Raw genomic sequence first — 72089 nt, forward strand, 5'->3', positions numbered from 1 at the left:
TTCCCTTTCCAATACTATATATGGGGCTGAGACCACCCCTTGGTTTGGTGCAGAAGACTTTAATTTGGTCAGGGGATGACATTGTTTGATGACTTTATCTCGACTCATGGTTTCATTGACTATGAGATCTTGCAATATTGAGTGCCTAGTTTACTTGGTCCAATAATTCTGCCATTGACTTGAAAACGTCCAAATTGGACTGTATGTTTGTCTTTGCAGTTTGGGACGATATTTTTCGTAAGGCTGTGGTGGTGCCCCACCTTGCTTCTAATCATGTGCCTATCTTAATAGATACTAGGAGTGGCCTTTAAATCCTCACCTTTTTGTTTTGAATTGATGTGGTTGGAGGATAAGGCTCTGATAGAGATTGTTAATAACACTTGGGCCACTGCTACTGCTCATCGGTGGCCAGGTTTTGTTCTGTCTAACAAGTTGAAACTTCTAAAAACAAGCTTAAAGTGTGGGGCAAAACTAAATTTGGGAACTTGGCTGAGAAAATTGGCTTGCTGGAATGTGCGATTTCTTCCCTAAAGTTGTTGGAACAAACGAATGGGGTTTTCTCATCGAACGAAGTTCTAGCTAGAGATACTAAGAAGGATTTTGACAACTTTCTCAGGTTGGAGGAAATTTTTTGGTATCAAAGATTCAGATCTAAATGGGTTAAGGATGGGGACAACAACACAAAATATTTCTGTCATTACTAATTCTATGCATAGATACAATTGTCTGACACGCTTAACTATTCAAGATACTGACATGGATAATCCTACAACTTGTCAATGAAGCCATTATGAACCACTTCAAACACGCCTTTTTCTCAGAAGAGATACTACATTTTGACTTCAGAATGTGTCTTTTAAGTCTCTATCTCAGGATTCGCCGTTGAGCCTCAAAAATGAGTTCACCCTTGAAGAAGTTAGAAAGGTTTTTTTGGCCTGCCTAGGGATAAGGCCCATGGTCCATATGGCTTCCCTTTTGCCTTCTTTCAAGAATTCTAGCATATGATTAAGTATGACATTATGCGCTGGGTTAATTAGTTTTATACTGACAAAATTGTGTGCAATGCCATTAACTCTATTTATATCTCTCTGATCCCCAAAAGGAGCTCTATTAATTCTTTTCAAGATATTCATACCATCAGCTTGCTTTTGGGCTTATACAAAATCCTGACCAAGATGCTTGCGAATCACATTCGTCTAATTGAAGGTCCTCAAATGACTTTCATCAAAGATCGTTTTATCATGGATGGTATTTTGCTGGCACAAGAAACCAACCATACCACTGATATTTTGGGCTGTAAATGTCTACTGCTTAATATAGACTTTGAAAAAGCCTATGATAGAGTGGAGTGAGATTATTTAGATAAGATTGTAGATCTTATGGGTTTTGGTGTGAGATGGAGAAAGTGGATCATGGGTTGTTTCTCCTTAGCACATTTCTTTGTATTGATTAATAGGAAAGCGAATGGCCACCAAAGGTTTGAGACAAGGTGATCCCTTATCTCCTTTTTTGTTTACCTTAGTTGTTGAGGCTCTTAGCAAGATGTTATAAAGATTGGTGGACATGAAGATGATTAAGGGTCTACATGCTTGGCCTAATAACATTATAGTTAGTCATTTGCATTATGCCGTTGACACGTTGAACCTCATGGAAGGGGCTCATACATATGTACATAATATTTAGTTGTTTCTTAAGCTCTACAAGTTGATTTTGGGGACATGATTAATATGGACAAATCCAAGCGTATTGGGATTAACCGCTCTACCTTTGAAGTTGAAATTGGAATTGGGCTAGCCTGGTGGATTGTGGGGTTGAATGTTTTCCCACTAAGTACTTGGGTTTGTCCCTCCTTAATGGTAGCTCTCCGAGGTCACTTTGGGATCCTCTCATTCAGAAAGCTCAGGTGAAGTTAGATGGATGGAAGGCGAGGTTTTTGTCCTTTGGTGGCAGAACTCTAATTAATGCCACTTTGTCTAACCTTTCTATTTATTATCTTTCTCTTTTTTAGGTACCAGTTGTAGTAATGGCAAAGGTTAAAGCTTTAATGCAAATTTTCTTTAGAGCGGATCCCATTATAAGAAGAAGTTCCACTTGATAAAGTGGGATTCAATATGCTTACCAAAGCGAGAAGGGGGACTGGGTATTCGCAGACTCATGCATGTCAATGAGTATTTGCTTACTAAGTGGTGGTGGAGACTCTCTTTGCATGGTGACCAACTATAGGCTAAAGTTGTCCTTAGCAAATATGGTTAAAATCTTGATGGCTCTTATGTAAGATGATACTCAAGATCGGTGAATGTGTTCATTGTTTGACGAGGTATCCAAGGTATTAGGCCTCTCTTTCTGGCGTACACTAGGATGCTTGTTGGTGATGGATATATGACCATGTTCTGGCATGCAAAATGGCTTGGGGAGAGTATCATTTGAGACTTCTCTATCCAAACCTTTATAGAAAATCGACAAAAAAGAGAGTTGGTTGCTAACATGATCACCTTTGTGGATAGGCAACGTATGCGGAATGTCATTTTGTCCATAAGAAGGGTGGACTACACGGTTGCTGAGCAATATTTGCCCTTGCTCAAAGCATTGTATAGATTTTGTTTCTTTTCGAGAAAACCAGATAGGCTCATCTAAAGCCTAGAACCGAAGGGCTAGTTCTCCACTAGTTCGCCGTATGATGTTGTCAGGAGGGATATGAACATTGAGGATAAGCAACACCTGAGCCAATTCTGAATTGTAAGGTGTCTCTCATAGTTAAATCCTTCATTTGGCTATTCGTTTATAAGAGGTTGCTTACTGTGGACGAACTCTGGAGGAGGGGCATGATTATCATTAATGTTTGTCTTTTTTGCATAGAGGATGAAGAGACGGCGGATCACATCTTCCTCAAGTACACATTTGCATCAAACTTATGAGACTGACTTGCTACTCTCTCCAATTGGCATGGACCCTGGCCTCGGGATATGCATATTCTTTTGCATTAAATGTTGAGCCCTCCTTTTGCTTTCTTGAGGGTCAACCTTTGGAGAATTATAATTGCAGCCTCTCTTTGAAATCTTTCGAAAGAGAGAAAATTTGAGAACCTTTGAAGGTAGAGCTAGGGATATCCCCACTTTGCGCTCAATTATTCAGCGGTCTATTGTAACAAAGGCTTATGCTTCTTTTCCACTTATTGCGATTCCGAACTTACTTTTCTTTTCTAATATCAAAGGCCTTCTGGTTCTTAGGAAGAGCCACTCCATTATTCGTCGGGTCAAGTTGAAGCCACCTGATGGCTGGTTCAAACTCAATCTTGACATCAGTGTGAGGGGGACATGATCTAGATTTGGTGACCTCCTTCGGGGATCATACTAGTTGTACGATCTGGTCTTATTTCGGCAGTTTTCATCCTTGTGAGATCCATGAAGTTGAGCTTTGGGCCCTTAAGATGGGCACGTCGCATCCCAGCCAGATGCACTAGAAGGTGACTATCGATGGTTATTCTACCAATGTTATCTCGTGGTGTCTCCAGCTAGATCTCATTCCTTGGAGATTTAGTGTGGTTATGGATGAAATTCTTTCGGCTCTTAGGGACTGTGATATTTCCTTTTATCATGTTCATCGTGGCTCTAATTTTGATTTGAATTCCTAAGCTAAGATGGCTATTGTTCCTTTTCATTCAGCTTCCTAGTTTTGGTTGAGCTGAATTCTCATCTTCTTTATTTTATTGCGTTTTTTTTTTTTTTTTCCCTCTTGTAACTTTTCATTACCTTATGAATATCACACTTAAAAAAAAAAAAAAAAGGTGCCCTTAGTAATAACCTATCCATGTTTCACATGATAGTTGAGGATTAATAAACTCATTTTTGCTACCACCAACTTTTTATTGCGCTCAAAGTTTAAAAGGCTGGCCCATTTCAGTTATTATCAATTAACATTTATGCGATCTTTTGTTATTTTATGCAATGTAGTCCATAATGACTGCTACTTTCGTGAGGGGAAGTATACTGTACTCCTCCCTGTCACGACATCCAAAACAAGAGTGGCTCGAGTGGTGACAAGGAGGGGCCCTTTAATGGCGACGACCTTCATGAGTACGTATTGCAAGTGGCTATGAGAAGTTCCATGTAAAGTACAATTGCTATTAGCCATCTTTATTAGGAATTTACATTATGAAAATATTTATTTTTGATATAAGGGGGTTACAATTGACAATAGCTATTAGAAGTAAAATTGGATGGACTGGAGAGTAATACAAAGCTGGATTTTTGTTTTTTTGTTTTAATGTAGTCAATGACACACTTATAATCACCCGATTTGAACTCTGACGGACAAGAGTGAATATGATAGTCATGTATTAAAAGTAAATGATCTCTTTATATACTTTTCCGTCTTATAAAAAAAAACAGACAAACCTCCATTCAATTTGACATTTATAGGCACTTATGACTATAGCTTTTTAATGGTCATACAACATAGAATTACAAGTTTATCAAGACTTAGATGCACTATTTCATTATTTTCTTGTCTTAATTTCAAAAATCCTAAAAATTTTGAGTAATGGATCAATAATAAGATGAGAAGATGATTTTTTTTTTTTTTCAAAACCACCCATAATATTAATGTTTATTAACTGATATTGAATACCCAATGAGATATTGGTAATATTTGGGCATTAATATTTCATTAACTTTCATGATATTTTTGAATTCCAATATCTCATTAACTCATAAATTATTAATTTGTACAAATGCTAAAATCTATTTGAAAAATTTATCAAAAGGTTGAGGTTTGTAAAATGCACCAACCTTAAACAACCAAATAAAGGACACCTAGAAATTATGCCGAAAGATGTAGTTTTGATGTCGAAAAGCCTTAGGATAAAATAAAAATTTATTATCACCCCTAGTTATAAAATTTAAATCTCTAAAAATAGTTCGGATCGAGTAGATCTATAAATAATTTAAAATTTTGAAAATAAATGCTTTGATAATACATTATAAGATGCACTATTTTCATGACTCAAATTTTTTTATTTTTTTCTTCATCCATGCATCCCGACGTCAAGATGATGAATTTAATGGTTTTCCACAATCGGAACAACAATTTTCAATAGATTTTTGAGGTGCACCTTACTGTAAGGTTGATACCATACTATAAGAGAGATGAACTATTCACCCCTTCAATAATTTACCCATTTACAACCACTCCAAATTTTCCTTTATTAAAATACTATAAGAGATGAACTATTCAATAATTTACCTATTTGCAATCGCTCTAATTCAATGCCATGTGTGTTTAAAATAGATATTTTGAAATGAAATCAAAAGAAATAACTATAGTGTTACGTTCATATCTTCTAGCTAATTTGATAACCTTATTTATCTATTTTAAAGTGAGCGTGAGCTCTCCCTTGGGGAGTCTACTGTTCATTTATTCACCTGGGTAAATCTCAAAATACATTTAGAACCCAAACTGAGATAAGAAAGCAAATTTGTTAAATGGCATATTATGTGAGCTTAAGAAACTAATGTCTGACTGAACAAGAAACAACTTTTCAAAGGGCAAGGTGTTGAGGAACTCAAATTCTTTTTTTTTGTCTGAAAATAGAATAAAAAATGATTTAGTTATATTTAGTTAGATCCTAAAAATTATAATAAAAATTTTTCTTACAAATATCTTAAAAAGTATAAAAAATATACCTTAATTTTTAAATTGTTGGAAATAATTCACAAACTTTTCAAAACCCATCTATACTCTTTTTCTTCACTTTTTATGTTTTTTTTTATCAAAATAGTATTCACGGTAGTCTTAGAACCATAAGACATCATAGTAGATTCACTATACCGTGATTGTCATAGGTGATTTAATGTTTTGAGGCATCACGGCCCTTGAATAGCCGTGATGATCGTTAAGAGGCATCATGACAAAAGTCGTGATGGTCGTTAAGGCATCACGACACTTAATAAGCAGTGTTGCTTAGGTAAGAGTACGACAATTAAATTCTAACCATGATAGTCTAATAAACCGTCATGATTCTTTAAATGCCGTGATGTTTCAAAACTATATTTGACTTACAATCCGCCATGGCCATCTTGATTTTCAATACACCGTGATGTTTTCAACTACTCATCAAAAAAGGCTATGTATAAAGTTTTATAAAGTTTGGAGTTTATTTTTAATAATTTAAAAATTAAGGGGTGCAGTTGGCATGAAGATGCATCCGTAGCTTGTAGAGGTAAGGTGTACCTTCAAATTTTGTGATGGTATATAATTGTGATGTAAAATGTTTTTAGGATTATCTCAAAATCTATTTTTATATTTAATTATAAAATTTTAAATTTAAAAAATGTCTATTTTTATATTTAATTATAAAATTTTAAATTTAAAAAATGAATAAAATCAAGTAGATCTATAAATATATGTAAATATTGAAAATAATCGGTGTGGATAATATGTTGTAAAATGTACTATTTTTTAAACTTAAAATCTTTTTATTCTTTATAGTCATACGATGTCGAGACGATGTCGAGACGATGAATCAAAGGTTTTTCAACATTAAAATTACTTTTTCCCATGAATTTTTAAGGTGCATGCGTAGTTATACAAGGTTGGATCCTTATATAAACTTTTTCCAAAATTAAGATACATTTTTTATAATTTCCGATATCTCTTTTATCATATGGAGTTAACCATGGTGATGGTTTTACCAGCTGAGTAATGTGATACACCTTTGGAAGGAAGCGCAGAGGGTGCTGATTTGTTAAATGGGGATTTCCTCGTATAGGGTCTCATAAATTTTTCCCTTTACTATTAATGGAAGTCCATAGATTTTCCACCGGATAAAGATTTTCGTTCTGAAAACCCTAGAAAATCCCTTCTCTTCCCTGCGAAGCCAGTGATCCATCTTTCTTCCACAGCTCAAGTTCTGAGTCATGGCATATGAAGATGATCCGTGAGCTCAATTCATTTCACTGATTTTCCCAATTCTTTTTTTCTTTTTTGCTATTTTTTTCAGCGTGAATTTCCATACTAATTAGTTTTTTTTTTTTTTCCAATTCAGTTACCGTGATGAGGATGGAGAGCCATTGATGGATCCGGACATGGGTTCGGAACCAGAAGAAGATTGGCGAACGGAGCGATCACCCACGCCAGTCATGGATTCTGGTGAAGAAGATGAGCCTAAAGCTAAACCTAGAAAGCGGCTCATAAAGAAGAGTAACAAGGAAAGCTCGCCTGAAAATGATTTTCTGGCTGATGAAGTTCAGGAAGATGAGGATTTTTCAGCTGGAAAGTTGAAGGGAAAGGAGGGATCGAGCAAGAAGAGGAAATCAAAGGAAGAAAGGGCGCACAAGGAGAAGAAAATTAGGGCAAAGTCTTCAGAGAGAAGGCTTGGCAAGAGTTCAAAAGGTAAAGAAGGTTTGCAGGATCATGGGGGTGATTCAGAGATAAAGGAGTTGTGGGATTCGATTGCTGGTGCAGATTCTGAGGTTGTTTTTTTTCTTCTTCTTTTGTGGAAAATTGTCCAATTTATGACTTTTTTTGGCGAGCTTAGTGTTTTTTTAATCTTCTTATGGTCAGAATTTGGAGTTGGGTTTATTTTTACATTTTTTGGAGTTAGTGTTTGGCGATAAATTATTGTCAATACTGCAAAGTTAGATTGATTGATTTTGTGAATCGTTGGATATTTTAGATAAATGAAGAATTGGGGTTTTGAATTTGAGTTATCTATGACTAAAATGTGAAACAGAAAAATGCAGCTAGCATTAGTTGCACAATTCGGGAATTAAGGTCTGAATTTCATTACTTACCCAAAAAAAGGTCTGAATTTCTTTTCTCTCTAAGTAAGGTTTCATGGAAAAATTAGTTTTTCAAGGTGGGAATTAGGGTTTGAATCCTAGTTATCTTATAAAATGTATCTGCAAAGAAATTTTTGTTTATCTTTTGTTGCAAGCCATTAGTTTTTGAATCTGGGAATAAGTTTGGAATTTGACTTATCGTTTTGAGTGAAATATGGTCACACTGAAACTCTTGGATCTGTGGAAATTAAGGATGGAATTGAGTTCCTTTGGTGTTTATGTACTGGAATCATGGTTTCATGGCTGAAGTTATGATAGGAGTATAAGTTTTAGTTATTTGAAATGAATATCTTTCTGGTGCATAATTACATTAAAAATTTATGCACATTATTATTTTAGTTTCTTATGGACTACGACCAACGGTAGAAAATGAAGATGGCTACTGCCTTCCGCCCCAGGCCCCCAATGTTACCTGAATCACCCAGAATTGGCAAAGAAAAACTATTGGATGCACCAAGTGAAAAGGCATTGCAATAATCCAAATCTCCTCACCTTCTATGGATATAGCACACAAGTTTGGGAACTCTTGTAGGGGAATTGGATTCCCCATGATGCATTCATTGCTGATACTGAGTCATCAAGATGTGATCTTTCAGATGGTTGGGGGAATGCTCCAAGCATGTTGGCTTAGAGACCGTCCCTTTCATCCCAATAAGGATTCCAAAAGCATAAATGTCAAATGTATCATCTACTGTCAAATTGCCAGACATCTTTCATTGCTTCATTGTGATTTTAATCTGATTAATACCCTACACTGCTATTGTGCTGCTTTCTTTAAGATCCCTCGTTAAACAAGGCCTCTCTCTCTCTCTCTCTCTACATGCTCAGCAGCTCCCATATATGGCAATTGCCTAAGCCGCCGATCCTTTTGATCTCTAATTTCAAATGTTGAGGTTGGTAGATTTTCATTGTACACACTACTGCCGCATTCATCCATACATATGTGTGTGTGTGTGTGTGTATATATATATATACACTCATACATTACATGCCTAGAATCCCTTAAGACGACCAAATAACGACCCAAGACTCTATAGTACTACCCTCTCATTTCCAACTAGTATGTCGCCTCCCTCCGTCTCTCTCTCTCTCTTTCTCTCTCTCTCTCTCTCTCTCTCTCTCTCTCTTGCTTCGCTCGCTCACTCTAACTGTCTATCTTCTCCCTCCCCATCCAAAGATGGAACCCTGTCAAATCTTATGTTTCTGTCTATTTTGCACCTTTAGTAAATAGACATTTACGAATATGCTTTCTTTGGTCGTTCTAATTTGATTTTGAATGAATCTCATGAGTTTCCTTTTTATGAGATTCTCTTTCCACCTTCTCTTTCTACATTTGCGAATATCCTTTCTTTGGTCGTTCTAATTTTTTTTGTTTTTTTTTTTTGGGTGAGTCAGAGGGGAGAGGGCCACTACCCTTTGTAGGAATTGAGCCTAGGACGTAGCATTGCCAAAAAAGGGTAAGTCAGTTGGGATTTGGGCTCCTGTCCTTTTGTGAAAAAAGTGGTAAGTCAATGAGGATTTGGGCCCCTACCCTTTGATGAGAATGGAGTCAGAAACCTCACTATGGGGCTTGGCAACACTACCGCCAAGGCCCCAGGCCATTCTCTTTCTACATTTGCGAATATGCTTTCTTTGGCTGTTCTAATTTGATTTTGAATGAATCTCATTCGGTTTCCTTTCTCTTTATTTCTTTGCTGCATATTCTTTTTCCAGTACAAACTTAACTGAAGCTTTACTGTTCGAGTTGAACTCTTAAAATATTATCTTTTTCTCACTATATCTTAAGGCAAAAGGATCATGCATCTGGTTCCCAAGATACATCTGTTCATCTCTGTCTTCTCAAATGCTGATCCATTGGGTGCAGACTAGTACCCCCGGGATCAATACATCCACACACACACACACACACACACGTGTGTGTGCGCGTGCATGCATGCAAGCATGTTATATATATATATATATAGTTCCTTTATGTATGCATACATACGTATAGATGTATGTAACTTTGACTATGCTTATGTCTTTATATGTTTATGTGCATATATGAGCACATGCTTTTTGAGGCGCAGTTGGTGGTACTCTGATTAAAAGGTTTTATGTCTACCTTATTTAGCTTGTTGACGTAAATTATTGTTCTTGTTTTTATCAAATTTTTTTCTATGGTTTGGGTTGTTTTGGGATTTATGTGGATCTGCTTTTTGATCCATTGGAAAACATGGTGTCCTTCTTCTTTAGCATTGTACTATCTCGTTTAATTAGTTTCCATTTTTGTTAAAAAATAGGATGACCAAGAGGGTGTTAGGACTAAGGATGATGAAGCCTTCATTGATGATACTGGAGTTGAACCAGCTCATCAATATTTGAGTGATGGTGAAGCCGGTTCTGCTGGAGATGCTCCTCAGGTTTGTTGTTATTCTCATGTGCAATGGTTTCTGTTTTATAGCTTACTTACAAAGTATAAGATATATGTTGATGCAAGACTTTTCCTTCTCCTCTTTAGTGGCTTCTCTAGATTCTAGCAATGGCTTTGAATGTGAAGAGTTTTTTGTGAGTCTTACTTTGATGCCTAACCTAGAGTGTCCCTGATGGAAAATGAAATTATTGTTCCTATAGGTGCTCCTACCTTTGTGATCTTGTTATTTCTTGCTTATTATTTTTGTTTTATATTGTTGTTTTGATTTGTGTCATCAAATCTATATCCTACGGTTCAAGCAGTTCTGAGCGGAGCCGCTTCACCCAGTCCATAGTGAACCGCCAATACCCAATTTTACATTTCTTCCTGCTATTCACCCCTTTTCTGGTTTATTTGTTTCTGTTTTTGGCACCATTCTTCAGCGAATCTCTGCCTGGCTGACATCTAAGGATAAGCTCAACTATTAATTTGGGCAAGTCAATTTTGACTGCCTTTATTATGTAATTAAGTGCCATTCAATGATATGTTACCGGGCTTGCTTAAGATACCAAAAGGCTTAGGACTTATTTGCAAGATTGATTGAGGCTACATCTTTGTTTCTTTCCCTTGTAAGTTCAATTGCCTTTTCTGTATTTTGCCTTAGTATGACCACTCGTTATTACTTTGTTAAAGATTTCATACGTTTCTTTCTTATTTCAAGTTTTTCTTATAGATTTTTTTAATTTTATGAATTTTGTTAGTTTTGCATTGAGGGTAAAAAATGGTCCATCCTGTTGAACACAAAATATTTGAGCAGACATTCTTATGGTTTCATGACCAGTCCTGATAAAACTGATTTTGATAAGTAGGCTTCTGTTGATCAATTATTTTATAATTTTCTCAGGAATATCATTTTTTTTGTCCTTTTCCCCCTCATCTTAGTGTAGGTATTTTTTGTTTGTGTATGTTCATTAATTATTTCATGCATTGTTATACATTATCAGGCAGAAGAGGGGGAGGAGGACGAGGAAATTAAACAGCTTTTCAAGATGGGGAAAAAAAGGAACAAGAAAAGTGAGAGGTCAGCTGAAGAGACTGCAATGCTGGTTGAGCAGTTTATGGCAAGGCTTGAAGTTGCTGCTGAAGAAGATGCAGAGCTAAATCGACAGTCCAAACCTGCCATCAATAAGCTTAAAATGTTGCCAATGCTCACAGAGGTCCTTTCAAAGTAATGGAAATTACTTGAGTTTTTCCTTCCAAAAAAAATGCATTTACATTATTCATTATTTTTATTATGGATGTTTGAGTTATTTTTCAAAATTTGGCCTGTTTCTATAGACGGCAGCTCCAACAAGAGTTTTTAGATCGCGGTGTGCTATCTGTACTAAAAAATTGGCTAGAGCCCCTGCCAGATGGATGTTTGCCCAATATCAATGTCCGAACTGCTTTACTGAATATCTTAGCTGATGTATGTACCTTTTGCACCTCAACATGCTTAAACTTCGTTCATTGGATTGCTTTGCTGTGAGGCTTAGTTGTATTTGTTTGAAATATAGGTCTTCTGTGCTTGTTTTATATGCATCTGATCTGATTGATACATGCTTGTGTTGCATGTATGATACAGTTGCCGATTGATGTGGAGCAGTTTGACAGGAAAGAACAACTTAAAAAAAGTGGCTTGGGAAAGGTTTGCCACCAACTAGCCTTTTTCACAGATCTTTGTATTCTGTGAATGGAAGTAGTGGGACTAATATTTGCTTTTGGTACCGTGCAAGGTCATTATGTTTTTGTCCCGATCTGATGAAGAGACCACATCAAATAGGAAACTGGCAAAGGAATTGGTTGATAAATGGGTATGTCATGGTTCCCTAGTTTATTTGTCTTTACGCCTAGAAGTTTTGAGGAAATGTTCCTTTCATGATTTTGATGCTTCAGGTGTTTTGCATCGCACACCTCCTTTTTTGTCTTCCATCTTGGACCAGTGTGTGGGTGATTTCATTTAGTTAGTGAAATTTTCTTCTTTAGATTCTGTCTTTTTATAGAAATGCAGAGATTGTGTTTGTATGTTAATTGGTTTCCTCATCTGTGTATTATGTTTTTGGATTTGGAGACATGCAGAGTCGACCTATATTCCAAAAGAGCACCCGCTATGAGGATATGCGGCGTTTTGATGATGAAAAAGTTCCTTTCCGTAGACCATCTGCTAAGAAGTACATAACTGAACCCCTAATGCTAATATCATCTATTTGCTTGGAAAATTCTTAGCTTTTCTTTTGGTGTCCTTGTTTTAATTTGTTGTCATTATGTTCAATTGTATTGGAAAAGGCCTGTGACAAATGCTGCTGGATTGGAGTCTAGAGATGATGATCTTGATTTACCCGAATTTTCTCAGTAAGTCTAAATCACTTGTCATTCTTATTGAACTTTCCATGTAGCTTTTTGATTGCACAATTCTTTGATTGATATGTTACTTGCTAATTTCTTACAGCATTTTGTTATTTTGTTTGGGTTTATCATCTTTGATTGCATAATTGACATGCAAACAATGCTATAGGGAGCAAAAATCTGGCCAAGCAGCTGGCAGGATGCATACCTATCGGCCAGAAGCTTTGCCTCTGGATTTTGTTGTACGACCTCAGTCCAAGGTTGACCCAGAGGAAGTTAGGGCACGGGCAAAGCAGCTTAAGCAGGATGAACGCCGGATGAAGGTCAGTAATATTGACACTTGAGTTGTCCGTTTGCAGTAAGGCTTTGCTTGTATCTTTATCGGGTTTCTCTTCATTATTTCCCTTTCTAATTTCTACTGAAGTTGTTTATAGAAGCCAGTTCTTTTAAAGTTGAGAGATACATGTCTCAGGAACAAAACCTTGTCTTGAGATTCAAAGCATGACATGGTACAAACCATTATACATTGGTCTTGAAAGCATGTTTGGAACTTTGGATAATTTTTCTTTTGCTGAATTCCTGGAGAGGCTAGTTTGTGTTGTTCTTTTCAAGTCCAAAATTTAACTCGTGTTCATAGTGATCTAGTTTTGACTCATTTTGTGAAATATCGTGTGAAAATTTTTATTCTAAATGTATATCTTGTAGCTATTGTTCCAGCAATGAACATTGAGGAAAAGCATGGTGTTAGAGCCTTGGTTAAAACCCCATGATGCCTAATTTGCTTGTGAAAATTATGCCTGAGTTTGGGTATGTACTGAAGAACAAATAATAGCATGAAAGAAAAGAACGATGCCATTGATGTTTTTATAGCTATCCATAGATGTAAGAAATTTGTAAATCATTCAATGGACTGGGAACTCTTGTGACCAACATGTACAGGTAGACATTCCCTCCAATCATGCATCAGGCATTTGAAACTTCAAAGTTGTTACCGTCAGACATTATCACATGCTTCTTGATGGAGGAATATGATCATTTTCCCAATAAATGGGGATGCAAAGGAGGTCAGATTTAGAAATAGAAAGTCCCATTGGGATGCCCTTAGCCGACCCCAAATCGTTGAGAAAAGGCTTTGATGATGATGATGAGATGGATGCCCTTAGAGTCCCCTTGGATCCGTAATTAAATGGGCACAAGTATATCTTAAATAGAACGCACATGAATAAATTAAAGCTTTACACATTAGAGGCTTCTGACGATCAGACCAGATTGGAGTGGAAGAACTGGTGATTGGAGGCCCTAAACTGCGATTCATAGAGGAGTGGTCCAACCAGTTTGAACGGCCTAAACCAAAGATTTATAGAGAATCTATCCGACAGTGCTCTTGGACCTTCCGGTTTTGGGCAAGTTCATATGTTCCAGTACATTTTCTAGTTTTCTTTCCACTTTTTGACCTGATTTTTTTCCTTCTTTCTATACTTTTATTTTGATTGGACTTGATCTCTAAATGAAGAATAAAGGAAAGCAGGGAAATCTTTTTCTTGCTTTCCTTTTTCACAAAATGATAAACATAAAAGCCAAATTAAGTCAAACTATTTTTCCAAAGGAAAAAAAAAGCCAAATTTGTTCCATTGTTTGCCAATGTTTTGTTATCTTTTCTATATCATTACAGTTATTTTTCTTATCCCATTTATCTTTCTGTATTTTTGCCTTTTTCTCTGAAATATTTCTTTGTGTTCCACGTCTCCCTTTCCCTGATTGCAAGTTGTCATCAAATATGCCCTATATTTGATTATTTTTGCGGGTTGTTGGGGCTTATTTTTTTTTTTGGCATATATATATATATATATGAAAACATTTGTATAATGTTGCAACCATAAAATGTAGAATTAAAGATGCACCTCAAAAGTCCATTGGAAAAAGTTGTTTTAACGTTGAAAAACCCTCTAATTGATCATCTCGACATCAAGATGTATGAATATATATAAAAAAGATTTTGAGTCCCAAAATAGTGCATCTTGTAACACATTATCTAGACCGTCAATTTTCAAAATTTTCATATATTTATAGATCTACTTGATTTTAACCATTTTTTGAGTTTAAAATTTTATAAATAGATGTGAAAGTAGATTTTTAAATAATCCTAAGAATTTTTAACACCAAAATTACATGTTATGATAAAATTTGGAGGTGCACCTTAATTGGATTGTTTAAGGTTGCAACCTTATAGAAACCACACCCATATATATATATATATAGGGTTATATTAGGGTGCTCACACTATGGAATAATTTATCATTGTACTCAACAATTTTGGACACTTCTATACCCTTGTTTTGTACATAGAGTAGTTTTTTAATAAGGGTATTTTTGGTCATTAGGAGGGGTGTGATGTCATCCACATGGAGCACACTAGTTGCATTTAATGCTTCATGTAGGTGATGTCACACCACATGTAGATGACATCATACCCCTCCTAATTATCAAAAATGCCCTCACTAAAAAAAAGCTCCATATATAAAACAAGGGTATATATATGTCAAAATTTTATTGAGTACAATGATAAATTACTCCATTGTGTGAGCATCCGAATATAACCCATATATATATATATATATATATACACTACATACTAATGAAGCTGAAGGGCAAGTTCTACATGATAGCTATGAGACCAGCTTTGCTCTATGTGGTGGAATTTTGGGCGGACCAAAAACAATATACCTATAGAATGAGTGTAGTGGATATGAGGATGTTGAGATGGATGAGTGGCAATACAATGATAGAATTCAAAATGAATACATTTGGGAGAATTTAGGTGTGGATCCAGTAGGCGATGAGATGAGAGAGATTAGACTTAGGTGGCCTGGCCATGTGTGGCACCGACCAAGTACAACACCTGTTAGGAGGTACTAGTTAGTTCAAGTGGAAGGATAGAAAAGGACAACAGTCCGAAAAGATATGGGGACTTATAGCCTCACCAATGGTATAGCCTTTAATAGAGCAGAATGGTAGATCAAGATTCTGTTGCTGACCCCAATTAATTGAGAAAAGGAAAAAGGATATGATGATGATGATGATGATGTGAGAATCTGAGGTCGGCCCACTAGCTGACAGCGCTACAGTAAACACCCAATGGCTACAGTAAACGATCCAATTGTTACGATTGCACTTCATATTTTAATTTTCCACAAATCCAAATCATTTAAAATCTGGAGCGTCTGTTCTTTTAAAATAGTGGATTTTGAAATTCAGTTGTGATCGTTGGATCGGCCCAGATTCAATCTCGGCTATTGGGTTTACATTATTTCATCTGCCCATAGCTGATACGATCTTTTCCCATATATATATATGGGAAAAGATCCTATCAGCCCACTAGATGATGGAATAGTGTAAGCCCAATGACCCAGATTGATTCTAGGTGCCAATCTAATGGTCACGATTGTATTTCATATTTGAATTTAAGTTTTTTATACAAATAAAAATCACCTGAAATTTGGAGCGTCCACTCTCCTTATCAAGGTGCACCTAATAACAATATTTAAAGAATTATTTGCACTAAATAACCAAAATATCCCTATAACTCTCAGGGGCATTTTGGTCAATTTATGTTTTACTCATTATTGTTTTTTAATATTTTTTGTAAGGTTCGCCTATTTTTCAAGAGTAGACGCTCAAAATGTTAGGTGAATTGAATTTGTATAAAAAGAAATAAAATTCAGATATGAAATGCAATCGTGACCATTGAAATCTGGGGTAGCAGTTAGCTTGTGGGATGACCTTAGATTTTCCCATAGAAATATATATTTGTTTTTTAGATGGATCTTTACTTTTTCATTTCATCATCATTTTTTACTGTAAATATCGATTCAATTTGTTTCCCTATCCCTTGCTTTATATATTTGTTTGTGTTTGTATTGATAGATTAAATTTAATGCATATAACTATATATCATATTCTGTTGTTGTATGTTCAAATTGGATTAGGTTTGATATATAGTGCATTTGCTTTTGTTGTCATTGAAAACTCGCTCGTCTCTCTACTAGTTGTTCACACACTAGTTAGCGCCTCTTATATATCTCTCATCGAGTCGATATAGTATTTGAAGGCTCCTTTCTTGTTAAGTACCCACCAAATTAAATCTCAAAGTACTTTATCATAAGCTTTCTCTAAATCAATAAAAACCATGTGGAGGTCTTCATACTGAACTTTTCAATCAGTTGCCTAAGTAGGAAAATAGCCTCAATTATTGATATCGAAGTGGTTTTCTAATACACTCGTTTCATGCTTTAGTTGTTGCTCAATCGCTATCTCCCACAACTTCATGGTATGCCTCATAAGTTCATTCAATAGTTTACACAATTTTTTATGTCTCCTATGTTCTTGTAAATAGGTACTATAGTACTTTTCCTCTATTAGTCTGACAGTTTCTTTGTTCTCAATACATTGTTGAACAACTTGGTCAGCTAGTCAATGCCGATCTTCCCCATGTACTTCCAAACCTTTATTGGGATACCATTTGGTCTTAAATCCTATCTTATCTTCATCATCTTCAAAACTTCTTTCGCTTCCGATATCCTAATCATATGAATTCATCTATAACCTCCGCTCTTATTTATGCCCATGGTTCCTGGTGTCACTGCGTTTCTATTGTGTTCATCATTTAATGATTTTTGAAAATAAATTCTCTACCGTTTGTTGACCTCTTCATCCTTCACTAAGACCCTTTGATCCTCATTCTTACCATATTTAATATGGTCTAGATCCCTAAACTTTTTCTCTCATTTTTTCTAATTTGAAGGCATCTTTTTCATCTTTTCTTGTTCCCTATGTATTGTGTAGACTATCATATGCTTTAAGTTTAACTTGACTTTCAGCTTAGCATTTTTCTTAGTATTTTTATATGGAAGATATTACAAAACGCCTATAGGTGAAAATGAACAGTGATTTCGCCTACCTTCATCACCGTCCAAAGTTCATCGCACAGTCACGATTGTCCGGTAGTGTTTCATTTTTCATTATTTGTCTATAAATCGGAATGACTTGAAATTTGGTGCGTGTGTTCATAAAAAATAGGCGAATCTACAAAAAATATCAAAAAAATATTTTACATGAAAAAAATTAATCAAAATACCCCCGAAATGTTTCAGGGGTATTTTGGTCAGAAAAAATTTTGCGAATTTTTTTTTTATATTTTTATTAGGTGCGTCTCACTAAGATGAACACACGCTTCAAATTTCATGTCATTCCGATTTGTAGAACAAAAATAAAAAATGAAACACTACTGGACAACCGTGATTGTGCGATGAACTTTGGACGGTGAAGTGGGTAGGCGAAATCACTGTTCATTTTCGCCTATAGGCATTGGGAAGGCTTTTCCTTATTATATTATTCTAAATTTTGATCATTTCTATTAAATTGCCAAGTTAATATGATCGTTTTTGGTTAATGGCCTCCACCACCAAGTTTCCTCATCCGAATTTCTTTTTGCTCTAGTTTCTACTAAAATTTCTTTTGCTACTTTTTTAATACAGTCGGATTTGTAACATAGGCTGATTGATCAAAATGAAAACTTGAAGCCAAATTTGAAGCTATTATTAGTTGGTACATTCCTTTGATGCCATTATTCTTCATTTCAAGCTGTATTCTAATAACAACCAGAGATTTCATGGTGGATGTTTGTATAGTTCATTTTTCCTTTTTCTGTGCTTTTTTGGGTAATGCATAATTGATCATCGACTGCCAAAAGATGCAAGGATAAAAATGTATGATGCTTGTAATACATATAGTTTTAGATGAGGAATGGAATATGCAGTTTGTTCATCTCTTGATGGTTCAACTCGACAAAAACTGCATCTCCTCTCACCTGTCAGGTAAAAAACTGTATTTCTTCCTCTCACCTGTCAGGTGAGAAAACTGCATCTCTTAATAGTTGAACTTGAAACATGATTCTCTAATTTATAATATTAATTAGAACTTCTCCACATTTTTGGAGAAAATTTTCTTCTTTTCTTTTACCAACATTTTCCTGGTGAAAACCTTTTACCTAATTTTTGTTCTTTTTTTATTGGATCTTTTGTTTTTTAGCTGGTCGGATCAGTGTTGTCTTGAGTAGACTAACCCCTTTACCGGTTCGAGCACTGGTCCAGTCCTAAAACTGCTACACGTACAACTATGCAGGGGCTTGATTAATTTATATCCCCAGGAATGCAAATAATTGCAAATAATTTTGATTTACTTTGTGACGATTGTGCATCATTGGATTCCTAATTTGGTTAATTGTATTCCAGTGGACTAAATGCTGTGTTAACTAGCATAAAGGCAATGGCACTGTACACTGCACAGTGATTTTCTTTTCTTTATCAAGATTATTGCAAAATGATTTGCATACACAGGTAATCCAACTCCTATGCTACTCTTTGAAAGATGATAGAAACGAGTATGTAGGGCTCAATGCACCATTGAAACAAAGTTCTTAAAAAAGTTCTTTAACTGATATGCTATCGTGCCTTGTTTGTCACCCGGAATGCACCGTTGAGATATCTCAACTTACAAATGGCTCCTTGTGTGCAGATGAACAAGAAGCTACAACAACTGAAAGCCCCAAAGAAGAAGCAGCTTCAAGCCACAAAAATAAGCGTGGAGGGCCGGGGGATGGTCAAGTTCTTCTAGACCGTCGATCGAATCTCGCTTCATAATTGTCCCAACAGTGTAATAATTGGTATGCAACATTTGGGTTTATACCAAATATGTGGTGAAATAAATGGGAACAGTTAAGCTTCAGCGTCTTGATATTTTTACTATCATATACTGCTAGGGCAATATTTACTGTAAATATGAGGTGTGTGCCTAGGGCAATATTTACTGTAAATATGAGGTGTCCCAACAGGTGTGTGCCTAGGGCAATATTTACTGTAAATATGAGGGAGAGAGAAGGGCTAAAGGGCTACGAGGCTTATACCTTGTAAAAGAGCCATGAGAAGCCTTTCTTTGGGAGGTGGAATTTTGAGGGGAAAGAAACGGAGGATAAGAAATTTATAGATTACATAGGTGAAAATTGTTGAATGATGGATCAGAATTCGTGTAGCGAACTCTAAATTGTTGGGAGAAGGTTATAATGATGATGATTTGGAGATGGGAATTAAGCGGGTATTGCTCAAGGGCAAGCTTTCTATACAGTCTTTACAGCCAATCGTCCATTCTGAATGGAGGGTTAAGATTGCTCCAATTACAATGTCACGTCTCTACACTATTTTATTTTTAATGTTTTTTATGTAAATTATTTTGACACCAAATTTTGGACATCCAATCTTCTATTAAACTTGCATTAGCAAAAAAATATAAAGAAATATTTTTAATAAAATAAAATGACTAAAATACTTTTGAAAAATTCAAGGGGTATTTAGATCATTATATTTTATTGAAAAATTATTTTTAATATTTTTTTATAGGTGTGCCCCAATGAGAAGATGACACATATCAAATTTCATATTTATATAATTTGTATAAAAAAAACTAAAAATAAAATACTTTGAGATGTCGGATCTAAGAACAAATGGTAAGTGGATCTCTCGATCAAAATTGGATGGTTGGATGGTAGGCGAAGCATAGATCTTCTATACAGTAGGAGAAGTATAGAAACCTTTTGCTTTGTAAACAAAAAAACATATTCATTTGCGTAACCTTTTCCTTTGTAAACAAAAAAACATATTCATTTGCGTAGTTGGAATGTGTGGATGCTCGGTTCAAATGAAATTTCATGTATGGCGGAAAAAAGAAGTGCTCGGCCGTCTCTCATTTCAAAGGAACAAATGTGACCTAAACAGTAGCAAATGTTTGAAAAGATGGATATGAGGGTGTGGAAAAGGTTTATATGAGTCAGCGGACTTGAGAGGCTACTGACAGATGGCCGTTCATCTTTATGATGGACGGCTGTATAAAGTGCAACAGACCGAACAATTTATAAACGGTGTCAAAAAAAAAAAAAAAAGACTTTCAAAAAAGTGGCAAATTTTAAATTTTTTTGAGTGGATTGATATATATTTTTGTTTTGTATATTTATTATTATACTCATAAATATAGGGTTATGTTAGGGTGTTCACACTATAAAGTAATTTATTACTTAATAATTTTAGATATTTATATACCCTTATTTTGTATATGGAGTGTTTTTTTAAGAAAAAATTACAAATAACCCTTCAAGACTAGACTTTTTATGCAATTACCCCAACCAATTTTTTTCTTCAAAATCCACTTTTCTAGCAAATACCTTCAAGTAAACAAATGTACATTTTATTTACAAAAATACCTTTTTTCGTACATAAAAGTTTAATTTTGGCCGGACATTCACATGGGTTTACATGGGCTGTCAAACTATTCTTTGACATTATCGAATCTCGTTAAACTCAAAAAGTGCCGGACCGCTCTTTGACATTATCGGACCGCACTTTGGGCCTGTTGTCGGATTGCATGGGCCTTATTGTTGGACCGCTCTTTGACAGTGCCGGCCCTCATGGGCCTATTGCTGGACCATTCTTTGTTAGTGTTGAACCGCCACTTATACTACCGGACTGTTACTTTTATTTACTGGACTAACATTATATTGTCAGATCGCCCTAAGCATACATTAGACCACCTTTGTTTTGAACTTTGTGCGTAACCAATGACACATCCTCAACCACCCATTTCAAATCTAATAGTAAATAATGATTATGATCCCATCCATCGAAAGTAAATAATCTCATTGTGTAAATTTCGTTTATACATTTTAAAAACATAAAGTGCCTATAGTGGTTCGATGTGACCAAGCGTATGCAATTTGGTCAGGGTCAGGGGATCAAATGACCTAAAAGTTTTCAAAATACATTTGATTTTACTTGAGAAAATGTTAATATAGAGCCGAGGCTCTAAACAATCAAATTAGAGCCCACCTCGAAAATTTCACTAAAAGAGGTTGTTTTGATGCCCAAATATCCCGAAATTGTTCATCTCAACATCAAGATGCATGGAAATGAGAAAAAAATGAATTTCAAGTTTTGAAAATAGTACATCTTGTAACGTATTTTTAGACGGTCAATTTTCAAGATTTTCATAGATCTGCTTGATCTACACTATTTTTGAAGTTTTAAATTTTATAATTAACGATGAAAATATATTTTAAGGCTATCACAAAGGTTTCCAGTTTTGAAACCATATTTCTCGACACTATTTGAAGGTGCACTTTACTTTAATTGGTTAGAGCCTCGGCTCCATACAAGCCGCACACTTAAACTTGTGATCAATTTCAAAAGATATAAAATTTGCGTAGAGCACTTAAAATCCTAGCTCTCATAGTCCTGTATAGTTTATAATAATTTCGGAGGGAGAAACGATTAAAAGCAAAAAAAAATTTAGCTCTTATATTAATTGAAATTCCAAATGAATAAAATTTTTTAGTGTTTTGGAGTGAAATACCCTAACGTGTTTTCCCGTGAAACTTTTGAGGGTTTTGGAATGAAACATATCCCCTAGTATGTGGTCCTGGGGGACCAAATAAATCCATTTCCTTTTCAATCCAAAACTAGAATCACCAGTTTCTAGATAACTATATTTAGCTGATAAAACTACTGTAAATCAAGTTCCTAAGGAATATGATTTTCTTGATAAGTGAGAGTCCACAAAGAGGGTGCACTTTATTCTTAATATAAAGCGATCTGCCAGAAAATTGCACTTAACATTGGATTTATTTTCACATACGACACCCACTGCTCGGAATTGTTTACACTCTAAAGGGAATACCTAACCTAACAAAACCCTGTAATTTTTCGTTTCGTTTTGGAATGAAACATTTTTAAACCAATTGGGCAAATATTTCTATACTTCTCCTACAGCATAGAAGATATATATTTTCCTCTATCCAACTGTTCAATTTAAATCAAGTGAGTTGACCGTTTGATCTACCCATTCCTTGCCATAGAAAAAAGAAGAAAAAAAGAAGAAAATCACCAGCCCAACTTCATAAAATTTCCTTACATGGTGTCGAGAAAAGTGAAAATCCATAAGGTAACCTGTCTAGTGTAAAATAACTCGCGTGAATCCACTGGGACTCGAGCCTCTCGGGCTCTGCAACCTGCTGATCCTCAAACCAAATGTAAGAGAACCGGCGAGCCAAGTCTGTCTAGTTCCTAATATTTTCTTGTTACCTTTTAAACTTGGTCGAGTGTGTCAAACCTAACTCAGGCTCGAGACCCAGCGAGTTCCGATCCGATCCTTTCCTTGTTTTCCCACGCCATCATCATCTAAACTCAAACTGCTTAAAAAACCTGTCCCAGTCCTCCTCGTAACTCCCTTCAGGCAACACCTGCTTCCATGTTTGCTCAACCCCAAAACCTTGATCTCCTTCAAGCCCCCGTCTCACCCTCTCTACTCTCTTCAACACCCCTTCCACTGCAATATCAAAAGCATCTTTTAACTTCTCCAACTTCCCCTTTGGGTCCCCATAAATAACCCTAGGTGTCAACCCAATAACTTCATCTCTCAAACTCCTCACCTGTTCTCTATTAATCTCCAAAAGCCTCTTCTCTATATCAACAACCCCATCTCTCACCTCATCCTCAGGTATAAAAACAGAGTACTTTGTGTAATTCAATGGCAAATGCCACAAATACTGAGTATACGCCGAGCCCGGGTGGAAAAACACTGGTATACAACCCCCGAGTATTGAGTCGAAGGCCGAGCGTCGAGTGTAAGAATCGCCTTGAGGTTGAAGACAGAACACCGAGCTCTGAAAGATGCGCATTACACTGCTCGGAGATTGGCACTGGTTCCCTGGTGCATTACACTCTAGGAGATAACATAGTTTTGATTTTTGACATTGATCGATCAGTTGGTCTCGGATGGAGGTCTTTATATTCGGTCTTGACGCCCCCACGAAGGAGAAGAGCCATGGCCGCTTGATTCGAGCCATGCGTTTTTGCCAGGAAAAGACATCAGAAGCTTTTGCAGGATGGAAATAAGTAGGATAAGGGACTGCAACATCGACTCGGCTCCACGGACTTGACTCGATTACCAGAACTGTCATGTTCTTCGTGGCCGGAAGGATGAGTAGTTCGTTACCCCATTCCAAGCTAGAATTCGAGAGTCTTCTAAAATCCCATGTAATTCTCCCTGCCACCATGAAATGATCCCCACCTTGCATTCTTTTCCACTCTGGCCTCTTGACAAGCCAATCCATGAGTTCCATTGATGCTGCATCTTTCAATGTCGAGTTCATTGCCCAAAGGTATCGGCCGATGTCGAGGCCTGCATAAAAAGGAACAAAAATTGCTGAAGCAGCAGACGAATTTAGGGTTAAACACTCATAGAGGTTCATCCTGCTATGGAAGATCACATCTAGGGCAAACTGATTAGTTGAGTACCAGCCATTTTTGGATAAGACGCCTTTTGTGTTAGAGAGAGGACGCCCCATTCCTGAGTTTGAGGTGAACCGACACATGTCGGTCCATTCATTTAGGGTTTTGCAGTTCTTGAGCATGTCTTTGTTGAATTTTGATGGGAGCTTGTGTATGTATATATACCTTCCAAGGCAGGGATCAACAATGTTTCGTTCGCCTTCGACATTAGAGTTTGAGTAGTTCTTGTTCAAAGAAAGATCTGAGTTGCTATTTTGAGAACCTTTTGTGCTGGTTTTTGTAGAGTTCTTTTGTAAATGGAGATTGGGTTCTGGTTCCAATGGAGTTGCAGAGATATTCATGGTTAAAGATGATTCAAATCCATGGTTTGTGATACTTGCAGTGTTTTTCTCTTGAGAAGAAGGTTCGGTTTCATTGTTTTTGCTCCTTGTAACATCATTTTTCAACAAAGAATCCAATAATTCTTGGTTTATTTCGCTTGTACCGCCATTCTTCTCTGAAGTTGTGACATTTTCCTTGTTTCTTCTGACCATATCGCCACTCTTGTCAATAATCCTCCCTGATTCCTCGATTTTGCTCCTTATAACACCATTTTTATCAAAATTTCCCACCAATTCATCATTTCTATTATTCACAACTTGATTCTTCTCCATAACTCGATCGGATTCGATTTCTGTATTTCTTTTAGCTCCATTTTTTTGCATGGATTGGTCAGATTCATTGGTGCTCTGAAAAAAAGCACTGTTTTTAAGTCTGAGATTTTGAGTGTAGTCCTTCAAAATCAATCGCACGTTTTGGAATCCACTTATCGATCCAAACTCGATTATTTGAACATAAAACAGAAAGAACCATAGGATGAAGCATGCAATCAAAACAAGCAAGTAACGATTCCTACGTTTTCCATTACCTTTATCCATAGTTTCAGAGCAGCTGAATAACTCGTAGATTTATCAGAAACAATCCCCAATCATTTCCCTTCCCTTCCCTCCATCTTCAGTGCTAAAATCTCAAGAGAATACTCAGCGGCGATTCGCTGAAAAAATCACCGATTAAAGCCTCTGCTAAACTGTAATATTTATGATGAACACAAAACATCCATTTCCTCCATCATTTGAGCATGGAGATGATTCACCCTATTCAGAGGATTTGACATGCACAAAACTTAGCAAAAATGGAAGAACAAAAGAAGAAACAAAAATTAATGCTCCTCCGTAAGAACATGAGCTTTAACAACCTGTAAATCCTATATAAATTGAGAAAATTAGGGACCAGATACATAGTAATCTCTAAATTTAGACAATATATAACCACACTTTGTATGTTACACACAGAGAGAGGATGGCCTTAATATAGAATAGTTTTGTTTCTTGCCCATATACCTAGCAGGAAGCAAAGTAGGAAACTACAAGTCTTGATTTTCAAAATGTGGCCAATCAGAGAGAAAGAAATAAAAATTGAGAGAGAAAATTGAAGAGAGACAAATACACGTGAAGAGAAGAGAGACCGAATTAATCTGGCTTGGCAGAAAAAAAAATAATAAAAAGAAAAAAGGATGAGGTTTCTATAAGGCCTACTATTTATGAAAATAAAATAAAACCTCACCTTAAATCCTCGTCTCGAAAGTATTTCAGCTGATAAAAATATCTATGATAGCTCTAAAATCAATTTTCAACACTATTAATAAATTTGAAACTAAAAAAAATAGTATAAATTTTTCGGATCCATGAACACTTATTTTTAAAACAAAATAGAAAGCCTAGATAATTTATTATCAAATATATTATTTTTAGAGCTTGAAATCCTAATTTTTTTCACAACCATAATGTTCAAGTTGAGATGATCCATGTAAATGTTTTTCAATGTTTAACGTGCAATTTTTGATGAGTTATGAAATGAGGATTTAGATATTGACGGCAGCCCTATCAAACCAATTTTTAAAATAAAATAAAATAAAATAAAAAAAAAAAAAAAAAAAAAAAAAAAAAAAAAAAAAAAAAAAAGAAAGAAAGAAGGGGTGAGAAATTCATATAAACCAGAAATCAAATGAAAAGTGGACCAACCATAAAGTTTCTATGAGGCCTAGGCTCTGTGAAAGTAGAAAAAGCCTCACCTCAAATCCTTATCTGAAAACGACTGTTGACAATGGAAATCTCCACGATGGCTCTAAAATCAATTTTTTATACAAACAATAGAATTCAAAACTCAAAAAAGTTACAAATATTGTGAATATATTAAGACTTACGTTTTAGGGCGAAATGGACGGTCTAGATAATTTGTTCTCATATGTATTATTTTTAAAATTTAAAATCTTAATTTTTTTTCATAACCATAATGTTCAAGCCGAGATGATTGATATACAAGTTTTTCAATACTTAAATTACAATTTTCAATGAGTGCTGAAGTGAGGTTTTACTTATTGTGATAGGGCTGCAGCCCTATCAAACCACTTTCCACTTCATAGGAGCCATCTAACACGGCAAGTATGCCAGAGGATACATCTTTCTACCGATGATGACCGGTCACACACCACGTCTAATGATGACGTGTCGGTTTTTACCTGCCGGTAAATGGTGACGTGTCGGTAAGGAGATTAGCAGCCGGTAAAGTCCAAGATTTTACGTCGGTTGACCGTTAGGAATTCGTTGTTTCTTGACTTGACCAATATACCCCTGATGATGGCTTGTTTTTTCGAAAATATTACAGAATGTCATGACTTGGTACAATTTAGGGCGTCAGGAACAAATTATTCTGTGACATAGATTAACAACAAAGTTTATTAGGAACCCGGTTTTTATGAGTGACTCATACTATTTTCTTGCAGGCTCCCTTGAACTATCAATCTCGGATCCAAATTTGTAGTGATCCATAATCTGATGATCATGAATATAAAAAATGAAATATAATAAAATAAAATTTTAAAATATTTTTATTAGAATAGTTTCCTTTCCATTGGATAGAAAGTTTTAGTTGTGGACATTCATCTTAAAGATGAACGTTGTGATTGTGTGGCTACAAGTGCCAACTTTTTTTTTGACAAAATTATTTAATTAATTATTAGAATTAAAGGAAGATTAAAACAATATAAGTATAAAAAAGTTTCAGAGATCACCAAACTGTCCATCAAACCACCTCACCTTGCCAATTCATTCGCAATTTCATAAGTCTCTCCATAACCATGTTTAAAGAAATTTCTATCTGAGAATTGATATCATAATCTGCATCCAAATTGATCTAGAACGCTATACCGATTAATCACATTAAGGGAATCCTCCGATCAGACAATAATCACCGTCAAAGTCTCTCCTATAGCAATATTAACCCCTGCAAAGGAGTTGCTAATTCCGCATGCTTAGCAGAGACGCAACCACACGAACCTGCGTAATAAACCATTATCTCGGAGCATGCCACCACTCCTTTAGAAGGTGCATCTAAAAAACCCTTTAGAAAAGTGTTTTTCGATATGGAAAAATCTTTCAATTGATCATCTTAACCTCAAGATGTATAGATACAAAAACGAAAAAAGAAAGACAGAATAATTCGAAGTATTAAAAATCATGCATCATGGAATAAGTTATCTGGATCATCTATTTTCATGATTTGCAGGTACTGGATATTTGCTCATCTATACCATTTTTAAAATTTTAATTGTAACTAGAGATGAAAATAGATTTTCAAGCCATCAAATGCTTTCAGAGATGTTGGACTACGTCTCCACACAAAATTTAGAGATGCACCTTACTTCAATAGAGGAGGATGCCTTATATAAACCTCACCTAGAAGCAAATACACAATTTGCTCTAGAGGGAGCAGCAAGTTTTTTGGCTTTCCAAAAAAAGCTTTGAGAAACAAAAGTTTATATAAGGGTGAGGCTCTAACCAATTAAATTAAAGCATACCTCAAAATTCGTTAGAAGAGGTTTCAATGCCCAAAAGTCCTCAAATTGATCATCTCATTCTCAATATGTATGGACATGAAGAAAAAAAGATTTCAAGTCTTAAAAATAGTGCATCTTGTAATACATATTTGGACCATCAATTTTCAAGATTTTCAAGTGTTCATAGATATGTTAGATCTACATGATTTTTGAAGCTTTAAATTTTATAATTAGAGATAAAAATAAATTTCCACGTCATCACAAATATGTCTAGTATTAAAACAACATCTTTTGATACTATTTAAAGACACGCTTTATTTTGATGGTTTAGAGCCTCGGCCGTATACAAACCCCACCCATATTGAAAGATTCGATGGGACGCAGTCGTCGTAAGTGTGAAGGAATCTTTCCGCAAAGGAAGTGGAACTTTTCAAAGTACATCACCAACCATACTTCTCAAAGTATGATTTACTTTTTATCACCTAGTTTGAAGATTTTTTTAAAGAAAAAGTTTATATAGAGTCGAGGTTCTAAGCAATCAAATTAAAGCACACCTCAAAATTTTCACTAGTTCAGGATGTTTTGATGCTCAAATATCCTCAAATTGATCATCTCGACATTAAAATGCATGAACATGAGAAAAAAATGGATTTCAAGTTTTTGCTAAATAGTGCATCTTATAACGTATTTTTGGACCGTCAATTGTCAAGATTTTCATAGATATGTTCGATCTACACTATTTTTTAAGCTTTTAATTTTTGTAATTAAAAATAAAAATATATTTTAAGGCTATCACAAAGATTTTCAATATTGAAACGATATTTCTCGATACTATTTGAAAGTATGCTTTACCTTGATTGTTTAGAGCCTCGCCTCTATCCAAACCGTACCGTTTTTTAGACACTTGGACAACATTTATCATGGTTGTGGATCATCCTACATTCCTAAGCGCAATAACCAATTGAACATGAGAAATAATGGACCTATCCCTGTTCTACTATTTCTCTAACACCAACCATATAGTGTATTTTGACGTGTGTTTGATAAATGGGCTGAGTTACTCGCTCTCGGGCAGTGGCCAAGGCCGAGTTGTCCTGAGATGGAGGTCCAACTTAAGGATATTAAAAAAAATTCAAAATAATTATAAAAGATTCTAACAAGTACAAAGTTTATTTGTAATATATTTTTTATGTTTTCTATCATTTTGACAAAGATTAGAAAGTATTTTAACTATGAACTATATTTTCCCATCTTTTTAGGAAAATTTGGAAATGCCGTCAATTACAAACTGATTTTTAAAATCTACGTTGCGCTACTTTGTTTTACCACATTTAGATGTCTTTTGTATAATTTTATTTTCAATATTTTATTTTTATTTTTTTGCTGCTACAGCCCGAGTAGTGGTTTCAAACATTGATTTAGACTATCCCTAACTGCCAATGGAGTGTCTAGGAGGGTTTACTCCAAAGCAAAACTAGTTGAGCATGGTTCAAAACCAAAGTTATAATGGTCAGACTGTTAATTTTGATCAGACCAGTTAAACAAGGTTGGTGAGAGCAGACAAAGCTTAACCTAGAGACCATACTACTTTTATTTTGTGATTTGAACCGTCCATTTTTGTTAGACCTACAGCATATGAGGAGGCATATTTTTAAGATCTCCTCAATTTTATAAAGAACATCATAAACGAAAACTCCAACGAACAATTAAAACTAGCTAATTTTCACATATCTAGGTTTACAAGTGCTGAAGGTGGCTGCTGAATTTGGTTTGTTGAGTTGGTTTAGAGAGTAGGCTCGAGAGAGGCCTTCCGTGAGTGATGTGAGGCGTTGTAGAGAGGCATGGCAAGAGGGAGAGGGAGAGGGAGAGGGAGAGGGAGTAGTGCTTCAACTTGCAGACCGAGAGAGAGGTTTTTAGATTTTTTTTAAGTTACGAGCAGTTTCTCTCTCAAAATTTGGTGTGCATACGTACGTGCGCGTAGTTTCAGATGTGTGCATGATTTTGTTTGTGATGTTCTTATTATGTATTATTGTTCGCTGCGCAACTCAACAAGTGGTATCAGAAGAAGGTTCGTGAATTTAGATACTTGGCTCAACAAATTAGAGGATCGGAATTGAAGGAAACATGAAGAACAGTGGGATGGATCGAGAATCTCCAGTGATTGGAAATCCTGGATAGAATCACATTTGCATGGACAATGACTAGCAACAGCATTGTCGACAAAAAAAATTAAACACTTTTGAAGTTGGTGGTTTAATTATTCAAGTATTGGGAGACGATGAATAGCAACAACATTGTTGACAAAAATTTAAACGCTTTTGAAGTTGGTGCTTTAATTATTCAAGTATTTGGAGAAGGAGCATGCTTAGAAAATAGGGTTAAGGGGGGATATATAAATTACGATTGTATTTTGTGTAAAGAAGTTACAATTACTTACAACCATACAATGTGAAATTTGATAGTTTCGGTGTATTATAAAGTTCGGAAAAAATTCTTTTGAACATTGAGTTCAATCAATGAAATAAATGCAGCCACCCGATTTAACATCCAATAATGAAAATTAATTGTGACCACCTTGTGCGAAAGGCAAAGGGTATCATTATACACTTTCCTACATGAGTTTCCTTCTTTTTTAAAATTTACTTTCTACTCAACTCATCCTTTGCATATAGACGAAGGAGCAAGCTCATGATTATTAACGAATTGGTATATTTGTTTGCATTATTTTGTTTGACAAGCCTCAAGTTCCCAACTCAAGCAGTTTCACCTTTGATTTCATGTCGGTTCATGCATTATATAGAGGGCAAGCTTTTTATGCTTCAACTATAATATAAAACTTATATATTTCCCCTTATCCAACCTTCCATTCCGAATGGCTATGATGGCCCTAATTACAATGTCATGTCTATACACTATTTTAGTTTTAAATTTTTTATAAAATATTTTTATACCAAAATTTGGGCATCCAATTCTCTACTAAACTTGCACATGTAAACAACATAAAAAAATTATTTACTGTAAAATAAAATGACCAAAATACCTTTATACGTTTCAAGGGATTTATTGATCATTATGTTTTATCAAAAAATTATTTTTAATATTTTTTGTAGGTGCACCCCAATAAGAAAATGACATACTAAATTTCATATTTATATAATTTGTATAAAAAAATTAAAAATAAAATACCCTTAGACATCGGATCTAAGATCAAACAGTGAATAGCACTTGAACAAAATTGGATGGTAAAAGAAGCATAGATCTTCTATGCTGTAGAAGAAATATAGAAACCTTTCCCTTATACATACTGTAAGGGAAATAAGAGAAGTATAGAAACCTTTCCCTTATACATATAATAGGGAAGTATAGAAACCTTTCCCTTGTATAGAAATCAGTTTTGTTCACTCTTATCCATAGCTGAAGACACCTTACCTTTCTTTATTCTTCCCCATGGTGAGAACCTGATTACCCATAGCAATCAAATTTTTATGGAAAATTACCCACAAATATCCCTGAAACAAATTTAATGCACCTTGATTCCAAAAGAAATATAAAAGAAAAAACAGAAAATATATACACAGATCATTATATCTGCGGTACTAGTTTAATCATTCTTTGAAACTATAATAATTGAACCGCATTTACATGGGTAAATTCACTGTCCAAATTTGTAATCTATATTTTCGATTCTGAGTTGGGATCTGTGATTTCAGTTCGCAGTTGTATTTCCTGATTCATCTCTAACAGTTCAAAAGTTAACACTCTTAACTATAATTCCTTTACCCATAGGAATATAAAAATGAATTCTACCAGACAAGGAAAGGAAAATAAGATGATAATGCTCAAAGACATTTTTCTTTCAAACAAATCGAAATTTCCTTTTGCATCCGATAATAGTACTGAACAAGAAACATGACACACATACAGCCACAGAGAGAGACCAAAACTGGGTTAGGTCTGCTGCTGCGAACAGTTAGGGCAGCGCAAACGCCCTTTTGCGTTACAAACATTACATGGTGTGGTACCCAATTTGGGTCCACCTTCTCTAAATGTCTGATAAAGATCACTTGCCATGCTAAACGGTCCTCCTTTCACCAAACCCACCCCCCTGCATCTTGAGCATGCAATAACCTTCAGGTCACCACATTGCCTGCACATCCCCAGAGACCTCCTCTGCGAAGCTGAAATGAAGGCATCTATTTTGGGTGCAGCAATGGTGGCAAGAAATAATAGAGCCCCAACACCGTAGCCAGCTGCCTCACTAGCCGTGAGATTGTCCATCTCAGTCCGAATATATACTACATACATAAGTACGATTACATTATGACTATTAAAGATTAAAGAGAAAATATCACAGCAATATTCATTTTGAGGCCACACAAGCTGGGGGACAGTAGAAAAATCACAATCCGATACTGTCTTTTCAGACATTCATCATCATTGTATCAATAAATGGAAAGTCAAGATATTAAAATCAATAAGGGGCCATTTCCCCCCACGCTTACATAACTTGATCAACAGCCCTTCCAAAAATTAACCTAGAAAATGCCAAGCATTTAACATAAACAATACCCATCATGCTTTTAGCAAATGTTCAATTCCTAGCACCCAATGTTGATAGGTATTTTTACAAGAAAACAAAAAGTATAGTAATGCAATGATTGATAGACAATAAATTCGTTTTTTGAGACAGAGTACATTATTGTGCCCTCCTACCCAACTGTCAATGCTTTTCAATGCTTACCATCAGAGTTTCCCGATAAGTGATAACCTAAATCAGTTCTTAATATCCCTGGTTAAGGCATCTAGCTATCTGATGTGGGGCCATTAGAATGAGGCCAAGGAAAAGAAACTGCAGAAAGGAAACCCAAGCTAAACATTTAAAGAACAAAATCCAAGAGCACAAATCCATTTAGAGGCTCTGGAACTGTGGAAAATGAAAATTTGGGAGCTTACCCTTGTCCAAAAAACAAAACCTTAGAGAACAAATCCTTCCAGAAGCTCTGTGATGATGACATCAAAACAATCTATAATACCAGTATGTCAAACTAGAGCAATATAAAACCCATATGAAGAGAAATTCTTGCAAGTCCCTGTTAGGGAGAGTAAAATCATTGGTTTCTTGCTGAAAAGAAAACCTAAGAATCATGAGCATGTAATTTTGCAGGGTAAACCAGATAATAAAACCAAAAGACCAGCCACCACATTCTGCATTTTGTTCATATCATTCAACAGGGACCATACGACATATGATCAATATGCTAGCTTGCACTGGTCCAATCTCCTTTATGATAGGATGTATTTTTTTTTAATTATTTTGTTGTAAGTAAAACTGCACTCGAAAAGGAGGTTCAATAGTAAAGAAAAAAAAAATGAAGGTTCAAAATTTCATCAGTCTCTGAAAAATGCTAGTTTAGTGAGATATATGCACTTCTTTCAAGGATTCCTCGCATATTTCTGCATCATGCATAATTAATATGACCTCAAAGAACCACCTACACATGCAAAAACACATATAAATAAGTATAAATATATAGGAAAAAGATGAGGTATGTGCACTCATGTTTGTCATCTTGTATGCCCAATGGCCCATATTCAATTTGGGCCATTGGATGGCGCAGACGGTCGTTTTCTGTTTTTTATTTCTAAATGATTTTTAAATGAAATTTGGGGTGACCCACCCCAAAACAAAAAAAAATGATTCAAACAAAAAAATGACCAAAATACCATTGAAAGTTTTGGGGGTATTTGGTCAATTCTTATTTAAATTATTATTTTCACTTTTATTGGGTATGCCTTGTTTTGATGGAGGGACACACCAAATTTCATGTAAAACTAATTTGTAGAAAAGTTTAAAAATAAAATCAAATTGTGGCCGTCCATTTGGCTAGGATTAAATATGGGTCATGGGCGTATACTGTTTCATCAGCCCGTTGGCATGACAACAGTGTGATCCATACACACACATGTAAGAGTGCACATATAAATGCATATATGGGTGCGGTTTGTATAGAGCTGAGGCTCTATACAATCAAAGTAAAGCATGCCTTCAAATAGTGTCAAGAAATGTGGTTTTAATATAGGAAATCTTTGTGATAGTCCATTTGGCTAGGATTAAATATGGGTCATGGGCGTATACTGTTTCATCAGCCCGTTGGCATGACAACAGTGTGATCCATACACACACATGTAAGAGTGCACATATAAATGCATATATGGGTGCGGTTTGTATAGAGCTGAGGCTCTATACAATCAAAGTAAAGCATGCCTTCAAATAGTGTCAAGAAATGTGGTTTTAATACTGGAAATCTTTGTGATAGTTTTAAAATAAATTTTCAACGTTAATTATAAAATTTAAAGCTTCTAAAATAGTGTGTAGATCGAGCAGATCTCTGAAAACTTGAAATTTTGAAAATTGATGGTCCCAAAATGCGTTACAACATGCACCATTTCCAAAATTTGAAATCCTTTTTTTTCTCATGTCCATCCATCTTGATGTCGAGATGATCAAATTGAGGATATATGGGCATCAAACAAGATCTGCTAGTGAAATTTTTGAGGTGGGCTCTAATTTGATTGTTTAGAGCCTCGGCTCGATATGAACATTTTCCTGCAAATATTTGATATGTATGTGTGTGTGGATTCATCTAAGTTCTAACTTGTATGCACGTGCGATACTTTTTACAAGGATTCCAAATATGTGGAGAGTTGGTTGCTCATTTTGCAAGCAACTGAAAACAGAATAGACGGCACAGAGAAACTAGTTATTGCCCAAGCAATTACAGATGGCATGATGGCATATAGTTCATGATTGGACATGCATGTTAATAGTGTAAAACCTATGTAGGCAAGGCCAAATGCCCCATCTTTAAATAAATGGAATGTTTGCGGAATTGTTTAAGCACTACAGATTTTTCCAAGATGGGTTATACAGTTATAATTATCAGTTTGATAAAAAAACCATGGGCCGGTAGAATTTCATTGGAATAGATTAGACACACAGTCACATATATCCTACAACAAATATGAACTTTGTAAAGTTGAATCCATATGATTAATTCAAACAAAGTCTCGCATAAAAAGTATCAATCAACCTAATGGTTACTGGAAATGTTGAGGAAGCTCAGATACATGTAGAGATAGCAAGCATAAACATAACAATGGTCTTAAGCCCAGATACTTGAGAAGATAGCTTGCATAAACATGATACTCGCCGTGCCACATTTTTTTGTTCCGACAAATACATAATAGGAGGATTTAGGCATGTGCCTGTCCAGGAATTTTTATGGATAACTCCTTTTTAACATGCTTGTGTGGTCCCCAAGGGATGGTCCTTCCAAAAGCTAGAGATTTGGGATGCCCTGAATTTTTAGGAATGACTCCTTTTTTAAGGAGAACTCCTTTTAGCTAGTTGGCAACAATAGATGGGGTCTTTAGCATGGACAATCTTCAGTTCCGAGGGTTCATGCTTCCAAAATTTGTCCAGAAGACAGGATGAGGAAACAACCGATCATCTTCTCATCAACTCTATTTTCTAGATCACTCTAAAGCTTCTTCCAAATCCTTATTAGTGTCTGTGCTTGATTTTCATGACTGCTTTTTCTATATGGATGGGTGTCATTGAAGGAAGTACCCAGTAAAATTGTGAATACTTGCAGTCTTAGAGAGAGGAACAAACCATAAAGAGCGGATTAGGTGTCAGTACTTTCATTAATCCTTTTGAAAAGCATTTTCAAGGTATCACAGAAGAGGAGTCAAAAGGGATTTGAGGAAGACGCCTATCAACCTGTTAATCTTAAGACACAAGAAGCATTGGTGCAAGCTCTCACTAAAGACCATGAAGGTAAATTTATTGATGACAGCCCCTTTGACAATCCTTAGTCTTTCGAGTTAAGAACCCTCTTCTATAATGAAATAGACTTATTAAGGCATTCACAGGTCCTTTAGGTGTTCGAAATTCAACTGAGAAGTCAAGAACACTTAATGCAACATAGCATATTCTGTTAGAGTTTCTCTCCTACACTATTATTTGTTATTGTCTGCTAAAGGTGAACAAGTTTGTTACATGAGATATCCAATACTACTGAGTTTTTGGTCGTGTAATTTCACCATGGCCATAAGAAGGCCCTCAAGTTTACCTACTTCGAAGATAGAGAAGTGGCCCAAGTAGAATTGACCTTTGAAGAGCTCATCCCAGAAATCCTACAAACACCCTGTTGTAGGGCTGTGGGTCATGATGCAAATATTAACATTTACCTTCACATTGAAAGTAATGCTCTATGGTAACTCATTAAAATGGAAAATAAACTAAGTCGGTGGTTTCATATAACTTTATAAGAGATTTTGAGAAGTAGATCAAATTTGAAAAGTACACTCACTATTTGCTGACTGGATGAATAGCTACTATTGAAGCCAATGACAAGGATGAGTGCCAGAGACATGGAAGGGAACACATGAGATGCGTTTCTCCCCAAATATGAGCATGTGGCTTGACGGAGTTTTGTAAATATAGAGTGGTTCTAAAGTGGCAGTCTATGATTTAGCGGTTTGGAGTGTTGATTTAGTGGTTTCGGGCGTGGATTTGACTTTGTGTACCCATCCAAAAAAGAAATTGGCAACTGCTCCGAAAATTACAATTTTGTGGCACCACTATTTGTTCTATTATTGAGACTATTTAGATATCAACAGGGCAAGGGTTAGACAAAAGCTATTGCAGAAAATTAAACACTGTTACATACTTCCGTTACAAGTCGGGGCTGCCCAGTTAATGACACAAATTAGAGAAAGGAAAAAGATTATTTAAAGAAGAAAAGATGATGGCTCCAAACATCTGGATTAAGGTTTGACATACTTTATGTGGCGTAATTAGTCCAGAGTTAGAAAAACAACAACAAAGTCAGCATCTAGTTTTTGAAGTTTTCAAATGAATGAAGAAGTTTAATAAAAGCTGCAAAAATGTCTGAGGTTTCAGACACCTTTAAGAGATAAATGTCTAAATTCAGATTCCCAAATGCCAACAAATACTAGATCTGTGCATGATAATATCTAAAAGATGTTAAATATCAGGAAGCCTGTAAAAAGTATTGCAGTTATGGGTCTAAGTCGCGGATCATGTTTCTTCAAGCAGACACTTAAGGTTGACCCAAATAAGAAACTCAAATCTTTCATCAATAAAGTCTTTGACACCGAATTGCTTCATGATAAAAAGAATATCTATCATCATAACAATAACAACAACAACAACAACAACAACAATGATGACGATGGTCGTAAAGATGATGATAATTTGCCCTTACTTGAATCCAAGTATATTTGGAACTTGGAACAAATAAAAAGTTTAATTTATTTTTAATTGGTAGGCTAAAGGTTTTTATTTCTCCATTTTCCGGCATTATTGAGTTCTACTCCTAATATAAGTGGAAATCCAACTGCATTTTCCAGTGCTTGCAGCAATTTTGGGCCCAAATTTGTCAAGATTTTGGAGTAAATTCACCTAATATTTGGGTGGAGATTTCAACAAGTATGAATTCACATGAATTTAAAATCAAATCAGGAATAATTATTTGAAAATTACGAAAAGCATTATTTGCATTAGAAATCAGAAATACTTGACTTAAACAACCTGACTTCTTTCTTGAAAGTTGATTAAAAACTCTCCAACCAAATTCAGCAGCTCTAAGTTGCCCTAAATGCAATCCATTTCCTTCAAGGTTGAGTTCACCAATGAACCAAAAATGTGTCTTATCATTTCTAACATGTATAATACTTTGATTTTCAAAAAGTTTATAATTTCGATTATTTTATTAAAAGAATAAACTTATTTTATACAGATTAATTGTCCTGAAAATGCTGTAAAAAACGAATCTCACTTCCATGTATCCAAAATTACTTGAAAAATCTGCTTATGTATATCATGCATCAACGAATTTCAGTAAAAAAAAAGAAAAAAGAAAAAAAACCTTTTCCTGCTATTTGCATATAAAAAAGAAGAAATTTTCTCTATTGTTGAAAAACAATAATATTCCCAACAATTATCGTTAATGAAAATATAAGGACGAAAATTTACCCAAAAAAATGAGCATAAGGAGATATCAAACCAAAATCAAAACAAAAATTAATTCTATAATATCAAAGGTAAACAATAAAAAACAAAATAATCCTACGAACAACAAGATTTAGAAGAGATAAACCCTAACTGTGGTTCCTTTAATCCAATCTCAAACAGAGAACAGAAAGCGCCACGAAATCAGCTTACCAAAAAGATAATCGCAATGAAATGGAGTCCCAGTTATGTAAAATCCAATTCACGGCGAATTTTGCCGGAACATACGCAGGGAAACTCCAATTATTTCGGCGTAAAATCGACCGAATAGAGAGAAAACCACAATAGGGTTTGATAAGCAGCAAGGGCATTTTAGTAATTTAAGGATTCCATAGCCATCTTTTTCGATAAATGCAAGTATATGCTTGTCATTTCTAAAATTATACTCGAGATATTTTTGCCCTTTGTAAAAAGGCTGGTCAGCCTTCCATTTTGAAGTGGGGTACTTGCGTAATTTGTTAATACAATAGAGGAAGGGTGTGTCGCCGGCGTCTTCATCAAAACCCAAAGGCATCTTTATCAAAACCCTAACTCAGATCTGGGCCGTCAAATCTGTAAGATCCAACGGCCAAGGAAGAAACCCTAAGCAAGAAGTCCTGCACTAGGGTTTATAAAGCTGCGCCAGTGCGCCTTCCCTTGCCGTCTCTAGAGCAATCTCTATTGAGCTCGCGGTTGAATCGTTTCCTTTTTCTCTCTAGCTTCAGCAGCAAACAGGTATGGTTTTCTTTTCTCGTAATTTCTTTTTCGGGTTTAGTTCTTGCCTCTGTCTCGCTCTCTCTATGCTTCTTCTTCTTCATGATCTTCATTGCTGAGAAGGTAATTCGATCCGATCTATCAATTTCTTATTGCTATCAATGGATTCTGTTTCATTAATCTCTCTGTCTTCCTTTTTCTTTTTTGGATGTGTTTTGCCGTCTGTTTATTGCTTCTGTTCTCTATATCTCTCTCTGAACTTTGATTTCCCTCTAACGTCTTTTTCTTATTGTGTTAGTATTATCGCCTATCTCTTGAATGCTTTTTTATTTCGGTCCGTTTTCCCTTTTGAGATTTTTTTCGCTTCATTGATGGACTTGAGGTCGTTGATTTGATTTTGGGCTGTGTTTTTCAGTAATTTTATGTGTGCAGTTGTTTGATTGTACTTGTCTCTTTGTATTTTTTGTTACTGGAATTATATTTTCCTTTTTTAGAGCTAGATCTGTGAGTTTCTACTTAGTTGTTGATCATTCTGGTCTGTCGATCCTATAATTTATTTTTTGCTTTCAATTTCAACTGCTTTTAAATATTATCTATGGATTATCTGAATAATTTGATGCTTTTAGAAGTTTTATTTGGGATTTTGTTACAAGTGATCTAATTTTTTCTTCTGATTTCTTCTTACTTGGAAAAATTGTGATGATTTTGCATTCTATTATTGTTGAAGAAAATTCCTAGTGTTCTATGATTGTTTTTCATGATGGTATTACCAAACCCATTTTTCTTAAATGAATTAAAAATCTTCGGTGAAGTGCTACTTCTTGTGATTTTTTATTTTATTGGCCTAGAGATCTAGTTTTTAGTTGTGTTTCGTTACTAGATCTTCAAAGCTTGTTTAGCATTCTTAATGATTGCTTTCTCTACTTTTGTAATATATTTATACTAATGCTGATGGTATTTTGGCCTCTGCGTAAAATCACTGTTTTGCTTGAGGTTTTTTTGGTTACAAGTTATTATTGATTTGTCTTCATATTTTGATGTGATTATGCTCTTATTTTTTTTTTGATTATGTGGTTTGTATACACATATAAAAGTTGGGTTCTACACTGTTGATAACAATTTGTTGGTTGTTTCCACTAACCTCATTGTCTATTGGAGGATTCAATACTATTTGAAGCTATGCTATGATTTCTGCTTCTTGGTGTTTGTCATAAACATGGGTTCATTGGTTCAAATTGATTATGCTTGTTTTCCTTTCTGCTGAACTGAAAGGCAAGACTTTTTTGTCTGTAATGAAGTCGGCAAAGCAGTACACAATTGTTCCATTTGTTTAGTTTCTATTCTCTTGTGCAAATTCAACTGCTATACCATGAAGGACTTATTTTGTTCACTTCCAAGTTTCAATACGTGGTTTCTGCCATATACTTCTTATGGTGCTGATTTGGATTTATCCATTGAATATGGTATAATTTTTTGTTCATAGTGGAAAGTTAGTATTGGAAGATTGAAAATGATGGAAGATTGAAAATGAACACAGTATTTTGTTTGTTTTGTCTTTGTGCTTTGTTACACTAAGCACAATTTTCTTATCAGCATTATGAAACTAGGTCTACCTTGTTGAGTTTTAGATTTTATAATTTTGTTATCTGGCTTCGTGGTTGATTTTTGTTTAAAAAAGTCAATTTAAATCTTTGAAATGATTTTTTTTAGTTAAATTTCTTATTTGCCTCTCTTGTTCCGTCTCTTTATTTGCACGACAATAATGCGATTATGTTGAGCTCATAGATGTTCTATAATCTGTAGGCTTTAGTTGAAAACTGAAAGATGGGTAAGGAGAAGGTTCACATCAACATTGTGGTTATTGGTCATGTGGACTCTGGCAAATCAACAACCACTGGTCACCTCATCTACAAACTTGGAGGTATTGACAAGCGTGTGATTGAGAGGTTTGAGAAAGAAGCAGCTGAGATGAACAAGAGGTCATTTAAGTATGCTTGGGTGCTTGACAAGCTCAAGGCTGAGCGTGAGCGTGGTATCACAATTGACATTGCTCTGTGGAAATTTGAGACGACTAAGTATTACTGCACTGTCATTGATGCCCCGGGTCATCGTGACTTTATCAAGAACATGATTACTGGTACCTCTCAGGCTGATTGTGCTGTCCTCATTATTGACTCCACAACTGGTGGTTTTGAGGCTGGTATTTCTAAGGATGGGCAAACCCGTGAGCATGCTTTGCTGGCCTTCACCCTTGGTGTCAGACAAATGATTTGCTGCTGCAACAAGGTAAATATGCATTTACCACTAATGTGGTTTTTTGTGCTATTTCTTTTTCTTATATGGTCCTGACAGAAAACATGAATACTGTATTGAGCTGTTTATGGCATTCATGAAAGCAAAATTTGGAGTTTTTGCATTTGTTTTTCCTGTTGTGTCTCGACCCTAGCCTATTTCCTTTGAAAACTGTCTTGAGTAGTTTTTGTGCTATTTAATTTTCTTATATGGTCCTGACATAAAACATGAAATGAATACTGTATTGTGTTGTTTATGTCTTTCATGAAATCAAAATTTGGAGTTTATGCATTTGTTTTTCCTGTAGTGTCTCGACCCTAGCCCATTTCCTGTGATAAATGCTGTCTTGAGTAGAAATTATTTGTTTTATGATTTTTACTGCTATTAGTATTTTGATTATTTTGTTGTATATTGAAACTTAAGAATTTTTTAACCAGTTAAACTTTTAGAATTTTTTTGCATTTACTGCTTTTGCTGAGTTTTTTTTTGTCTTATTGATTTGATAATGATAGATGGATGCCACCACCCCGAAGTACTCCAAGGCCAGATATGAAGAAATTACGAAGGAAGTGTCCTCTTACATCAAGAAGGTTGGATACAACCCTGATAAGATCCCCTTTGTACCCATCTCTGGGTTTGAGGGTGACAACATGATCGAGAGGTCCACCAACCTTGATTGGTACAAGGGTCCCACCTTGCTCGAAGCTCTTGACATGATCTCGGAGCCCAAGAGGCCATCTGACAAGCCCCTACGTCTCCCACTTCAGGATGTCTACAAGATTGGAGGTATTGGGACTGTCCCTGTGGGCCGAGTGGAGACTGGTGTCCTTAAGCCTGGTATGGTTGTCACATTTGCCCCTTCTGGGCTCACCACTGAAGTTAAGTCTGTTGAGATGCACCATGAGGCTCTTCAAGAGGCTCTCCCTGGTGACAATGTGGGGTTCAATGTGAAGAATGTTGCTGTCAAGGATCTCAAGCGTGGTTTTGTCGCCTCCAACTCCAAGGATGACCCTGCCAAGGAGGCTGCTAACTTCACAGCCCAGGTATGTGTTTCATCATTCTGTATCTAATTGTCTGTCTTTTGTTTTCTGTTATAGTTGCTTCTAAACTTTTTATATGTTTCATCGTTGGGCAAGTTATTTCTTTCACTGTATTTTCTTTTTCCACCATGTGGCGACGTTTGTTTTGCGTGTGTAGATATTTCTCATAGACTGCAACCCTTGTAGATATTTCTCATAGACTGCAACCCTTTTAGCCAAATGCGGTCCTCCAGTTTCTGGTAGGGCATGTAAGGTTTGTAGGACATCTCTCTGGCGGAGAGAGATTTCCAAACCGGAAAACTAAATTTTCCATGTTTGCTTTGTGGGCAAGGCGGCGTGTATGGAATTGCTAATGGTTTTCACCACTATAGGAGTGGGAAATCTCTCCTTGTGTGATATTTCTGGAGAGATTCCCTGTGAATTACACGCACCCCTTCCTCTTAGGCTCTCTTGGATGATTCTCATGCATTGGGCTTCCTTCTGTGGGTGTCTTTCATATTTTATTTGTGTACTGTTTCTATTTTTACTGTTCTTTTTTATCCATCTGAAATGCAATCATTTCTTGCAAATTTTTTAGGAGATAAAGTATCATTCTATATTACATATTTCACTCTTTATTTTTGAATTGTGATTCTCACAATTGTACTGCTTTGTCCCAGGTTATCATCATGAACCACTTTGCATTCTCATTCTCACAATTGTACTGCTTTTGTCCCAGGTTATCATCATGAACCACCCTGGCCAGATTGGCAATGGCTACGCACCTGTGCTTGACTGTCACACCTGCCACATTGCCGTCAAGTTTGCTGAGATCCTCACAAAGATTGATAGGCGGTCAGGAAAAGAGCTTGAGAAGGAGCCCAAATTCTTGAAGAATGGTGATGCTGGATTCGTTAAGATGATCCCCACGAAGCCCATGGTTGTTGAGACCTTCTCTGAGTACCCACCTCTTGGTAGGTTTGCTGTCAGGGACATGAGGCAAACCGTGGCTGTTGGTGTGATCAAGGCTGTTGAGAAGAAGGACCCAAGTGGTGCCAAGGTGACCAAGTCAGCTGCTAAGAAGAAGTGAACCGAGGTCTTGGGTCCTTTTGTCGGTGATACTGTTTTCTGCTTCTGGACTCTATCGTGTGTTTCTTCTTTTGCATTTCCTTTATGTTTTCGTTATTTTGTTCTGTGTTTTGGTTTGTTGCTGTTATTTGGCGGGCGGACAATGCAGAACTGGGTGCTAGACAGGCGGTGGCGTGCTGATTAGGGAGGTTTTCTTCTTCCCCCTTCTTTTTCGCTATAGTAAAAACAAAAAGAAGACATTTTGCACTCTATTTATCTTTTTGTCCGGGACATGGAATATGTACGAGTCTATTTTGTTAGTTGTTTATTTGAAGAATAGATTGTGATTATGGTGATTTGAAGTGATGAGTTAAGTTTGACTTGGGTCCAGAATTTCCACCTGTTGCCTACGCATCTCTTGTGATTTTTGGCTAAATTTAAAGTTTTTTGGTGGTTTGTCGGTCATTTGATTGCCCCAAAAGATTGATTAGGTGATGAAATCAATTTATTTCAATGAAAGTCGATAGATATATGTGTGCCTTTATGACTCTCTGGTATGAGTTCTGTTAGATGATGTTTCTTTGGTTTTCTTTATTGGTATAATTTTAAAATCGCATTACAATGACCATAAGAGAGAGATTTCCATTGTGGCAGAGAGGCGTTTAGATTACATTTTTGGATTTCTGAGAAACCAATGTTAAATGTGTGTGAGAAGCCTGTTTCCTGATTTTTCATGTGTCTGAATAATTAGCCATTTAGTATAGGAGATATATGTTCTCTCATTATATACAATCCCTTTCTTAATTCGGGGTCAGTTTTTTAGTTTGATATGAAAATATATTAATTATTCGTTGGCATGAATTGAAATTAATTGTATTATATGAATTCTGCATTTGTACAATGACTGCGGTCCTTGTTAATTAGTGTCAATTATGTTTATATGTAACGACCACCCGGTTTGGATAATTTGATTGCCAACTAATGCCTTGGTCTAACCAATCGTTAGGTTGGTTAAATAAAGTGGGACAAATTTTTTGAATAATTTATTTGAAGTATTATCAAGTGGTTTTTTCTCAACTATTTGGTGCTTTGCTGATTACCCTTTTTTACAAGTTTTTGTAAAATATAATTGGACATGTTTGTTAATTTCGTTTGACACCTGGCACTGATAGTCCGTATCTGTAGTACACCACGTAAACTCAATCGTTTCAATCTTGTTGCATTTACATCTCTGATAAACCTATATTTTAATCTGCACTCAAATTATTCCAATCTGCACATAATTAATGTATTGGCTCACTTTGAGTGCGGCCTTTGATTGGGAGAGTGGCAGATTAAGATTTTTGTAGCCATGTGAAAAAGTAATTATGATTATGATTATTATTTAATTTCAAATAATAATTAATATTGACTATGATTATTATTTAATTTCAAATAATAATTAATATTGATTATGATTATTATTTATTTTCAAATAATAATGTTGTTTGTGTAGCCATCACAAACAGGTGAAAAATTAATAAGGACTGATTGTTATTTATTTTCAAATAGTAATGTTGTTTGTGTAACGTTCACAAACAGGTAAAAAATTATTAATGACTATGATTGTTATTTAATTTCAAATAATATTGTTGTAAAAAGTCGTTAATTTCCTTATAGAAATGGTGGGGAGAGAGAGTTGCAGAACATCACATTGAGATATCAAATGGCCACTAAATACTGAAACATCACATTATATCAGTCTCGTGGTCTTTTGATGGAAATAGTAATACCTCCCAAAACTTTTGAATGCATAATAACGCCTCAGAACGTATTCTAGTTTTGAATGCATAGTAACGCCTCAAAAACGCATTCTAGTTTTGAATGCATAATAACGCCTCAAAAAAGTATTCTAGTTAGTGTTGTTAATGGGCTGGGTAGCCTGATCCCGAAATATTTATCGGGTGGGATCTCGTTGGGCATGGGCTGAATCTGAAAATTTTTGAAAATTTGTAAGCTTATATTACATGCATATCCAATATTTGGCTTGGGCTTGATATTTTTTCGGTTCATGCCAAGTTTGGGCCTTGTTACCATGAAATTGGACATGGCCGCAGGCCTAAAACTAAGTATTCAGGACCGGGCCTACCCTCCTCTATCTCAAGCCTGGCTCGGGTTAGACATGCCCTGTCCAAACCGGATCAGTGAAAAGCCCTAATTCTAACAATATGGATATGATCTGAAATTCTTGCAAGATGGACATGCTCTAAAATCTGACTGGAATCTTTTCCACTTGTGTAACTCTAAAATCTGATTGGAATCTTTTCCACTTGAGAAATTCTTGCAAGATGGACATGCTGAATGAAATCTTTTTCACTTGAGAGAGAGATCTCAAATTTGACTGAAATCTCTTCCACTAGAGAGAGGGAGATAGATTCAGGACTGAAACTTTTCCGGTGAGTTAGATTATCAAGAGAGAGAACTTCATGGTATAAGATTGAAAAGTCCATGTTGCAAGAACAATTTGAGCATTTTTATTTATTTATTTATTTTTTAACTCAACTTCTGACATGTAAGCTGATTTAATGCTTTCAAGGGTTCTAAAAGTGTACGAGAAAATTATTTCAAATTTATTTTTGCTTCAAAGTGGAAAGGAGAAGAGAGTGATTATCTATACTATATTATTAAGTTATAGTTAAGAGGTAGATATTTTACAAGACTAAAGGACCCCATCCCAAAAGAATGTTGGGCAAGTGACCTTCGAAGAGAAGGAACTTAGGGCATTGTAGGTCATTTTATCTTAATCTATTGACTTTGAAGTTTACTAGAATAAAGGACCCCATCCCAAAAGAATGTAGGGCAAGTGACCTTCAAGAAAAGGAACTTATGGCATTGTGGGTCATTTTTATCTTGTGGGTCATTTTTATCTTAATCTATGGACTTTGAGAGATTTTAGAGACATTTGAAAGATGGCGAGAAGAGAAGTAGATATAGAAATCTATGTAATTTGAGAAAATTCTAGGAAATTTTTCTACGATTTAATTAACGTATGAGACATGTTACATGGATTAAAAAAAATACGTGATTTTCGACAAACATCCACAAAAGTTTGACCCTATTTTTCTCTAGTGAATATGGGAATAGGAAAACGTGCATGAAATGTAAAATATATTACAGAGAGAGATGAAGTGCCATGGGGGCAATTCAATCTTTATTATGTCACATTAAATGTGTTTGATAGAGATGATGTGCCATGCAGGAATTAGATCTTGATTAAGACCATATTAGGGAAAATGATTGTGTATAGGCAAATTATACAAGGATGAGGTTTTTATATGGCCTAGGCTTTATGAAAACAAAATAAAGCCTCACTTCAAATCCTCATCCGGAATGTACATTTGGCAATGAAAATCTCTATGATGACTCTAAAATCAATTTTCAACATTGATAACAGAATTTGAAACTTAAAAAATGGTTCAAATCTTGTGGATATGTGAACACTTATTTTTAAAGAAAAATGGACGATCTAGATAAATTGTTACAATATATATTATTTTTAGAGCATGATATCCCCCTTTTTTTTTTTTCACAACCATAGTGTTCAAATCGAGATGATCAATGTAAGGTTTTCTAATACTTGACTTGTAATTTTCGATGAGTTATGAGTTGAGGATTTACTTATTTTGATAGACTTGCAGCCTATATTTTCGATTATACAATGGCACCAGCGATGATCAATGTAAGGTTTTCCAATACTTAACTTGCAATTTTCGATGAGTTAGGAGTTGACGATTTACTTATTTTGATGGAGTTGCAGCCTATATTTTCCATTATACGATGACACCATTTATTTTAATATACAGATGTGTTTGACTACAAAGTCCAGAATAAAATTTCACGAATCTTGTGATATACTATCATCTGTTAGCTTTCACATTCAATGGTTAAAATGATTATGACATTCTTGTCTTGTAGTATACAATTGGTCTCTTTGTATAATTTTATGTATTTTAGATATATTGTCTTGCGGTGTATAAGACTTTTGAACTTTTTTTTTTTTTTTGGGTAGATCAGTGGGGAATACATACCCCTACTCGTTTTTAGAAATAGTTATCGGTTTTCGAATACGTTAGTGGGAATGGAAACTTAGATTGGTAGCTGAGGCTCAAGTAATGCTACCACCACGGCCTCAACCCTATTCCCACTTTTCAACCATTCGTTTCAAAGAAAAAGACTTATTAAGTTTTTTTCTTTTTTTGGGTAAAAGTTAGAGGTGTGCCAAGGCTCTAAATAATCAATTAGAGCCTACCCTCTAAACTTTCACTAGAAGAGGTTATTTTGATGCCCAAATATCCTCAAGTCAATCATCTCGATATCAAGATGCATGAACATGAAAAAAAAATTATTTCATGTTTTAGAAATAGTGCATCTTGTAATGCATTTTGGACCGTCAATTTTCAAGATTTTCAAGTTTTCATAGATTTGCTTGATCTACACTATTTTTGAAGATCTAAATTTTATAATTACAGATGAAAATATATTTTAAGGCTATCACAAATATTTTCTATGTTGAAACCACATTTCCTGACACTATTTAAAGGTCGGCTCTACTTTGATTGTTTAGAGCCTCGGCTCTATGCAAACAGCACCCATATATATATATATATATGATCTTACTATAATAAAACCAAAATTCTATAACACCATGTTTGTGGTATTTGTATGATCCTAAAAATTGCACACACACGCATGTCTCTTCATCTCAATTATTATTCCCCATATCAATGAAATAAAATGGGTCTTCTCTCGTTTATATATACCAGGATTGTACTAGCTTAGGCCCAGTCTGGCCCTTTCCTCCAGCCATGGTAGTTTTTCCCTAGCCAAGGCTTTGTCCTGATGTCATTCGTATCTATTGGCTTAGAAAATAGATCTTTCATTGCTTTGTCTTTTCCTCGACTAGCCAAGGCTTTGTCCTTATGTAATTTGCATCTATTGGCTCAGAACGACACTTCTTTAACCTCGTCATGTTTTTCTAAAGATGACCTTCATATCGAGGTGGTTGTCCTAATTGGCCTCCTAGGCCCTAGCTAGACTAGCTAGATAAGGGCCAAATGCCTAGCTCTAGGCAGCCGCCCCACACCTAGGCAAACGAGCGGCCAAGTGCTTAGCTCTAGGCGGCCACCCCACCCTTAGGCAGACGAGCGCCAAGTGCCCAGCTCTAGGTGGCCGCCTCACACCTGGTCCCTGATGTCATTCGTATCTATTGGCTAGGAAATAGATCTTTCATTGCTTTGTCTTTTCCTCAAGCCATGGTAGTTTTGCCCTAGCCAAGGCTTTGTCCTGATGTAATTGGCATCCATTGGCCCAGAATGACAATTCCTTCTTTAACCTCGTCATGTTTTTCTAAAGATGACCTTCATATGGAGGTGGTTGTCCTAGTCGGCCGCGTGGGCCCTAGCTAGACGAGGGCAAATGCCCAGCTCTAGGCAGCCGCCCCATACCTAGGCAAACGAGTGCCTAAGTGCCCAGCTCTAGGCAGCCGCCCCACACCTAGGTAGATGAGCGCCAAGTGCCCAGCTCTAGGTGGCCGCCTCACGCCTGGGCCCCAGCTAGGTAGGTGACAAACACTCGGCTCTAGGCTGCCTAGGGCCTGCGCCCCACACACTTATGGTTGCAATCTGCCCAAGTCTTGTGCCCCGCCTCCACCTTGGCGTGCGGGGTAAGGGCCCATGATTTGCCTAGGGCATGCGATCTGCCTTGCGGGGCAAAGGCCCATGATTTGCCTAGGGCATGCTATCTGCCCAAGCTTTGCGCCTTGCCTCTCCTTGGTACTGCGAGCGGTGTAAGCCCTGGGCAGATCTACCCTCAAGGCTTGTGCCCCGCCTCCTAGATACTACACAAGGTGTGGGCGACTGCCTAAGGCCTGCATCCCGTAAAAAGTAACAATGAGCTAGTAGACATACATACACAGAGAGAATAAGCGAAAGCAACATTTTTCTGCAGGTAGTAACAATATGTAATTGCATTGTGTTAGTGTAAGAAGATGAAATAAAATACTAAAAGATGACAAGTACTAAGATTGTGGCAGATTCTAAAATCCCAAAAAGCACATTGCTAAAACCCAAAAAAGCAACCAACTATCGCAGTTCGAAAATGGAATTGCCAAAATTTCTAAGAGCCATTCTATCATATCTAGCAAAAACTTTCTCAGAAACCCTGTAGAAACAACAAACAATAAAAATAAAGAATTTTAATGAATAAAAAAATAGAAAGAAAATATATAAAAAAAACCAATTTCTGAAGGCCAGGCTGAAAGAACTACTAGAACTCAATGTCGGACCAATTCACAAGACTAGAGGGTGGGTCGATAAGGCTTGAAGTTTGAAACATCAAATGCTAGATCACCTCCAAGTATTACTTGATGACTTTGATTTTTCACATTATAGTATATGATCCTATTTCCCCGGCGCCACATGAAGCACAGGTCCCCGATCAAGAGAAGAGGACGCATCCTTTCAGGCCTCAAGATTGAAAGAATCACTTCTACCATATGAACCCAATTATTCTCTTCACTCAAAATCCACAATTTTAATTTCAGAACTCTAATTATTTGGACAATAAAAATTCGATTATTCCACTAATGGATTTTAGAGGATGATTGAATTTAAGAGGAATTCGATTTTTTTTCTTTGGCAAGGTTTCAAAAAACGATAAGCAGCCCCTAAGCAGTCTAACTGGCGCCCAGCGCCTAGGTGGGCGCCCATAACCTCGGGCGCCCAGAACATTGGGGGTGCAAATTGTTAGCACCACTTTAGAGATCGAGGGTTTGGTCAAAACGCGCCCCTTTTCTCTTTGGGTAAATTTAAAAATAGAAAAACACCTTACGTGCCCTCGCCACCAGCCTAGCCCGTCTGGGAGCCCGCCCAGGTACAACCACCAGTGTAGGGACGCTTGAGTCGATGCGTACGGTTCATTTGTTCAGGCTGCCTAGGCCTACCTAGGCGCCGAGCGGACCTTTTTTTGAAGCCTTGTTCTTCGGTGTTATGATTTTATCCCATATTTCGTTTTATAAATCAAAAGCCAACACATTTCTAGTATGCTAACTAAAAACATATAATATATTGCTAAAAGCATATAAAATATTGGTAACACACACAATGCTTTCTCCATTCAAGTTTCTAAAGCATGACATCTGGTTTTTAATTGGTTTCCATTTCCTGACCAGTGAGCAAAACAATATCTATTCAGGGTGATTCCTTCCTTTGAGTATATAAAACGTAAAATCTTTAAATTTTGAGAGATAATGTCAAAATGAAACCTCATGGTTATCAATGCACATGTTTTACTTGGTCTCGGAAGAATACTGGATTTGCCTAACCAATTTTTGAAGGCCTGGCTCAAGGAACTGCAAGAACTTAATATCTGACCAATTCACAAGAGTAGAGGGTTGGTTGATAAGTCTCGAATTTTGAAACATCACAGGTTGGAACACCTTCAAGTATTACACGATGATTTTGATTTTTCACATTATAGGATGTGGTCCTATTTCCCCTGCGCCACATGAAGCACATGTCCTCAATCAAGAGAAGAGGGGGCATCCTTTTAGGCCTGATCAAGAGAAGAGGGGGCATCCTTTCAGGCCTCAAGCTTGAAAGAATCACTTATATTATCTGAATCCAATTATTCTCTTCACTCAAAATACACAATTTTAGTTTCAGACTTCTAATTATTTGGACAATAAAATTCTGATCATTCCATGATTGGATTTTAGATGACAATTGGATTTAAGAGGAATAAGATTTTTTTTTTTTTTTCGGCAAGGTTTCAAAAAATGCTAGGCGGCCTGACTAGCACTTAGGCGGGCGCTCAGAACCTCAGGGGCCTTGTGGTGCAAATTCTTAGCACCACTTTAGAGATTGAGGATTTCGTTTTCTTTCATAGGGTTAAAAAAAAAAACCCCATAACATTTTTATAAAAACTTAGGGGTTAAAATGACCGCCTTACGGGCCTTGGGCATCGTCCAGGTACAACCGCATGTGTAGGGCAGACTGGGTCGAGGCGTGTGGCTTTTTTGTTCAGCCTGCCTAGGTACCGGGGCAGACCTTTTTTGAAACTTTATTCTTCTGTATCAAGATTTTATTCCATGTTTCATTTTATATATCAAAAGCCAACACATTTTTAGTATGATAATTAAAAGTATATAAGATATTGCTAACACACACCATGCTTTCTCCATTCTAAAATACAACATCTTACTTTTAATTAGTTTCCATTTCCTGGCTAGTGAGCAAAACAATAGCCATTCAGGGTGAATCCTTCCTTTTGAGTACATAGAACACAAAATCATGAAATTTTGAGAGATAACATCAAAATGAAACACCATTGCCTTTGAGTACATAGAACACAAAATCATGAAATTTTGAGAGATAATGTCAAAATGAAACCCCATAGTCATCGATGCATAGGTATACTTGGTCTCGGAAGAATAGTAGATTTGCCTGTCACTGGGCTGCAAATGTAGAAATTTGCATACCCATGGGAAGAAGAAAAGGCTTAAAAAAAACCAATTTTTGAAGGCCAGCCTCAAGGAACTACTAGAACTCAATGTCTCAGCAATTCACAAGAGTAGAGGGTGGGTCAATAAGGCTCGAATTTTGAAACATCACATGCTGGATCACCTTCAAATATTACGCGATGACTTTGATTTTTCACATTACATAATATGATCCTATTTCCCGATGAACCACAAGTCCCTGATCAAGAGAAGAGGGGGCATCCTTTCGGGCCTCAAGCTTGAAAGAATCACTTCTATCATCTGAACCCAATTATTCTCTTCATTCAAAATCTACAATTTTAGTTTCAGATCACGAATTATTTGAACAATAAAAATCCGAGCATTCCACGATTGGATCTAAGAGGAATAAGATGTTTTTTTCCTTGGCAAGGTTTCAAAAAAGACTAGGCAACCCCTAGGCGGCCTGATTGGCACCCAGCGCTTAGGCGGGTGCCCATAACCTCGGCGCCTAAGCGTGCACTCAAAACCTTAGGCTCCTTGTGGTGCAAATTCTTAGCACCACTTTAGAGATTGACGGTTTTATTTTTTATTTTTCACTTTGGGGGTTAAAAAATAAACCCCATAACATTTTTATACAAACTTAGGGGGTTAAAATGATCTATTTTGCCATTTTGGGTGAATTTAAAAATCGAAAAATGCTTACGGGCAATGGACGCCCACCTAGGTACAGCCACCCATATAGGGCAGCCTGGGTCGAGGCGTGCGATTTTTTTGTTCAACCAGCCTAGGCTTGCCTATGCCCGCCTAGGCGTCGGGCGAACCGGTTTTTGAAACCTTGTTCTTCGGTATTAAGATTTTATCCCATGTTTTGTTCTATAGATAAAAAACCAACACATATTTAGTATGATAACTAAAAGCATATAAAATATTGCTAACACACACCATGTTTTCCCCATTCGGGTTTCCAAAGTACGACATCTAGCTTTGAATTGGTTTCTATTTCCTGGCCAGTGAGAAAAATAATAGCCATTCAGGGTGACTCCTTCCCTTTGAGTACATAAAGCCCAAAATCATGAAATTTTGAGAGATAAAGTCAAAATGAACCCCATGTTTATCAATATACAGGTATTACTTGGTATCAGAAGAATAGTGGATTTGCCTTACAGGGTTACAAATGCAGAAATTTACAAACCCATGGGAAGAAGAAAAGACTTGAATTTTTTGTTTTTTTTTAAAGGTCAGGCTCAAGGAACTACTATACCTCAATGTCTGAGCAATTCACAAGAGTAGAGGGTGGGTCAATAAGGCTCGAATTTTGAAACATTACATGCTGGATCACCTTCAAGTATTACATGATGACTTTGATTTTTCACATTACAGGATATGATCCTATTTCCTCCCCTGCGTCACATGAAGCACAAGTCCCTAATCAAGAGAAGAGGGGGCATCCTTTCATGCCTCAAGCTCGCAAGAATCACTTCTATCATCTGAACCCAATTATTCTCTTAACTCAAAATCCACAATTTTATTTTTAGACCTCTAATTATTTGGACAATAAAAATCCGATCATTCCACGATTGGATTTTAGATGACGATTGGATTTATGAGAAATAAGATTTTTTTCTGCGGCAAGGTTTCAAAAAATGCTAGGCAGGCTAACTAACACCTAGCACCTAGGCGGGCGCCCATAACCTCGGGTGCCTTGTGGTGCAAATTCTTAGCACCACTTAGAGATTGAGGGTTTTGTGTTTTTTTTTCACTTTGGTGGTTAAAAAATAAACCCCATAACATATTTATACAAACTTGGAGGTCAAAATGACTCCTTTTTCCCTTTTGCATGAATTTAAAAATCGAAAAACGCATTACGGGCCTAAGGCGCTCGCTTGGGCGGCTGCCTAAGTACAACCGCCCGTGTAGGACCACTTAGGTCGAGGCATGCGGCTTTTTTTTTCAGGCCGCCTAGGTGCCGGCGGACCGTTTTTTGAAACCTTTTTATTCAGTGTCAAAATTTTATCTCATTTTTTGTTCTATATATTAAAAGCCAACACATTTCTACTATGATAACTAAAAGCATTAAGATATTGTTAACACACTCCATTCGGGTTCTAAAGTACGACATCTGGTTTTAATTGGTTTCTATTTCCTAGCCAACACATTTCTACTATGATAACTAAAAGCGTATAAGATATTGCTAACATACTCCATTCGGCATATGGCTTTTAATTGGTTTCTATTTCCTAGCCAGTGAGCAAAAGAATAGCCATTTAGGATGACTCTTCCCTTTGAGTACAAATAACACAAAATCATGAAATTTTGAGAGATAACGTCAAAATGAAATCCCATGATTATCAATGTCAGGTCTTACTTAGTCTCGAAAGAATAGTGGATTTGTCTGTCAAAGGGTTGCAAATGTAGAAATTTGCAAACCCATGGGAAGAAGAAAAGGCTTGAAAAATGCCAATTTCTAATAGCCAGGCTCAAGGAACTACCAGAACTCAATGGCTGACTAAATCACAAGAGTAGAGGGTGGGTCGATAAGGCTCGAATTTGGAAACATCACATGCTGGATAACCTTCAAGTATTACACGATGACTTTGATTTTTGCATGTGATCACCTTTAAGTATTACACGATGACTTTGATTTTTCGCATTATAGGATATGATCTTATTTCCCCTGTCCCACATGAAGCACATGTCCCCGATCAAGAGAAGAGGGGGCATCCTTTCAGGCCTCAAGCTTGAAAGAATCACTTCTATCATCTGAACCCAATTATTCTCTTCACTCAAAATCCACAATTTTAGTTTCAGACCTCTAATTATTTTGACAATAAAAGTCCAATCATTTCACAATTGGATTTTAGATGACGATTGGATTTAAGAGGAATAAGATTTTTTTTTTCTTCAGCAATTTTTCAAAAAACGCTAGGCAACCCCTAGTCTGACTGGTGCCCAGCGCTTAGGCAGGCACCCATAACCTCGGGTGCCTAGGTGGGTGCCCAGAATCTCGGACGCCTTGTGGTGCAAATTCTTAGGACCACTATAGAGATTGAGGGTTTTTCTTTTTTTTTTTTCTAAAAAATAAACCCCATAATATTTTTAATACAAACTTGGAGGTTAAAATGACCCCTTTTGCCATTTTGGGTGAATTTAAAAATCGAAAAACGCCTTACGAGTCCTGAGCGCACGCCTTGCCCTCTTGAGTGCCCACTCAGGTACAACCGCCCGTGTAGGGCTGCCTAGGTCAAGGCGTACGGTTTTTTTTGTTCAAGCCGCCTAGGCCTGGGGGACCGTTTTATTGTTTTATAGACCGAAGGCCAACACATTTCTTATATGAAAACTAAAAGCATATAAGATATTGCTAATACACACCATGCTTTCTACATTCGAGTTTTTAAAATACAACATGTGGCTTTTAATTAGTTTCCATTTCCTGACCAGTGAGCAAAACAATAGTCATTCAGGGTGACTCATTCTCTTTGAGTACATAAAACACAAAATCATGAAATTTTAGAGATAACGTCAAAATGAATCTCCATTGTTATCAATGCACATGTCTTACTTAGTCTTTGAAGAATAGTAGATTTGTCTGTCACAGGGTTACATATGTAGAAATTGGCAAACCCAGGGGAAGAAGAAAAGCCTTGAAAAAAAACCAATTTCTAAAGCCAGACTCAAGGAACTACCAGAACTCAATGTTTGAGCAATTCATAAGAGTAGAGGGTGTCGAATTTTGAAACATCACATGTTGGATCACCTTCAAGTATTACACGATGACTTTGATTTTTTCCCCTGTGCCACATGAAGCACAAGTCCCCGATCAAGAGAAGAGGGCGCATCCTTATAGGCCTTAAGATTGAAAGAATCACTTATATCTTCTGAACCTAATTATTCTCTTCACTCAAAATCGACAATTTTAGTTTCACACCTCTGATTATTTGGACAATAAAAATACGATCATTCCACGATTGTATTTTAGATGACGATTGGATTTAAGAGGAATAAGATTGTTTTTTTCTTCCACAAAGTTTCAAACAATGCTAGGCGGACGCCCAGATTCTCTGGCGTCTTGTGGTGCTTAGCACCACTTTAGAGATTGAGGGTTTCGTTTTGTTGTTTTTCATTTTAGGGGTTCAAATATACACCCCATAGTATTTTTATACAAACTTAGGGTCAAAATGACCCCTTTTGCCCTTTTGGGTGAATTTAAAAATTGAAGAACGCCTTACGGCCCTGCGCACCCGCCTGGGTGCCCACCCCGTTACTACCGCCCATGTAAGCTTGCTTGGGTTGAGGTGTGCGGTTTTTTTTTCAGGCCGCTGAGGTGCTCAACCGTTTTTGAAACCTTGTTATTCAGTGTCAAGATTTTATCTCATGTTTCATTTTATACATCAAAAGCTAACACATGTCTAGTATGATTACTAAAAGCATATAAGATATTGCTAACACACACCATGCTTTCTCTATTCAGATTTCTAAAGTACGACATCTGACTTCTAATTGGTTTCCATTTCCTGGCCAGTGAGCAAAACAATAGCCATTCATGGTCACTCCTTCTCTTTGACTACATAAAACACAAAATCATGAAAATTTGAGAGATAAGGTCAAAATGAGACCCATGGTTATCAATGCACAGGTCTTACTTAGTCTCATAAGAATAGTGGATTTGCCTATCACAGGGTTGCAAATGTAGAAATTTGAAAACCCATGAGAAAAAGAAAAGGCTTGAAAAAAAACCAATTTCTGAAGGCCATGCTCAAGGAACTAGTAGAACTCAATGTCTGAGCAATTCACAAGAGTAGAGGGTCGGTCGATAAGGCTGGAATTTTGAAACATCACATGCTGGATCACCTTCAAGTATTACACGACGACTTTGATGTTTCACATTAGGATATGATCCTATTTCCCCTGCGCCACATGAAGCACAGGTCCCCGATCAAGAGAAGAGGGGGCATCCTTTCAGGCCTCAAGATTGAAAAAATCACTTTTATCATCTAAACCCAATTATTATCTTCACTCAAAATCCACAATTTTAGTTTCAGACCTCTAATTATTTAAACAATAAAAATCTAATCATTCCACGATTGAATTTTAGATGACGATTGGATTTAAAAGGAATACCATTTTTTTTTTCTTCGGCAAGGTTTCAAAAAACGCTAAGTGGCCCCTAGGCTGCTTGCCTGGTGCCCAGCACCTAGGCAAGCGCCCAGAAGGCCTTGTGGTGCAAATTCTTAGCACCACTTTTAGAGATTTGAGGGTTTAGTTTTTTTTGGTTTCATTTTGAGGGTTCAAAAATAAACCCCATAATATTTTTATACAAACTTGGGGGCAAAATGACCCCCTTTGCAGTTTTGGGTGAATTTAAAAATCGAAAAGGCCCTGGGCACTTGCCCAGAAATAGGTGTTGTGCGCCCGCCAAGTTCGCCTGGGCGCCTGCCTTGGTACAATCCCCCGTGGAGGACCACCTGGCTAGCTCGCCTAGGCACCCACCCAGGTACAACCGCCTGTGGAGGACCGCTTACGTCAAGCCATGAGGTTTTTTTGTTCAGGTCGCCTAGGTGCCGGGAAGACTGTTTTTCTAAACATTGTTCTTCGGGGTCAAGATTTTATCCCATGTTTCATTCTCTTGATCAAAAGCCAACACATTTCTAGTATGATAATTAAAAGCAGCTATGGCTAACACATACCATGCTTTCTCCATTCGGGTTTCTAAAGTACGACTTCTAACTTGTAATTGATTTGCATTTCTTGGTTAATGAGCAAAACAATAGCCATTTAGGATGACTCCTTCCCTTTGAGTATATAAAACACAATATCATGAAATTCGAGATAAGGTCAAAATGAAACCACATGATTATCAATGCACATGTCTTCTTGGTTTTGGAAGAATAGTGGATTTGCCTGTTACAGGGTTGCAAATGTGGAAATTTGCAATTCCATGGGAAGAAGAAAAGGGTTGGAAACACCCCACGCCCTAGCTACAAGCTATGAATAATGACTTGTGTTGTGGCTGAAATTTAAATGGTTGGCAAGCGGCATGGAGGGATTTTTTTCTCTTTTTGAGATGATGGAAGAGAGGGGTTGCTATTCGGGAATGTAATAGATGAGGCCATTATTTATCTCAAGGAAGAGAGGGTAAGTCATACAGAGAGGAGAAGAGGAGAGTGAATGGGTAGTGGCGAAAGATCACGAAGAAAGGAGTTGGTTCCATAATTTGGGAAGATATTTGAACTTAAGAATAGATTCAATAGGTAGCAAAGAGAGGATTTTTACCATCAAATCTTCTAGGAGATCGGTAGAGAGAGAACCCATCTTTGAACTGATATAAACACAATTTCTCTCATATTCAAGAGAAGCTCTCTCTCTCTGACCTATGTGACTTGTATCATTCTCCTTATATCTGCTAATCTGGAGCAAACAAATATCAAGCACCCAAGTTGGGGAGAGCCTGAAAAGCCCTATTTTTTATGCCATTTCTCTTGATCGCTTTGTGTCTTTGCTTCGAAATCTTAACTTTTATTGCTCTGTGTCTATCTCTTCGAAATCTGAACTGTTATCGCTCTGTGTCTGTTTCTTCGAAATCTTAACTTTTTGAAACAAATCTTAACTTTGATCATTCTATTTCTGTCAATTTTTATCACTCTGTCTGTCAATTTTTATCGCTTTGTGTCTATCTCTTCAAAATCTTAACTTTTATCACTTTGTGTCTGTCTCTTCGAAATCTTAACTTTTATCACTTTGTGTTTGTCTCTTCGAAATCTTAACTTTTTGAAACAAATCTTAACTTTTTATCGCTCTGTGTCTGTCAACTTTTATCACTCTGTGCCTGTCTCTTTCGAAATCTTAACTTTTTAAAACAAATCTTACCCATTTTGAACACCCTTTTAGCATTCAACTTCCTAGTCTCATGATCCTTAACAACAAAAAAGATTAAAACCAGAACAAAGGTGGGAGCATGTTCTAATAATATAGACACCCCATTTTAAAACTGGCAAATTCTACGATTTCTGAACCCTTAGTACCACATTATCCTAGTAAACCCAAATCCATAGTTCACACAACCTATCTTGTGACCCGGAACCAATCTACCTGCCCGAAACCCTAAAAAAATCCCTATTATGACCTAGATTTTAGTAAACACCCTGTTTTACCAAACAAATCATTAAAAATAGTAAATAAATATGTTTTGATCCAAATTTTCTATGAGAGCTTCATAAGAGGCTTAAAAAGACAACCAAATTGAAAAACACCAATTTGGACAAGTTTTGATTTGGGCGACATGGGGCGTGTCTCCTAGGCAACACAGGGCATGTTGCCCAAGTCATCTTGCAATTGCCCTGTTTTACCAAAAAAATTGTAAAAAATTGTAAAAAATCCGTTTTGACCCATATGTTTTCTGATAGCTTCACAAGAGGCTGAGGAACACACCAGAAATGAAAATTCTAATTTCAACCAAAATTGATGTGTGTGACATGGGGCGTGCTGCCCAGGTGACACGCCCCGTGCCGCCTAGTTCTGATCAACCCGAAATCGAATTTTGACTTTTTCAATTTACTTAGGCGACACGACCCATGCCGCCAGGACGACATGACCCGTTTCGCCCAAATCCGTGACCCTCAAAATGTGCATCTTTGACCAGGAGATTTGTTTGTTATGCGTGCATATCCTTCCCAACAAGCTTTGACCCTAGAACGCCTATTTTCGTGGTCATTTGGAGGGGACGGAGGATACGATTAGAGATAGAAACCCTAGGAGAGAGAGAAAACCTGGGAAAGAGATGAGTGCTGTAGGAGATAGAGATCTGAGAGAAAAACTCAGAGAGAAAAACCCTATCTAGCCTAAGCTTGAGGACCCTAGTTCAAAGCCATTTCCAAGGCACATCCACCCTACTCAATCAAGATTTGTCGGTTAATATCTGAATCAGAGAGACAAAAGAGGACCGGTTCTGATACGGGCAAGCCCCAGAAAGCCAGGGAGTCTCGGGCCATCCAGCCCGGTTTGGTATAATTTCCTTTCTTCTTTTTTATTCTTCTTTACTGTTTTAATTTCATTTCGATCTGCTTATTCGCTTTAAAATCGTGTTTTAGATGCTCTGAATCATGCTGGCCATGCCACAGATCTGAGAGTAGATCTGCTCCTTTCCGGGCAAATCTGGCCTCAGATTTGAATTTGATTTGTCCCACTTTCTTTACCATTTTATTCTTGAATTTTCATTTAGTTTAAGGTGTTAAAATCAAGAGATCTTCATCGAACGATTTGTCTGATTTTTGTCATAAACAGGGGACAAAGGATACGATTAGTGATAGAAACCCTAGGAGAGAGAGAAATCCTGGGATAGAGATGAAAAACCCTAGAGTGTTGCAGGAGATAGAGATATGAGAGAAAAACTCAAAGAGAGAAACCCTATCTAACCTAAGCTTGAGAACCCTAGTTTTAAGTCATTTCCAGGGCACAACCACCCTACTCAATCAAGATTTGTCGGTTAATATCCAGATCAGAGATACAAAAGAGGACCGGTTCTGATACGGGCAAGCCCCAGAAGGCTCGGGAGTCCCGAGCCATCCGACCCTGTTCGGTATCATTTTCCTTTCTTCATTTTTATTCTTTACTGTTTTAATTTCATTTTGATCTACTTATTTACTTTAAAATCGTGTTTTGGATGCTCTGGATCATGTTAACCCTACTACAGATTTGAGAGCAGATCTGCTCGTTTCTGGGCAAATTTGAACTCGGATCTGAACTCGATTTGTCCCACTTTCTTTGCCATTTTATTTATTGCATTTTCATTTAGTTTAAGGTGTTATAATCGAGAAATCCTCATCGAAATATCTGTCTGATTTTCATCATAAACAGTTTGGCTACCACAGTGGGGCATTTCGAGCTTGAACCAAGCGCCAAAATACAATTTTTGTCATCATTTTTCATTGTTTTCAGCAAAAAAAATTCCCAGAAGTCGGCAGTAACTAGGATCCAGGGTGTTTCAATGCTGAAAAAGTCTGATTTTTCTAGGTGACACCACCAATGCCGCCCAGATCACGGGCTACACTCCATGTGTCGCTCAAAATTCAAAAGTTTCACGGGCTACACTCCACAGCTGACTCTAAGCCTAACCTGCCTCAACCTAGGGACCAGTATGCTGCAATCCCTTGGAATTATCAACAGAACTCAAGCCAATCTATTATCCAACGCCTAGGTCTTCAGTTAGAGACATAGTCCCAAGCATCCACTCCTAATCTTGAAATTGGTGTGATCCAAAAGGTTGGTTCATCCCTAAAGACTCTGAATAGTCAAGGGGTCTGACATGGAGTTGTCCTGCAAGAGGTCTTAGGCAACCAAAGTAGGAGTCGAGTGGGGGAAGAAATTCATGCAGCATCTAATGCCAATTCCCACAACTCGAACCGAGATAACTCTGGGGTGCAGCGGTCTCAAGACTAAGACCCACCTAGGTCTACGGCATCCAATCCTACCTTGAGTCGCCGTAGGACAACTCATGATGTCCTGAACATTGTACGAGGTAGAAGTGTTGACCCAAACCGACCCTTAGGTGAGATAGGTGTCCAAGCTGCCCTTAAAAGTCTAGTTGACCTAGGTTACACTGTTCATGCCCTAGCTTACGGGTCGCACCCAAATCAAGTCAGTGGCATAGGTCTACCCTTAGCACAACTGAGTCAGTCGATTCTTCAATCGATCCCTCTAGTTCATCCGATCCAACAAACCGTGTAATTTCTGCAACCCGTGGTGACACCCATGGGTCAATACGCCCCTTAGGCGCAAGTGTATCAAACCGCCCCGGTGACTGCGGCTCATCAATCTCAAGCCCATGCAGGACAACATATACCCCAAATCTCGACTCATCAGTCCATGCTTGGGAACCCACCGACCAGTGGGCCCACTGTCATGCCGAACACCCAACAAGAGTGCACTTTAAAAGCGATATATGATATGCTCGTAAGAATGGGAATGCATGATATTCTACCCCCAAAGGCCTATGTTCAAGAGACCCTTAGAGGCATGAAGGACCTTCCCCTGGGATTTGTTATCCAGAATTTAGAAACAAGTTTAACTGGAATCAATGCGTATCTCCTCTCCGTGAGAGCTTTACGAGACATTCCTAATCAACTAAAGGCCATATTTTCGCAGACATTGGCTGACGAGGCCTTGAACTGGCATCGGAGAATAATGTCCGCTTAACCACACATCATTCCGGACAAAATGTTCAACCTATTCGTCTCTCACTACTGCGGGTCGACACCAAGATCTCTCTCCCTGGGCGAGCTCAGTGCAACGAAGCAAAATCCAGGAGAATCCTTCAAGGATTTCATTCGTCGATTCTGCGAAGCGGCCCACTGATAGACCCAACCAAAATCTCCATGGCCTTAGAGAACGCTGCTCTTGAATACATCTCTTTCAGCTAAGGCCTTATCCCCCACTCTTTCGACTCCATGATCGAGCGGGTGAAACGACATGAAAGGGCGAGAGGGACACCCCTCAGCACCAGGCCCGACAATAAACCAATAACGACTCCCCAAAATAAGATAAAAAACAATAACAAGGGGAAGGCTTCCAGTCAGGTTAACGAGATTGTCGTTAACGGACCGGCTCAAGGTTCAGCTACTCAGCACAACAATCAGAACCAAAATCTAAGGGGTCCTTCTAGAGCTAACGCTCGAATAATAACCAAATATGAGAGGATAATTTCACTCCTCTCAAAGACCCGCTGGAAAAAGTGTTGGAATTACTGCTAACAAGAAACATGGTTTATCTACCGCCACCATCTGAACCACCATTTCAAGTCACGAACAACAGCAGGTGGTGTAAATGGCATCAAAACCATGCACATGATACCCAAAGCTACATATATTTGAAATGGGTAATTCAGGGGTTAATCAATAGGGGGGTCATCACTGTCGCACCTAGAAGTCAACTTGTTGAGAGCCTAGTCAAAAGATGGGTATCTTCACAAACCCTCTCCCTAAGAATATGGTCACAACGACAAAAAATTCGGGAGCTCAAGACAACGCAAAAGAGAACGTTGTCATTCATATGATTGAGAATGGAGACGAAGAAGATGATCCCAACCAATTCATATTTGCTTGTGATCATCACTTTCGAAAGCTTGAAGTAGATCTTTTGAGCCTTTTGAGAGGAAACCGTTCATCTCCGAACCTTGACAACCTTCCCAAATGAGATCAATACGATGAAGATGACACATTAGAGATCGATAACGTTAGAACCAATGACAAGGAGTCATCTCTCAAACAAGGGCCCCGAAATCTCTCATTACTCTTGTTAGGGCTGACCCTATCGAGCTTCGAGCTAGCGAGGTTGATTCCCTAACACGAAGAGGCCGAGTGTTCAAACCCATTCAATTAATGGCCGACACTCTCGATGAAAGGATGAGGAAATTCAAGGATCTACAACCACCTACGATCTACCGACTCATCTCGGGAAGATTCAGGCTCAAATCTCCATCTTGGAGCTACTCGCCAACTCACCAGCACACAGGGCCCAGATCAAAGAGGTCCTCGCCAGGACACACATCCCGAGCAACACACAGCCGGATGAGATGTGCAGTATAATCAACCAACTAATGGCAACAACGCCAATCGTGTTCACAGACAATGACATCCCGACTAGCTTCAACCGCTTTCATGTCCAACCGCACATCACTGTTTTCATGCAAGGATATGAAATACGGAGAGTGCTTGTTGTTAATGGGGCATCTCTAAACATATGCTCGATGAAAACAGTGAAGCAGATAGGCAAAAGCCCGGATGACTTTGAGCTGTGTCAACTAACTATTGTTGTGTACGACGGTACTAAGAGACAAGCTGAAGGCATACTGCCTCTCACACTTAAGATCGACCCGGTCGTTCAAGTGATAAAGTTTTATGTCTTAAACATAAAACCTTCATTCAACATGCTTCTAGGAAGATCGTGGCTGCACGGAAACCTTGTGGTCGCCTCTACTCTCCATCAATACCTCAAATTTCCAACAAAAAATGGCATCGCGAAGGTATGCGTTGAACCCCTTGCTTTTCTCAATCCTAGCATACATAATGGGAAGTTAGACATAGGGGTCGAACTTGGATAAATCCCACTCACTTCCTTCGAGCAAATTGATTATGCTACCTTACGCCTAGAGGCTGGTGACCATGTTCCTCAAATTTTGCAAACTTCTGCATCGATGGAGGACATTATCCAATGTCAACATCGGTATGGTTTCGGGTCCCTCGAAGCTTGGCATATGCTCCTCTCCCAAGGCTTCCAACCAAGCCAAGGCTTGGGGAGTTAAGGGCAAGGCATAACAGAGGTGATTTCTGAATCACCCCAAGCCAAAACTGAAAATGGGGATCGAAGAGGACTTGGGTGTTCTCTCACTTTATTTCAGAGCCGGATGAAGCCTTCAAGCTATCCGGGCTTTATATCTGGAGGCATTCAAAACATTGATCCTCTCAATGTCCGTCTTTCAAAACGGCCAAAGGTGATCCTTGATTCCCCAATAAGGAATAACTCTTCTTTCACATCTTAGCACACACAAGAAATGGGAATTGAAGACCTTTTTGTTGACCTGGATTTGAAGGTATGCACAATTAGCTCTAACACAGCCAAACGTGCTCATCCGCCTACTCAAACTCAGAAACGGAATTGGTCGATCACTCCTTTATCTCGAGAATCACTGGAAGCATACCAGCGACACCTCCAAGTCTCGGTGCTAAAAAATGAATAGGCACAGGGTGGCCATCTAACCGCCCTGCACATCCGGACCCCAACATTTCTCTCTCGCCTCTTACGACATTTCAAAAATCGTGAAAAATTCAAAACATGATAAAGTTGATAATAATGAAAAGAATTTTAAAAAATGATCCTTACTCAAGATAGCCCAATAATAGTGCATGATACCCGAGACGATAAATTGGACGACCAAGATGAAGATCAAGAGAGTCACGAGTTTGAAGAAATCTCTTAACCTGAGGAACTTACTTCCCATGTTGAGCAATTCAAGAAGAGGTTCGATGGTGACTTAACGGCTATTATCGAAGAGACGATTAACGTAAACCTAGGAACTGATAAGGACCTAAGGTTAACCAAGATTGGAACCTCCTTATATTCTGAGGAGTGGGAAAATGTGATTTCCTTTCTTAAGGAGTATCGTGATGTCTTCGCCTGGTCATATGATGATATGTCAGGGCTAGATCCCACATTAGTGCAATATCACTTAATATTCAACGAAGGGGCGAAGCCTGTAAGGCAAAAACTTCGACCTCAAAAGACCCACCTCGAGCTCAAAATCAAAGAAGAAATAGACAAACTGCTCAAGGCGAGGTTCATTACTCCCGTCGATTATTCAAAATGGTTGGCCAATATAGTGGTTGTACCCAAGAAAGACAGGAGGATCCGAGTGTGTGTCGATTATAGAGACCTCAATAAGACATGTCCCAAAGGCATTTTTCCATTACCAAACATAGAAGCCTTAGTCGACAACACTGCAAGTCATGAGATGTTGTCATTCATGGACGGCTTCTTCAGTTACAACCAAATCCTCATGGCAGAAGAAGACTAAACCAAGACGTTATTCATAACGCAATGGGGAATCTACTGTTACAAAGTCATTCCCTTCGGTCTGAAAAATGCAGAAGCAACTTATCAACTGGCAATGACTAGCATCTTTCACGATATAATGCATATCATTATGGAAGACTATGTCGACGACATTTTGGTCAAGTCAAAGACCAGGTTTGATCATCTCACCAACCTAAGAACCATTTTCGAAAGACTATGGAAATATCAATTCAAACTCAATTCACAAAAATGTGCCTTTGGAGTTGAATCTAGTAAATTACTAGAATTTATAATAAGCCAAAGAGGTATTGAGGGACCCGTCCAAAATACGAGCTATCACTAAAATGCCTCCTCGCCAGAACATCAGAGAAATCCGTGGGCTTCAAGGTCGCATACAAGCCATAAGCCGTTTCATTTCACAACTGGCAGATAAGTGTGCACCATTCAATAGAGTCCTTAAGAAGGACACCCCATTCAATGAATGCTAAGAAGCGTTCGATCAAATCAAGGAGTACCTCACAAAACCTCCCATCCTTAGTCCTCCTAGTCCAGATAAACCCATGTTCTTATACGTGTCAGTGAAAGACAAGACCATGGGGGTAATGTTGAGACAATATAACAACCATGGAAGAGAACAAACGATATACTACATCAGCAAAACCATGGTTGACTATGAGACAAGATACACGGATGTGGAGAAACACTGCTTAACACTTGTGTGGGCCATGTAGAAACTAAGACATTATGTCTTATCTCATTCAGCCAAGCTCATATAAAAAATTGACCCAATCACGTACCTATTGGAGAGGTCAATCCTCAACGGACGTTTGGCAAAGTGGAGAATGGTATTGAGCGAGTTCGAGATCAAGTATGTCACTCAAAAATCGGTCAAAGGAAAAGCCATTGCTGACCATTTAGTTGAACACGCATTATCAGACAATATTCCCGTTAACACGGATCTCCCTGATGAGAACATCTTCACAATTGATGACTCGATTTGGGAGCTATACTTAGACCGTGCAAAGAATGAATATAGATCAGGTATAAGAGTCATACTATGCTCACCCGAGAAGATTTTAAGGCAAAAAACTATCAGATTGAATTTCCCATGTACCAATAATGTTGCTGAATGCGAAGCCTTGATAGCTGCGCTTGAGAATGCAATGGGAATGAAAATCCAGCAAATACGAGTGATTAGTGACTCTTTACTTGTCATAAACCAAGTTCAAGGGATTTGGAGGGTGAAAGAAGAAAAACTCAAACCCTATCAAGAAAATGTGGAAAAGATGATTCCATATTTTAAGAAAATCACCTTCAGCATGTAACTAGGGAAAATAATATGTTTGCTGACACCCTTGCAACCCTTGCTTCGATGGTTGATATTCCTCCAAAAATAACCACATTACCATTCTATATCAGGAACAAACATGACCCTTCCCCACCAATGATTGAAAAAGAAATACAACAAGAAAATGACAACGATGAGGAAGTATCTCTCGTGGCTTCAGATGCACTAGCTAAGGCAAAGCCATGGTTTCACGATGTTCTAGCGCTGTTGAAATATGAGTTGTACCCTGAAGAAGCCACCAAAAAGGATAAAGAAGCCATTCGAATGTTTTATATGGGATTTTTAGTAAGAGGTGATCTTCTATTCAAAAAGTCCTTCAACGACATCATTCTATGGTGCCTCGATCAGCTAGAAATTGACCAAGTACTGATAGAGCTACACAATGAAGGAGGTCATTCTGGGGCAGCTGTCTTAGCTAAAAAAATCAGGCGCCAAGGCTATTACTGGACCACCATGGCTGAAGACTGCTGGAAGTTCGTTAAGAGGTGTCCCAAATGTCAATTCTATGAAGACCTCATCCGTGCACCATCCGTATCACTCACCTCAACACCGCCCGTATGGCCCTTCGCCATGTGGGGTTGTGATATCATCGGAATGATATCACCAAAAGCCTCAAATGACCACCGTTTTATATTAACGGCTACATAATACTTCACCAAATGGGTAGAGACCGCATCATTTGTTAAAATTGAAGGCCAACATGTTGCCCGTTTCATAAAGAACAATATCGTATTCAGATTCGATGTTCCTGAGTCAATCATCACTAACAATGGATCCAATCTCAAAAATGAAAAGGTCACTAAGGTGTGCAAAAGGTTTGGGATAACACATAAATTCTCCACACCTTACTACCCTCAAGGAAACAGACAAGCAGAAGCCACAAATAAAGGACTTCTCATAATCATAGACAAAATAATAGAAAGCGGGAAAGATTGGCACGAAAAGCTAAATGACGCCTTATGGGCTGCCTACCGGACAATTGAGAAGACTCCTACTGGCATGACTCCATACTCATTGGTGTATGGTATGGAAGCAGTGCTACCTATCGAGATTGAGATACCATTCTCCGAATCCTTATTCATAAAAATTCAGATGAGGAACGAAAGGTCGAAGCACGAATTGCTACCCTCATTAATTTGGATGAAAAACGACTACGAAAGACACAAAATATCGTTGCTTACCAACGTAGAACTGAAAGGGCGTACCAAAGAAAAGTTGTTCGTCGACAATTAAGAGAAGGAGACATGGTACTCAAGAAAATCTTCCACACTCCTGTAAATCCACACCCTTTAGGCAAGTTCAAACCTAATTGGGAGGGGCCATTCATGGTTACCCGAGTGCATGTAGATAATTCTTATAAAATAAAAAATCAGGAGGGGTACGAACTCAACGACCCAATTAATGCAATGTATCTTAGAAAGTACTACTCGTAACGGGCTAAAAAATGTGGTGAAAACCTGAAAAGGCATCACAAAGAAAAAAATAAAAATGGACGTGGCGAAAACTTGAAAAGGCATCACGGGTAAAAGAGAGAATAAAATCTCCAAGAATGAGCTTTCGATGCAAAACACTCAAGTACAAACAAGTACTTGGAAGTTCCAATAATACTGCACAAGCAGACCCTGAGGATGAAGACTCCTCCTAAACCCTGCAGGTTCCTAACAGAACCAACTCAGAAAGATGTAGGAGCGTGACATGAATGGAAAACCTAAGTGATTTTGATGGACCCTGGAAAACGTCGAGACTGTCCAAGAGAAAAGCCTTGCAAGAATCTAGAGGACCCTTCATGGATCCGCAAAGTAGATGATGAAAGGTCTAAAGGTAAAAAGACAACTTCATGATATATAAGTTCTCACTATCCCGCAAGGGAATCCTTTCATCATCTCTGGGTAAAATATAACAAAGAAAATCACCACCAAAGGGGCCACATGTGGCAAAATTGTAAGGCCCATCTTTTTTGAATATGTTTCAATTTGATTGTTAAAATCATCCATTTTCAAAAGCTTTCTCCTTTTATAAGGGACTTCTTTCATCACTACAAGAGGCTAAACTGTTAGTCACGCATGCCTCTCTCTCGAAGCCAACTTCCTATGCATGTTATGAAGCTTGAAACTAGCCAGGCACTTCATGGTTGTATGAGTATAACTACCACATATCGGAGATGGGTGAATCTCACCACTGATGATATTGGTTAGTCTGGGAGCGTTTTTCTCTCGACTGGATCCCGTGAGGCAAAATGAGTCAAGCTCATCCCCGTGTGTGCGTACGATGTCCCAATAGCTGGAAATTCGAGACAAATACCCTACAACTAGGGGGCTGAGTTTGTAACAATTCAGTTTGGAAATTGTGTGTAAAGAAAGTGTTCTACTCTACTTCAATGAGTCAACTGCACACGTATAAGTTAAAGGACCCCCCAATAAGGATATACCTCGATTTTTTTTTTTTTTTTTTTATGGGCGACGCTGGCTGTGTCGCTCAGCCTATGAGGGCAACACGCCTTGTGTCGCCCATACAATTTTGCCAAAAGTTTTATTTTTACATTTTTCAGCAAAATACACTTAATAAAAAAAAAGAGTTTTTTTTAGGTGGGCGACACCAGCTTTCCCCACTCAATTTTTGGGGACTTCCAAGGATCAAACATGGTTTGTCATGGTTTTTTTTCTGATCATTTTCAAACATTTTTATAAACTTTTAAAATAAAACGCTCCTTGGTGGCACGAGCCTAAACTGCCAAAAGAAAAAAATAAAAAAGACAACGCTCCTCAATGGCATGAGCTTAAACTGTCATCCAATTTTCCAGAAAATTTCAAAAAATTCAAAAAAATAAAAATGCTCTGCGGTGGCATAAGTCTAAACTGTCAACCAAAGTCCGATCTAGGGCACAACCACCCTGTTTCAATGGAAAATGTCAAACTCATGCAATATTTAAGAGCCAAAACAGGAAAAACATCAAACTCGTGCAATGTTAAAGAGCCGAGATAGGAAAAACGTCAAACTCGTGCGACATTAAAGAGCCGAGACAGGAAAATGTCAAACTCGTGTGACGTGAAAGAGCCAAGATAGGAAAAACATCAAACTCGTGCGACATTAAAGAGCTGAGACTGGAAAAACGTCAAACTCGTGCGACGTTAAAGAACCGAGACAGGAAAACACGTCAAACTCGTGCGACATTAAAGAGCTGAGACAGGTAACGTCTAGCCCTGTATGACGTAAAATGTCAGATGTGTTCAGGACACAACCACCCTGTTCAATGTGTTCAGGGCACAACCACCCTGTTCAAACGTCTAACCCCGTAAGACACTAAAGGTCATGTATATCCAGTTCAACGTCAAACTCGTACAACGTAAAAGAGCAGAGACATGTAACGTCTAGCCCCGTATGACGTAAAATGTCGGATGTATTCACGGCACGACCACCTTGTTCAATGTTGTTCAGGGCACAACCACCTTGTTCAATGTGTTCAAGGCACAACCACCTTGTTCAAAGGTCTATCCCCGTATGACGTAAAAGAGCCGCATGTATGGTCCATCGCTGCATGACGCTAAACTGCTTAGAGAACTCTATGGTTGCAAGAGTTAAAACTGGTAACCAACTTTGTTTTTCAAAATATCTTTCTCTTTTCAAATTTTCACTATATGTCTATGATTTCAAAAACTTTAATTCTTTGTTAAAATTGTAATATGTCCCTGCTCCGGGTTCTATTTTCAAATCTCCCCCAACTTTCAAAATTTCTAAAACAAAGAAGCTTGGACACCCGTATATAATGAATACCGCGTTGCCACGTTTACCGCGTTGCAGTATCGTCTCTCTCTTTGGATTCAGTCAGACAAGTCTCTTCTTATAGAGCCTTTTCATATAAATAGCCTTAAGAAACCCTAAGGAGATCAAAGGAAATGCCAGGGATAAAAATTTCAAATTGTGAAAACCCTTGAAGTTAAGTGGCATGGCCAGAAAATCCAACTCGACTTTCAAGCTTGTGTAACTCCCCACAAATCCAGAAACCCTAGGAGGAAAAATGTCCTAAGTGGGTGAGTTCAGTGAGCAAAATGACTTGGAGGGATAGTTGGTGTGCCCTCTGACCACGTGACGTCAAGACAAATTTTAAAATGTCTACTTTATCTTTGACATTCACCTGCCCCTCGAAGGATAGGGAACGCCAGAGTATCTACTTCTTTGCCACTCGCTTGTCCCTCGAAGGACAGGGAGTGCCAAAGAGGGGCAACTGTAGACACCCCATTTTAAAACTGGCAAATTCTATGGTTTCTAAACACTTAGGACCACATTATCCTAGTAAACCCAAATCCATAATTCACACAACCTATCTTGTGACACAGAACCAGTCTGCCTGCCCAAAACCCTACACAAACCCTATTATGACCTAGATTTCTATAAACGCTTTGTTTTACCCAAAAAATTATTAAAAATAGTAAATAAATATGTTTTAATCCAAATTTTTGCTGAGAGCTTCATAAGAGGCTGAGAAAGACACAAAAATTGAAAAACATCAATTTGGATAAGTTTTGGTTTGGGCGACATGGGGTGTGCCGCCCAGCTCTGAGTCGCCCAAGTCATCTAACAATTGCCCTGTTTTACCAAAAAAATCATTAAAAATAGTAAAAAATCTGTTTTGTCCCAAATTATTTATGGTATCTTAACAAGAGGCTGAGGAACACACTAGAATTGAAAAATCTCAATTTCAATAAAAATTGATGTGTGTGACACAGTGCCGCTGCCCAGGCGACACGGCCCATGCTGCCCAAATCAAAATTTGGTTTTTTCAATTTACTTGGGCGACACGACCCGTGCCGCCAAAATATGCATCTTTGACCAAGCGATTTGTTTGCTATGCGTGCATATCCTTCGCAACAAGCTTTGACCCTTAAAAGGCCTCTTTTCGTGATCATTTGGAGGGGACAGAGGATATAATTAGAGATAGAAACCCTAGGAGAGAGAGAAAACTTGGGATAGAGATGAAAAACCCTAGAGTGCTGCAGGAGATAGAGATCTGAGAGAAAAAACTCAAAGAGAAACTATATAACCTAAGCCTGATGGCCCTAGTTCTAAGCCATTTCCAGGGCACAACCACCCTACTCAATCAAGATTTATCGGTTAATAGCTGGATCAAAGAGACAAAAGACGACCGGTTTTGATACGGGCGATCCCTAGAAGGCTCGGGAGTCCCGGGCCATCCGCCCCAATTTGGTATCATTTTCATTTCTTCTTTTTTATTCTTCTTTACTATTTTAATTTCATTTTGATCTGCTTATTCGCTTTAAAATCTTGTTTTGGATGCTCTGGATCATGCTGACCCTGCCATAGATCTGAGAGCAGATATGCTCATTTTCGAGCAGATCTAGCCTCAGATCTGAATTCGATTTGTCCTACTTTCTTTACCATTTTATTTCTTACATTTTCATTTAGTGTAAGGTGTTAAAATCGAGATATCTTCATCAAAAGATCTATTTGATTTTCATCATAAACAAATAACAAAAAGGGTAAGAAAACAAATATAAGAATTGAAGATGCGACTCACTGAAATGATTCCATTTGATTGAGTTAACCTCGAACTAGGAGAAGGCGAGTAATGGAGGGTGCATGGGTCGGCTGGCTATGGTAAGCAGTTGAATAACTTTA

At 37.3% G+C, this 72089-nt stretch overlaps 4 protein-coding genes across 10 annotated transcripts; 2 read left to right on the forward strand and 2 right to left on the reverse strand.

Moving 5' to 3' along the window:
• The first annotated feature begins 6719 nt into the window (after positions 1 to 6719).
• IWS1 (Transcription elongation factor (TFIIS) family protein) lies at positions 6720 to 19398 on the forward strand. Its single transcript, XM_006846177.4, has 11 exons — positions 6720 to 6934; positions 7043 to 7469; positions 10121 to 10240; positions 11235 to 11458; positions 11569 to 11698; positions 11855 to 11917; positions 12006 to 12083; positions 12349 to 12440; positions 12556 to 12621; positions 12785 to 12938; positions 19189 to 19398. Exons 1-11 carry the CDS (start codon positions 6915 to 6917, stop codon positions 19285 to 19287), a joined length of 1473 nt encoding a protein of 490 aa, XP_006846240.1. The 5' UTR covers positions 6720 to 6914; the 3' UTR covers positions 19288 to 19398.
• A 3186-nt stretch (positions 19399 to 22584) lies between these two features.
• LOC18436153 (xyloglucan galactosyltransferase KATAMARI1 homolog) lies at positions 22585 to 25425 on the reverse strand. Of its 5 annotated transcripts, XM_088874772.1 has the most exons (3): positions 24913 to 25325; positions 24012 to 24733; positions 22585 to 23895 (listed from the first exon to the last, which is right to left on the reverse strand). In XM_088874772.1, the coding sequence occupies exons 2-3, from the start codon at positions 24100 to 24102 to the stop codon at positions 22889 to 22891; spliced, it is 1098 nt and encodes a 365-aa protein (XP_088730898.1). In that variant the 5' UTR covers positions 24103 to 24733; positions 24913 to 25325; the 3' UTR covers positions 22585 to 22888. The 5 variants fall into 5 exon arrangements, with proteins under 5 accessions (XP_088730898.1, XP_088730895.1, XP_088730896.1 ...); XM_088874769.1 differs by having other exon boundaries at positions 22585 to 24733; positions 24913 to 25425; XM_088874770.1 differs by lacking the exon at positions 24012 to 24733 and having other exon boundaries at positions 24913 to 25352.
• A 6302-nt stretch (positions 25426 to 31727) lies between these two features.
• LOC18436152 (chaperone) lies at positions 31728 to 38272 on the reverse strand. 2 transcript variants are annotated; one of them, XM_006846175.4, is made up of 2 exons: positions 38132 to 38272; positions 31728 to 32174 (listed from the first exon to the last, which is right to left on the reverse strand). In XM_006846175.4, the coding sequence occupies exon 2, from the start codon at positions 32155 to 32157 to the stop codon at positions 31828 to 31830; it is 330 nt and encodes a 109-aa protein (XP_006846238.1). In that variant the 5' UTR covers positions 32158 to 32174; positions 38132 to 38272; the 3' UTR covers positions 31728 to 31827. The 2 variants fall into 2 exon arrangements, with proteins under 2 accessions (XP_006846238.1, XP_020524055.1); XM_020668396.2 differs by having other exon boundaries at positions 38073 to 38202.
• A 347-nt stretch (positions 38273 to 38619) lies between these two features.
• LOC18436151 (elongation factor 1-alpha) lies at positions 38620 to 43443 on the forward strand. 2 transcript variants are annotated; one of them, XM_088874773.1, is made up of 4 exons: positions 38620 to 38692; positions 40475 to 40957; positions 41476 to 42006; positions 42663 to 43443. In XM_088874773.1, exons 2-4 carry the CDS (start codon positions 40496 to 40498, stop codon positions 42732 to 42734), a joined length of 1065 nt encoding a protein of 354 aa, XP_088730899.1. In that variant the 5' UTR covers positions 38620 to 38692; positions 40475 to 40495; the 3' UTR covers positions 42735 to 43443. The 2 variants fall into 2 exon arrangements, with proteins under 2 accessions (XP_088730899.1, XP_006846237.1); XM_006846174.4 differs by having other exon boundaries at positions 42722 to 43443.
• Positions 43444 to 72089: the final 28646 nt, after the last annotated feature.

The sequence above is a fragment of the Amborella trichopoda genome, chromosome 8, assembly GCF_054954075.1.
Source record: "Amborella trichopoda isolate Santa Cruz 75 chromosome 8, AtrichopodaSantaCruz75HAP2 v2.0, whole genome shotgun sequence".
Classification (NCBI taxonomy): domain Eukaryota; kingdom Viridiplantae; phylum Streptophyta; class Magnoliopsida; order Amborellales; family Amborellaceae; genus Amborella; species Amborella trichopoda.

Bases quoted from the DNA above. Each gene is read 5' to 3' on its own strand.
- LOC18436151 (XM_006846174.4), top strand. From the start codon at position 40,496: ATGGGTAAGGAGAAGGTTCACATCAACATTGTGGTTATTGGTCATGTG. The intron at 40,958-41,475 runs GTAAATATGCAT...TGATAATGATAG, and splicing joins TGATTTGCTGCTGCAACAAG to ATGGATGCCACCACCCCGAA. The intron at 42,007-42,721 runs GTATGTGTTTCA...CTTTTGTCCCAG, and splicing joins CTGCTAACTTCACAGCCCAG to GTTATCATCATGAACCACCC.
- LOC18436153 (XM_006846176.4), bottom strand. From the start codon at position 24,922: ATGGATAAAGGTAATGGAAAACGTAGGAATCGTTACTTGCTTGTTTTG.
- LOC18436152 (XM_006846175.4), bottom strand. From the start codon at position 32,157: ATGGACAATCTCACGGCTAGTGAGGCAGCTGGCTACGGTGTTGGGGCT.
- IWS1 (XM_006846177.4), top strand. From the start codon at position 6,915: ATGGCATATGAAGATGATCC. The intron at 10,241-11,234 runs GTTTGTTGTTAT...ATACATTATCAG, and splicing joins CTGCTGGAGATGCTCCTCAG to GCAGAAGAGGGGGAGGAGGA. The intron at 12,939-19,188 runs GTCAGTAATATT...CCTTGTGTGCAG, and splicing joins AGGATGAACGCCGGATGAAG to ATGAACAAGAAGCTACAACA.